Below are 72,089 nucleotides of genomic sequence, written 5' to 3'. Positions count from 1 at the left end.
AATTTTTGATGTCTTTTCATGCTGCAGTCTTTTCAAAGATATTTGATTTTTGTACATCCGGGTTGCAGCGGTAGGTAGCAACTTAGTAAAAGACGATCACGTCCAATGTTAAGAAATATTATAAAAATAAGAAATATAAAAACCCATAACTCCTTAAAAAATAGTCAGATTAAAAAAAACTTTACAATAAAGAACGTTCTAATTAAGAACAACCTCTTGCCTATAATAAATTTTACTGCCCATTACATTATAAGACGATCATTTGAATAACAAACAATTGCATACATTGGAATTAGTTAGCTACTTAATTGTTTGAGGTTCGTCTCTTACCCGGGTTGCAGCGGTAGCTAGCAACCTAGTAAGAGACGATCACCTCCAATGTTAAGAAATATAAAACCCCCCAACTCCTAAAAAAAGAGTCAGATCAAAACAAAAAGTACACCATTAGAACCGCCTTGTCCGAATCCTCTATAAAGGAAACTTACCTCCCTTTGGCTTGAATAACAAAGAAAATATATTGGCTTGAAAATCAAGAAAATTGACTTTTACCACGTTATTCTCCACAAACGGGATATTTTTTTCTTTCCGCTTTTTCTTTCTGCTCAGCTAGCTGGGCACTGGAAAATCATAGAGAGCTGTATAATAGCTCATTTTAAAGGAAATTGCAACATCTAGTCACTTTTGTATTTAAAAATAAAATACTTTTTAAAGTAGAATCAATTTTGTCAAAAAAATTGCATTTTTGATGTATTTTCATACTGCAGTCTTTTCAAAGATATTATAATAAAGATCGAATTCTTCCCTATGCTAACTTGCATACGCAACTTCACTATAGTTAAGATTACAGTATTTATATTTTTACAATAAAAGACGATCACTGAAATAACAAACCATTCCATACATTGGACTTAGTTAGCTACTTGATTGTTTGAGTTTCGTCTCTTACTATTTAAAAGAAGAAAAAGCCGTAAGCTTTTTCCTGTTTGCATTTATCCGGGTTGCAGCGGTAGCTAGCAACCTAGTAAGAGACGATCACGTCCAATGTTAAGAAATATAAAAACCCATAGTTCCTAACAAAGGAGTCAGATCAAAACAAAAAGTACACCATTAGAACCACCTTGTCCGAAACCCCTGTATAAGAAACTTTCTGTCCCTTGGCTTTAACAGCAAGGGAAATATATTGGCTTGAAAATCAAGAAAATTGACTTTAACCACGTTATTCTCCCCAATCCGGGTTGCAGCGGTAGCTAGCAACCTAGTAAGAGACGATCACCTCCAATGTCAAGAAATATAAAACCCCCCAACTCCTAAAAAAAGAGTCAGATCAAAACAAAAAGTACACCATTAGAACCGCCTTGTCCGAATCCTCTATAAAGGAAACTTACCTCCCTTTGGCTTGAATAACAAAGAAAATATATTGGCTTGAAAATCAAGAAAATTGACTTTTACCACGTTATTCTCCACAAACGGGATATTTTTTTCTTTCCGCTTTTTCTTTCTGCTCAGCTAGCTGGGCACTGGAAAATCATAGAGAGCTGTATAATAGCTCATTTTAAAGAAAATTGCAACATCTAGTCACTTTTGTATTTAAAAATAAAATACTTTTTAAAGTAGAATCAATTTTGTCAAAAAAATTGCATTTTTGATGTATTTTCATACTTCAGTCTTTTCAAAGATATTTGAATTTTGAATAAATAAAACAGTCAATTTAATTAACTCTATATTAATAATAGCTACTTGTCTCAATATTAAATTAAAAGACGATCACTGAAAAAAAACAACTCAAGTCCAAAGAAACTGAACACTGTGGTTCATTCATACTATCTTCATTGTTTTAGCTAGAATGTAAATAAACAAGTTTCTTTTTTAAATTTTAAATTGAAAAGATAGTGCTTTTAATTCAACATATTAAAAGTTCTCCCCGACGGGGAATCGAACCCACTTCTCTCAGGTAACAAGTGGGCATACTTACCATTAGGCTATCGAACACTTATAAAATAAAAGTTACATATAAGATTTGATAATAATTTTTTATTCCGGGTTACATAAAGGCTCGATCATCGAATTTTTACATTAAAGAACGAACTTTAGTCCATAGTTTATATTAAGGGACGATCATTAGAAAAGCACACCATTGCATATATTGGACTGAGTTAGTTTTTCAGTTTAGAATCGCTAAAGTTATTATGTAAACTACAAAAATATTTATTATATCTGAGACATAATTTTATATAATAAAGAACGACCTCTTGCCTATACTAAATTATATAGGCCACTTAACTATAGTATAGGTTATTAAATCACTGAAATAACAAAACATTCCATACATTGGACTTAGTTAGCTACTTGATTGTTTGAGTTTCGTCTCTTACTATTTAAAAGAAGAAAAAGCCGTAGGCTTTTTCCTGTTTGTATTTATAGTTAAAAAACGAACTCAAATCCAAAGAAACTGAATCCTGTGGTTCATTCATATTATCTTCATTATTTTAGCTAGAATGTAAATAAACAAGTTTCTTTTTTAAATTTTAAATTGAAAAGATACTGCTTTTAATTCAACATATTAAAAGTTCTCCCTGACGGGGAATCGAAACCAACTTCTCTCAGGTAACAAGTGGGCATGCTTACCATTAGACTATCGAAGACTTATGATATAAAAGTTACATATAAGATATGATAACAATTTTTTAATCCGGGTTTAATATTAATCCAGGTTGCAGCGGTAGCTAGCAACCTAGTAAGAGACGATCACGTCCAAAGTTAATCCGGGTTGCAGCGGTAGCTAGCAACATAGTAAGAGACGATCACGTCCAATGTTAAGAAATATAAAAACCCATAGCTCTTAAAATAGGAGTCAGATCAAAACAAACAGTACACCATTAGAACCGCCTTGTCCGAAACCCCTGTACAGTAAACTTTCTGTTATTTGGCTTGAACAGCAAGGAAAACATATTTTCCGGGTTGCAGCGGTAGCTAGCAACCTAGTAAGAGACGATCACATCCAATGTTAAGAAATATAAAAACCCATAGTTCCTAACAAAGGAGTCATTACTATATAGGAAGCGTCAGAACTGTAAATGTTCACATTCATAATTACATAATGGTTTCAGTCAAGCAAGCTGCACACAAATTGAAAAAATAGTACTACACAAACAACAGAGATAGTATCTTGAAAAGAGAAAAGCAAAGGTATTCAACCGACCAGGCGCATCGAGAAGTAAAAATTGAGAGAGCAAAACAAAGGTATTCAACCGACCAGGCGTATCGAGAAGTAATAATTGAGAGAGCAAAACAAAGGTATTCAACCAATTTACATTAAAAGACGATCACTGAAATAACAAACCATTCCATACATTGGACTTTGTTAGCAACTTGATTGTTTGAGTTTCGTCTCTTACTATTTAAAAGAAGAAAAAGCCGTAGGCTTTTTCCTGTTTGTATTTATAGTTAAAAAACGAACTCAAGTCCAAAGAAACTGAACCCTGTGGTACATTCATTTTATCTTCATTATTTTAGCTAGAATATAAATAAACAAGTTTCTTTTTTAAATTTTAAATTGAAAAGATAGTGCTTTTAATTCAACATATTAAAAGTTCTCCCCGACGGGGAATCGAACCCCTTCTCCCAGGTAACAAGTGAGCATGCTTACCATTAGACTATCAAAGATTTATAAAATTAAAGTTTAATATAAGATATGATAATAATTTTTTAATCCGGGTTTATAATAAAGAGCGAATATATAATAAAGAACGACCTCTTGCCTATACTAAATTTTATACGCCACTTAATTATAGTATAGGTTAGTAATCCGGGTTGCAGCGGTCGCTAGCAATCCGGGTTGCAGCGGTAGCTAGCAACCTAGTAAGAGACGATCACCTCCAATGTTAAGAAATATAAAAACCCGTAGCTCCTAAAAAAAGAGTCAGATCAAAACAAAAAGTACACCATTAGAACCGCCTTGTCCAAATCCTCCATAAAGGAAACTTACCGCCCTTTGGCTTGAATAACAAAGAAAATATATTGGCTTGAAAATCAAGAAAATAGACTTTTACCACGTTATTCTCCCCAAACGGGATATTTTTTTCTTTCTTTTCCACAGATAGCTTGGCACTGGAACATCGTAGAGAGTTGTTCAATGGCTCATTTTAAAGGAAATCTCTAGATCTAGCGCTATGTGTACTTAATTTTTTTTTTAAATTAATTTTTTTTTACGAAAAACTTAATTTTTATATACAATATTAATCAATGACGTCATAGTCTTTGGATGTAGTTAGTACATAAAGTCTGGATCATCGAATTAAATCCGGGTTGCAGCGGTAGCTAGCAACCTAGTAAGAGACGATCACCTCCAATGTCAAGAAATATAAAACCCCCCAACTCCTAAAAAAAGAGTCAGATCAAAACAAAAAGTACACCATTAGAACCGCCTTGTCCGAATCCTCTATAAAGGAAACTTACCTCCCTTTGGCTTGAATAACAAAGAAAATATATTGGCTTGAAAATCAAGAAAATTGACTTTTACCACGTTATTCTCCACAAACGGGATATTTTTTTCTTTCCGCTTTTTCTTTCTGCTCAGCTAGCTGGGCACTGGAAAATCATAGAGAGCTGTATAATAGCTCATTTTAAAGGAAATTGCAACATCTAGTCACTTTTGTATTTAAAAATAAAATACTTTTTAAAGTAGAATCAATTTTGTCAAAAAAATTGCATTTTTGATGTATTTTCATACTGCAGTCTTTTCAAAGATATTATAATAAAGATCGAATTCTTCCCTATGCTAACTTGCATACGCAACTTCACTATAGTTAAGATTACAGTATTTATATTTTTACATTAAAAGACGATCACTGAAATAACAAACCATTCCATACATTGGATTTTAATAAAGAACGACCTCTTGTCTAAACTAAATTTTATACGCCACTTAATTATAGTATAGGTTAGTAATTCCCCAGATAGCTGGCACTGGAACGTCGTAGAGAGTTGTTCAATGGCTCATTTTAAAGAAAATTAACGGGGTTAAAAACCTTTTGTAATTAAAACAAATTATTTTTAAAATAGAATCAGTTTTTTTGCAAAAAATGTATAATAAAGAACGACCTCTTGCCTATACTAAATTTTATAGGCCACTTAACTATAGTATAGGTTAGTAATATAATAAAGAACGACCTTTTGCCCATATTAATATTAAAGTTTTTATATTTAGATATTTCCGGGTTGCAGCGGTAGCTAGCAACCTAGTAAGAGACGATCACGTCCAATGTTAAGAAATATTATAATAAAGAACGACCTCTTGCCTATACTAAATTTTATACGCCACTTAATTATATCCGGGTTGCAGCGGTAGCTAGCAACCTAGTAAGAGACGATCACCTCCAATGTCAAGAAATATAAAACCCCCCAACTCCTAAAAAAAGAGTCAGATCAAAACAAAAAGTACACCATTAGAACCGCCTTGTCCGAATCCTCTATAAAGGAAACTTACCTCCCTTTGGCTTGAATAACAAAGAAAATATATTGGCTTGAAAATCAAGAAAATTGACTTTTACCACGTTATTCTCCACAAACGGGATATTTTTTTCTTTCCGCTTTTTCTTTCTGCTCAGCTAGCTGGGCACTGGAAAATCATAGAGAGCTGTATAATAGCTCATTTTAAAGGAAATTGCAACATCTAGTCACTTTTGTATTTAAAAATAAAATACTTTTTAAAGTAGAATCAATTTTGTCAAAAAAATTGCATTTTTGATGTATTTTCATGCTGCAGTCTTTTCAAAGATATTATAATAAAGATCGAATTCTTCCCTATGCTAACTTGCATACGCAACTTCACTATAGTTAAGATTACAGTATTTATATTTTTATAATAAAGAACGACCACTTGCCTCTACTAAATTTTATAGGCCACTTAACTATAGTGTAGGCTAGTACAGTTATATTTAAGGCCAATATATTAAAATTTTCCATTAAAAGACGACCATTGGAATAAAAACCCATTACATACATTTGATTTAGTTAGCTATTTGATTGCTTAAGGCTAGACTCTTACTATTTCAAAGAAGAAAAAGCCGTAGGCTTTTTCCTGTTTGTAATCAATTAGAAAAATTTATAATAAAGAACAGACTCTAGCCAATAGTAACTTAAATATTTTATATAAAGATTTTTAGTAAAGAATGGCCTCAAGTCCAAAGGAACTGAACCCTGTGGTTCATTCATATAATCTCCATTATTTTAGCTAGGGGGTAACTAAACAAGTTTCTTTTCAAATTTAAAATTTAAAAGACATTGCTTTAAATTCAATAATTTAAAATTATAATAAAGAACAACCTCTTGCCTATACTAAATATTGGATATTACTACATAAAGGATCGACGTGGTTTTACTACTTAAGAACGACAAAGATGTAAATAGTGTCATTCGTCAATTACATAATGGTATGATAAAGAACGACCTCTTGCCTTTACTAAATTCTATACGCCACTTAATTATAGTATAGTCCGGGTTGCAGCGGTAGCTAGCAACCTAGTAAGAGACGACCATGCCCCATAGTAAATACTAAAGTAACCCATAACTCCTGAAAAGAAAGTCAGATCAAAAAAAAGTACACCACTAGAACCACCTTGTCCTAAACATCTATAAAGGAAACTTACCGCCCTTTGGCTTGAATAACAAAGAAAATATATTGGCTTGAAAATCAAGAAAATTGACTTTAACCACGTTATTCTTCACAAACGGGATATTTTTTCCTTCTTCTTCTTCTTCTTCTCTTCCACAGATAGCATGGTACTGAAACATCGTAGAGATTATAATAAAGAACGACCTCTTTCCTATACTAAATTTTATAGGCCACTTAACTAGATTATAAAAAAGATCGAACTCTTCCCTATACTAACTTGCATAGGCAACTTCACTATAGTTAAGATTACACTATTTATATTATACATCATTATAAATGATAAAAGGTTCAAATGTTTGAAGATTATAGAGTTAAAAATTTTCCCACACCGGGAATCGAACGCTGGTCCGGGTTGCAGCGGTAGCTAGCAACCTAGTAAGAGATTACATAAAGGATCCAATGAAGTTCATTATAAATTGGGGCTATCTAAGCTCCATCAGATATCCGGGTTGCAGCGGTAGCTAGCAACCTAGTAAGAGACGATCACGTCCAATGTTAAGAAATGTAAAAACCCATAGTTCCTAAAAAAGGAGTCAGATCAAAACAAAAAGTACACCCTTAGAACCGCCTTGTCCGAAACCCCTTGAAAGGAAACTTACCGCCCTTTAGCTTGAACAGCAAGGGAAATATATTGGCTTGAAAATCAAGAAAATTGACTTTAACCACGTTATTCTCCACAAACAGGATATTTCTTCTTTTCCAGAGATAGCTTTGCACTGGAACATCGTAGAGAGTTGTTCAATGGCTCATTTTCAATCCGGGTTGCAGCAGTAGCTAGCAACCTAGTAAGAGACGATCAAGTCCAATGTTAAGAAACATAAAAACCCATAGTTCCTAAATCCGGGTTGCAGCGGTAGCTAGCAACCTAGTAAGAGACGATCACGTCCAATGTTAAGAAATATAAAAACCCATAGTTCCTAAAACAGGAGTCCGATCAAAACAAAAAGTACACCATTAGAACCGCCTTGTCCGAAACCCCTGTATAGGAAACTTTCTGTCCCTTGCTTGAACAGCAAGGGAAATATATTGGCTTGACAATCAAGAAAATTGACTTTAACCACGTTATTCTCCCCAAACGGGATATTTTTTTCTTTTTTTTTCTTTTTCTTTTCCACAGATAGCTTGGCACTGGAACATCGTAGAGGGTTGTTCAATAGCTCATTTTAAAGGAAATTAATTGTGTTAAAAACCTTTTGTAACTAAAATAAATTATTTCTAAAAGAGAATAAATTTTTCCACCAAAAACTGCATTTTTGATGTCTTTTCACACTGCAGTCTTTCAAACATTACATTATTATAATAAAGAACGACCTCTTTCCTATACTTAATTTTATAGGCCGCTTAACTATAGCATAGGCTAGTACAGTTATTATATTTAAGGCCAATATATTAAAATTTTCCACTAAAAGACGGTCATTGGAATAAAAACCCAATACATACATTTGAATTAGTTTGCTACTTAATTGTTTGAGGTTCGTCTCTTACTATTTCAAAGAAGAAAAAGCCGTAGGCTTTTTCCTGTTTGCTTATAATAAAGAACGACCTCTTGCCTATACTAAATTTTATACGCCACCTAATTATAGTATAGGCTAGTAGTATAATAAAGAACGACCTCTTGCCTATTTTGAATTATATGGGCCACTTAACTATAGTATAGGTTAGTAAATTTACATTAAAAGACAATCACTGAAATAACAAACCATTCCATACATTGGACTTAGTTAGCTACTTGATTGTTTGAGTTTCGTCTCTTACAATTTAAAAGAAGAAAAAGCCGTAGGCTTTTTCCTGTTTGTATTTATAGTTAAAAAACGAACTCAAGTCCAAAGAAACTAAACCCTGTGGTTCATCCATATTATCTTCATTATTATAGCTAGAATGTAAATAAACAAGTTTCTTTTTTAAATTTTAAATTGAAAAGATATAATAAACAACAACCTCTTGCCTATACTAAATTTTATAGTTACATTAAAAGACGATCACTGAAATAACAAACCATTCCATATATTGGACTTAGTTAGCTACTTGATTGTTTGAGTTTCGTCTCTTACTATTTAAAAGAAGAAAAAGCCGTAGGGTTTTTCCTGTTTGTATTTACAGTTAAAAAACGAACTCAAGTCCAAAGAAACTGAACACTGTTTTTCATTCATATTATCTTCATTATTTTAGCAAGAATGTAAATAATTACATAAAGGCTCGATCATCGAATTTAAGCTGAAACTAAGTAAAGGACAATTATGCCTCCATATATTCACAGTGATGTATAAGATTTCCCATTACATCTATAAACTGTTCCACAGTTGCCGGTCCATATCCGGGTTGCAGCGGTAGCTAGCAACCTAGTAAGAGACGATCACGTCCAATGTTAAGAAATATACAAACCCATTGTTCTTATTATAATAAAGAATGGGCTCTAGCCTATACTAACGGAAACGTTTGATATAAATATTAAAATAAAGGTAACTTTCGAAACGAAGAAAAAGCTTTAGGCTTTTTCCTGTTTGTGCTACCAATCCGGGTTGCAGCGGTATCCGGGTTGCAGCGGTAGCTAGCAACCTAGTAAGAGACGATCACGTCCAATGTTAAGAAATATAAAAACCCATAGTTCCTAACAAAGGAGTCAGATCAAAACAAAAAGTACACCATTAGAACCGCCTTGTCCGAAACCCCTGTATAGGAAACTTTCTGTCCCTTGGCTTGAGCAGCAAGGGAAATATATTGGCTTGAAAATCAAGAAAATTGGCTTTAACCACGTTATTCTCCCCAAACGGGATATTTTTTTCTTTTTTTTTTCTTTTACACAGATAGCTTGGCACTGGAACATCGTAGAGGGTTGTTCAATAGCTCATTTTAAAGGAAATTAATTGGGTTAAAAATCTATAGTAACTAAAATAAATTATTTCTAAAAGAGAATAATTTTTTACACCAAAAACTGCATTTTTGATGTCTTTTCACACTGCAGTCTTTCAAACATAATCGTATACCAGTTATTATAATAAAGATCGAACTCTTATACTAACCCCTATACTAACTTGCATACGCAACTTCACTATAGTTAAGATTACAGTATTTATATTATGCATCATTATAAATTATAAAAGGTTCAAATGTTCGAAGATTATAGAGTTAAAAATTTTCCCACCCCGGGAATCGAACCCGAGCCTGTTAAGTGAAAGTTAACTATCCTAGCCACTAGACCATATTGAACCATAAAGAAGTATGATTTAAGAGCCATATGCGTATTATTATTTCACCATACCAATTATAATAAGGCCAAAACAAAATCGTCGACTTGCAACCTTACTTTTGACACATTAGTTAAATCTTCATCAGGCTTAAAAAATGTTTTGCTAGTTTTACATGAAAGAACGAACCTTAGTCCATATCCGGGTTGCAGCGGTAGCTAGCAACCTAGTAAGAGACGATCACCTCCAATGTCAAGAAATATAAATACAATAAAGAACGACACCTTGCCCATGTTAACTAAAATTATAATAAAGAACGAATATTTTACCGATTATCTACTAATAACCATATATGACGTAATAAGTGACATGACGTAATATCTAAAACCTATTGTGTACTAATAACCATATATGACTTAATGAGCGACGTGACGTAAAAATTGAAAAAAACTAATTTTTATTTTATTTTCGTTTTTAGTTCAGAATCGCTAATGTTAAAAACTGCAAAAATATTTATGGTGTCTAAACAATAGTTTTAGTCTTTTAATTTAGACTAGAAAATTACCCGAAAATTTAAAAATTAGTTTAATTTTTTGTTAGGTTCTTGATACTTGATACGTGACATAAACATTCAACTAATGGTTACATAATGGTTTCAATCAAGCAAGCTACACGCAAGTTAAAAAAAACAGTACTACCAAAAAAACAGAGATAGCATCTTGAAAAGAGAAAAGCAAAGGTATTCAACCGACCAGGCGTATCGAGATGCGAAAATTACACTAAAGAACGATCTTTCTCCCATAGTAACTGATGTGTTACATTAAAAGACGATCATTGGATGTTATAGTAAAGAACGAACTCTTGCCCTTAGTTACCTACTATGTCTTGTCAAATTTTACAGTAAAGAACGATCTCTCGCCCATAGTAACTGATATATGGTGGTTCCAGGGGTAGCTGCAATCCGGGTTGCAGCGGTAGCTAGCAACCTATTAAGAGACGATCACGTCTAATGTTAAGAAATATAATTACAATAAGAAACAATTACATACATAAGACTTAGTTAGCTACTTGAATGTTTGATGTTCGTCTCTTACTATTTCAAAGAACAAAAAGCCGTAGGCTTTTTCCTGTTTGTATACATAAGAGATCGATACTGTAAATTGGAATTTTGTAAGTATCGTCGGTATCATGGGTTTTATTGATAGTTTCCGGGTTGCAGCGGTAGCTAGCAACCTAGTAAAAGACGATCACGTCCAATGTTAAGAAATATAAAAACCCCTAACTCCCAAGGAAAGAGTCAGATCAAAACAAAAATTACACCATTAGAACCGCCTTGTCCAAAACCCCTATAAAGGAAACTTATCACTCTTTGGCTTGAATAACAAAGAAAATATATTGGCTTGAAAATCAAGAAAATTGACTTTAACCACGTTATTCTCCACAAACGGGATATTTTTTTCTTTCCGCTTTTTTTTCCTCCTCAACTAGCTGGGCACTGGAAAATTATATATAGCTGTATAATAGCTCATTTTAAAGGAAATTGCAACATCTAGTGCCTTTTGTTATTAAAAATAAAATACTTTTGAAAGTAGAATCAATTTTGTCAAAAAAAATTTATTTTTGATGTATTTTCATACTGCAGTCTTTTCAAAGATATTTGAATTTTGAATCCGGGGTGCAGCGGTAGCTAGCAACCTAGTAAGAGACGATCACGTCCAATGCTAAGAAATATAAAAACCCATAGTTCCTAAAAAAAGGAGTCAGATCAAATTCAAAAGTACACCATTAGAACCACCTTGTCCGAAGCCCCTGTAGAGGAAAACTTCAGTCCCTGGGCTTGAAAAGCACGGGACATATATTAGCTTGAAAATCAAGAAAACTGGCAGCTACTAGAACATTCTGCTAAACAGGATATTTTTTTTTCTTTTTGTCTTTTCCACAGATAGCTTGAAACTGGAACATCGTAGAGAGTTGTTCAATGGCTCATTTTATAGGAAATTAATCGGGTTAAAAATCTATAGTAACTAAAATAAATTATTTCTGAAAGAGAATAAATTGTTCCACCAAAAACTGCATTTTTGATATCTTTTCACACTGCAGTCTTTCAAACATAATCGTATACCAGCGGTAAGATTTGAGCCCACGCCTCCTAAGAGCCTGGTGGCTAACACCAGTGCCTTGGACCACTCGGGCAGGTTGCCTCTCATAAATAATATATATTTGAATCTGGGCTGCAGCAGTAGCTAGCAACCTAGCAAGAGACGATCAGTCCAATGCTAAGAAATATAAAAACCCAAAACTCCTAAAAATAGAGTAAGATCGAAACAAAAGTATATTATTAGAGCTACCTTGTCTGAAACCTTACTAGATAAATAATGAATGTCGTCATAGTTTTATATTAGAGCTATGACGTGAATAGAAAAACATTTTATAGTAAAGAACGATCTCTTGCCTATACTAAATCTCATAGGCCACTTTACCATAGTAAAGGTTATACAGGTTGCAGCGGTAGCTAGTAGCCTAGTAATAGACGATCACGTCCAATGTTAATCCGGGTTGCAGCGGTAGCTAGCAACCTAGTAAGAGACGATCACGTCCAATGTTAAGAAATATAAAAACCCATAGTTACTAACCGAGGAGTCAGATCAAAACAAAAAGTACACCATTAGAACCGCCTTGTCCGAAACCTCCATAAAGGAAACTTACCGCCCTTTGGCTTGAATAACAAAGAAAATATATTGGCTTGAAAATCAAGAAAATTGACTTTTACCACGTTATTCTACACAAACGGGATATTTTTTTCTTTTCGCTTGATTTTCCTCCTCAGCTAGCTGGGCTCTGGAAAATCATAGAGAGCTGTATAATCGCTCATTTTAAAGGAAATTGCAGCATCTAGTGCCTTTTGTAATTAAATATAAAATACTTTTTAAATTAGATTACATAAAGGCTCGATCATCGAATTTAAGCTGAAACTAAGTAAAGGACAATTATGCCTGTAAACTGTTCCACAGTTGCCGGTCCATATCTTCGAAGCTTTTCACTAAACATGCAATGTTTCTTTTGGATATTACTATGAAGTTTTGCGAAAGCATCTCTAGCTGACTTTTCAACAAAATTTATTCTTTCAGAGATAATTTTAATCTTTAATTTTGAATATTTGTCGTAATCCCGGTAAAAAATTCGTAAAATTTTTCTCAATTTAGAAAGATCAGCCTCTGCGTTCTTTGCAGCTTGTGTAAACTGCAAAAATATCCATGGTATCCGAGCAATAGTTCGAATATTTCAATTCAAGCTAGAAAAATACCTTAAAATGTTAAAATTAGTTTTATTTTTGGTTAGGTTCTAACTACCCGATGTGGGATTGACTATGTAGTTTCAGGCCAAAAAATTCTATTTTTTAATATATATTTTATTTTTCAGTTTAGAATCGCTAAAGTTACTATGTAAACTGCAAAAATATTTATGATATCGGAGCAATAATTTTAATCTTTTCATTCAAACTAACAAAATACCTGAAAATTTAAAAATTAGTTTTACTTTTTGTTAGGTTATGGATACTCGATACGAGTCATAAGAATCCGGGTTGCAGCGGTAGCTAGCAACCTAGTAAGAGACGATCACGTCCAATGTTAAGAAATATAAAAACCCATAACTCCTAAAAAAGGAGTCAGATCAAAACAAAAATTACACCATTAGAACCGCCTTATCCGAAACCCCTATAAAGGAAACTTACCGCCCTTTGGCTTGAATAACAAAGAAAATATATTGGCTTGAAAATCAAGAAAATTGACTTAAACCACGTTATTTTCCTCAAACGGGATATTTTTCTTTCTTTTCCACAGATAGCTTGGCACTGGAACATCGTAGAGAGTTGTTCAATGGCTCATTTTAAAGGAAATCTCTAGATCTAGCGCTATTTGTACTTAATTTTTTTTTTAATTAATTTTTTTTACGAAAAACTTAATTTTTTATATACAATATTAAACAATGACGTCATAGTCTTTGGATGTAGTTAGTACATAAAGTCTGGATCATCGAATTAAAGCTGAAACTAAGTAAAGAACAATTATGCCTCCATATATTCACAGTGATCTATAAAATTTCCCATTACATCTATAAACTGTTCCACAGTTGCCGGTTCATACCTTGGAAGCTTTTCACTAAACATGCAACATTTCTTTTGGATATTACTATGAAGTTTTGCGAAAGTTATAATAAAGATCGAACTCTTCCCTATACTAACTTGCATACGCAACTTCACTATAGTTAAGATTACAGTATTTATATTATGCATCATTATAAATTATAAAAGGTTCAAATGTTCGAAGATTATAGAGTTAAAAATTTTCCCACCCCGGGAATCGAACCCGAGCCTGTTAAGTGAAAGTTAACTATCCTAGCCACTAGACCATATTGCACCATGAAGAAGTATGATTTAAGAGCCATATGCGTATTATTATTTCACCATACCAATTATAATAAGGCCAAAACAAAATCGTCGGCTTGCAACCTTACTTTTGACACATTAGTTAAATCTTCATCAGGCTTAAAAAATGTTTTGCTAGTTTTACATGAAAGAACGAACCTTAGTCCATATACAATAAAGAACGACACCTTGCCCATGTTAACTAAAACATAAATAGGGATTATGTAATTTCCAATAGTATCATGGCTGTAGAGATGGCTGAAACCTAGTTACAATAAAAAACGATCATTGGAATAACAAAAATTGAATACCTTTGGAATTAGCTAGCTACTTGATTATTTGAGACTCGTCTCTTACTATTTATCAATTTCTGTTATTCCAATGATCGTTTTTTATTGTAACTAGGTTTCAGCCATCTCTACAGCCATGATACTATTGGAAATTACATAATCCCTATTTATGTTTTAGTTAACATGGGCAAGGTGTCGTTCTTTATTGTAACATCAAAAATACAGTTTTTATTGGAAAAATTTATTCTCTTTTAGAAATAATTTATTTTAGTTACTATAGATTTTTAACCCAATTAATTTCCTTTAAAATGAGCTATTGAACAACCCTCTACGATGTTCCAGTGCCAAGCTATCTCTGGATACAAAAGAAAAAAAAAAGAAAAAAAAAGAAAAAAATATCCCGTTTGGGGAGAATAACGTGGTTAAAGTCAATTTTCTTGATTTTCAAGCCAATATATTTCCCTTGCTGTTCAAGCCAAGGGACAGAAAGTTTCCTAAACAGGTGTTTCGGACAAGGCTGTTCCAATGGAGTACTTTTTGTTTTGGTCTGACTCCTTTTTTAGGAACTATGGGTTTTTATATTTCTTAACATTGGAGGTGATCGTCTCTTACTAGGTTGCTAGCTACCGCTGCAACCCGGAAAAGAAGAAAATGCCGTAGGCTTTTTCCTGTGTGTAATCAGTTTATTATCATAGGCAGCGCGCTAGCACTGCCTGAGTAAAGAACGGTGTGGGCACAATGTGTTTTTTTTCCGGGTTGCAGCGATAGCTAGCAACCTAGTAAGAGACGATCACGTCCAATGTTAAGAAATATAAAAACCCATAGTTCCTAACAAAGGAGTCAGATCAAAACAAAAAGTACACCATTAGAACCGCCTTGTCCGAAACCCCTGTGTAGGAAACTTTCTGTCCCTTGGCTTGAACAGCGAGGGAAATATATTGGCTTGAAAATCAAGAAAATTGACTTTAACCACGTTATTCTCCCCAAACGGGATATTTTTTTCTCTTTTCTTTTTTTTTCTTTTCCACAGATAGCTTGGCACTGGAACATCGTAGAGGGTTGTTCAATAGCTCATTTTAAAGGAAATTAATTGGGTTAAAAATCTATAGTAATTATAATCAAGATCGAACTCTTCCCTATACTAACTTGCATGGGCAACTTCACTATAGTGAAGATTACAGTATTTATATTATACATCATTATAAATTATAAAAGGTTCGAATGTTCGAAGATTATAGTCTGGGTTGCAGCGGTAGCTAGCAACCTAGTAAGAGACGATCACGTCCAATGTTAAGAAATATAGAAACCCATAGCTCCTAAAAAAGGAGTCAGATCAAAACAAAAAGTACATCATTAGAACCGCCTTGTCCGAAACCCCTGTATAGGAAACTTTCTGTCCATTGGCTTCAACAGCAAGGGAAATATATCGGCTTGAAAATCAAGAAAATTGACTTTAACCACGTTATTCTCCCCAAACGGGATATTTTTTTCTCTTTTCTTTTTTTTTGTATCGAGAGATAGCTTGGCACTGGAACATCGTAGAGGGTTGTTTAATAGCTCATTTTAAAGGAAATTAATTGGGTTAAAAACCTTTTGTAACTAAAATAAATTATTTCTAAAAGAGAATAAATTTTTCCACCAAAAACTGCATTTTCGATGTCTTTTCACACTGCAGTCTTTCAAACATAATCGTATACCAGCGGTAAGATTTGAACCCACGCCTCCGAAGAGACTGGTGGCTAACACCAGTGCCTTGGACCACTCGGCCAGGCTGCCTCTCATAAATAAATATATATGTGAATTTGGGTTGCAGCAGTAGCTAGCAACCTATTAAGAGACGATCAGTCCAATGCTAAGAAATAAATAAATATATATATGTGAATTTGGGTTGCAGCAGTAGCTAGCAACCTAGTAAGAGACGATCAGTCCAATGCTAAGAAATATAACAAAACTCCTAAAAATAGAGTCAGATCAAAACAAAAGTACATCATTAGAATTACCTTGTCTGAAACCCTACTAGATAAATAATGAATGTCATCATAGTTTGATATTAGAGCTATGACGTGAATAGAAAAACACGAAATTATATTGTTGTTTCTGAAGACGTCATGAAATAATATCATTGCGCTATGACGTCAATAAAATCATTACGCAGTGACGTCATAATCCGGGTTGCAGCGGTAGCTAGCAACCTAGTAAGAGACGATCACGTCCAATGTTAAGAAATATAAAAACCCATAGCTCCTAAAGCAGGAGTCAGATCAAAACAAAAAGTACACCATTAGAACCACCTTGTCCGAAACCCCTGTATAGGAAACTTTCTGTCCCTTGGCTTGAACAGCAAGGGATATATATTGGCTTGAAAATCGAGAAAATTGACTTTAACCACGTTATTCTCCCCAAACGAGATATTTTTTTCTTTTTTTTTCTTTTTTGTATCCAGAGATAGCTTGGCACTGGAACATCGTAGAGGGTTGTTCAATAGCTCATTTTAAAGGAAATTAATTGGGTTAAAAATCTATAGTAACTAAAATAAATTATTTCTAAAAGAGAATAAATTTTTCCAATAAAAACTGTATTTTTAATGCAGTGACGTCATAATTACTATATAAGAAACGTCAAAACTGTAAATGGTCTCATTCATGAATACATAATTACGTTAAAGAACGAGCTTTAGTCCATAGTAACTGAAGTACTATAAGGAATCATTATATAGAGGATGAATTTTCCTTAATCATCATAATAGAGACCTGTAAAATGGGTCATATACAGTAAAGAACGATCTCTCGCCCATAGTAACTGATATATGGTGGTTCCAGGGGTAGCTGCAAGCTATCCAGATTGCAGCGGTATCAGGGTTGCAGCTGCAGCTATAACCTGGAGTCTCTTTGCTTAAACAACCAAGAAAATATGTTGGCTTGTTATTAAAAAAAATTAAAATAAAGAATGAAACCTAGCCCATGTTAACTTAAATATAAATAGGGATTATTTAATTTCCATCAGAATCATGGCTGTAGAGATGGCTGATACCTAGTCTGGGTTACAGCGGTAGCTAGCAACCTAGTATGTGACGATCACGTCCAATGTTAAGAAATATATTATAATAAAGATCGAACTCTTCCCTATACTAACTTGCATACGCAACCTCACTATAGTTAAGATTACAGTATTTATATTATACATCATTATAAATTATAAAAGGTTCAAATGTTCGAAGATTATAGAGTTAAAAATTTTTTACTATATAAGAAGCGTCAGAACTGTAAATGTTCTCATTCATAATTACATAATGGTTTCAATCAAGCAAGCTGCACGCAAGTTGAAAAAATAGTACTACACAAACAACAGAGATAGTATCTTGAAAAGAAAAAAGCAAAGGTATTCAACCGACCAGGCGTATCGAGAAGTAATAATTGATCCGGGTTGCAGCGGTAGCTAGCAACCTCCGGGTTGCAGCGGTAGATAGCAACCTAGTAAGAGACGATCACGTCCAATGTTAAGAAATATAAAAACCCATAGTTCCTAAAAAGGAGTCAGATCAAAACAAAAAGTACACCATTAGAACCGCCTTGTCCGAAACCCTGTATAGGAAATTTTCTGTCCCTTGGCTTGAACAGCAAGGGAAATATATTGGCTTGAAAATCAAGAAAATTGACTTTAACCACGTTATTCTCCCCAATTATAATAAAGATCGAACTCTTCCCTATACTAACTTGCATAGGCAACCACTATAGTTAAGATTACAGTATTTATATTATGCATCATTATAAATTATAAAAGGTTCAAATGTTCGAAGATTATAGAGTTAAAAATTTTCCCACCCCGGGAATCGAACCCAAGCCTGTTAAGTGAAAGTTAACTATCCTAGCCACTAGACCATATTGAACCATAAAAGTATGATTTAAGAGCCATATGCGTATTATTATTTCACCATACCAATTATAATAAGGCCAAAACAAAATCGTCGACTTGCAACCTTACTTTTGACACATTAGTTAAATCTTCATCAGGCTTAAAAAATGTTTTGCTAGTTTTACATGAAAGAACGAACCTTAGTCCATATCCGGGTTGCAGCGGTAGCTAGCAACCTAGTAAGAGACGATCACGTCCAATGTTAAGAAATATAAAAACCCATAGCTCCTAAAGCAGGAGTCAGATCAAAACAAAAAGTACACCATTAGAACCGCCTTGTCCGAAACCCCTGTATAGGAAACTTTCTGTCCCTTGGCTTGAACAGCAAGTGAAATATATTGGCTTGAAAATCGAGAAAATTGACTTTAACCACGTTATTCTCCCCAAACGAGATATTTTTTTCTTTTTTTTTTTCTTTTTTTTTGCACTTATTTTTTTTTAATTAATTATTTTTTAAGAAAAACTTAATTTTTTATATACAATATTGATCAATGACGTCATAGTCGTTGGATGTAGTTAGTATTACATAAAGGCTCGATCATCGAATTTAAGCTGAAACTAAGTAAAGGACAATTATGCCTCCATATATTCACAGTGATATAATAAAGATCAAACTCTTCCCTATACTAACTTGCATACGCAGCTTCACTATAGTTAAGATTACAGTATTTATATTTTTACATTAAAAGACGATCACTGAAATAACAAACCATTCCATACATTGGACTTAGTTAGCTGCTTGATTGTTTGAGTTTCGTCTCTTACTATTTAAAAGAAGAAAAAGCCGTAGGCTTTTTCCTGTTTGTATTTATAGTTAAAAAACGAACTCAAGTCCAAAGAAACTGAACACTGTGGTTCATTCATATTATTTATAAATACATCATTATAAATTAGAAAAGGTTCAAATGTTCGAAGTTACATACAGGAACGATCATTCTGATGCAGAGATAGCTAACACCTAGCAAAGAACAAACCCCGAGAAGTAGTAATTAAATAGTTACATTAAAAGTCGATAATTGGAATAACAAACCATTGCATACATTGGACTTAGTTTAGCTCCTTGATTGTTTTAGGTTCGTCTCTTACTATTTCAAAGAAGAAAAAGCCTTAGGCTGTTTCCTTTTCGTATTCAGTTAAAGTAAAGAACGATATCTCGCCCATAGTAACTGATATATGGTGGTTCCAGGGGTAGCTGCAATTAAATAAAGTATAATAAAGAACGAACTCTTCCCAATACTAACTGGTAGAGGCAACTTCACTATAGTTAAGAATACAGTATTTATATTACGACAATGCAAAAGGTATGAGAAAAAAGTGCAAAACTCTGTAAACTGCAAAAATATTGAGAATATTTGAGTAATAATTTCACTTTATGAAAAAAAACTATATACATTCCTAAAAATCTTTAAATGAGTCTTATTTTATCTTAATGTTTAAACAACTTGATACAATATTATCATTATTAGATATTCATAATAAGGAACAACCTCTTGCCAATACTAAATTTTATAGGCCACTTAACTATAGTATAGGTTATTAAAGTTTTACAATAAAGAACGACACCTTGCCCATGTTAACTAAAACATAAATAGGGATTATGTAATTTCCAATAGTATCATGGCTGTAGAGATGGCTGAAACCTAGTTACAATAAAAAACGATCATTGGAATAACAAAAATTGCATACCTTTGGAATTAGCTAGCTACTTGATTATTTGAGACTCGTCTCTTACTATTTAAAAGAAGAAAAAGCCGTAGGCTTTTTCCTGTGTGTAATCAGTTTATTATCATAGGCAGCGCGCTAGCACTGCCTGAGTAAAGAACGATGTGGGCACAATGTGTTTTTTTTCCGGGTTGCAGCGATAGCTAGCAACCTAGTAAGAGACGATCACGTCCAATGTTAAGAAATATAAAAACCCATAGTTCCTAACAAAGGAGTCAGATCAAAACAAAATTACAATAAAGAACGAACTCTAACCTATAATACTTACTGAAAGGTATTTATGGGTGTGTGGAGCAGTTATCTGGTTTGCAGCAGTATGTTTGTCAAAATTCAACTCTTGACAACTCTTTTTCTATGTTGTAATTTTGATAAGAAAATAAGAAATATGGAAATGTCAAAAGATTCAACCTCCACCAAATAAGCATTAGGCTGAATGTCAGTGATATCATTTGAAATTTTCTTTAAAAATGTTCTTGCGTAGATTCAATCACGTTTTTTCAATGTTATGAATATGACGTAGCTAAAACGCAATTTTTGCTGTACAGATAGTGTTTCCTCTTAAGTGTAAGAACAAATAAATAGACCAAATTTAAAAGATGCAAAACTATTTACTTTCTCTTTAAATAGTAGCAATTTTGTCTGAAGCCAAAAATCTAGCCGTACAAAAAATTTGAGCCAAGTATGTGAAGTAATTCTAATGTGTCTGGAAAACTTAACTAGCTTGAAGAGTGCTATTTGAAGGTCATAAATGTTTAAGATGAGTGATAGTTACTATAGTGTTAGCGATAACAACCGTCATGGTAAGATGCCGTCAGTGGCAAGCGAGATAGTTTCTGATGACGTTTCATGTTTAAAAAGTTGGGAGAACATGAATTTGAGGGAAAACCTGTTGCGTGGCATTTACAATTATGGCTTTGAATCACCAACGGAGGTTCAACAGAAAGTGATTATGCCGTGCATAGAAGGAAAGGATGTTGTTTTTCAAGCAGAGTCTGGGACTGGAAAAACTGCATCCTACGGGATCGCCACACTTCAAATTGTAGATCCGAGCAGAAAAGCATGTCAAGCCATCATTCTTGCTACAACACATGAACTGGCCCATCAAATTTGTAAAGTTATTACAAGTTTAAGCCAGTATGAGAAAATTGAATGTTGCGAATGTTGTGATATTAAAGAACACTTTCAAAATTTAGGGGTACAAGTTGCTGTTGGAACTCCTGGTCGAATTCTTGCCCTTATTAAGCCTAAAAGGGAGAATCCTTTACGTGAAAGGGAGAGTTACACCCCCTATAGCGATTGTCAAAGGAAGGACGAAAAACCAATTTTGAATACAAAGGATGTAAAGCTTATTGTCATGGACGAAGCTGATGAAATACTTTTAACCAATTTTGCTGACACGGTTCGAGAAATATTTGGGGTCTTGGACGGAAACATTCAAGTAGTACTGTCATCAACAACCATGCCAAAGAAAATGTTTGACATTGCTGATAAGATATTGCGAAAGGGTCTAACAGTTTATATTAAAAAAAGCAACGAGGAGCTGACATTACGGGGGATAGAGCAGTATTATGTTGAAGTTGAACATGAAGAGGAAAAAGTTGATGTTGTCGAAGACTTGTACGATACATTATCCCTTGGTCAGTCTATAATTTTTGTAAATACAAAAGCGAGAGTAATAGATTTAGCTACGCGGCTTCGGGAAGACGGATTTACAGTTTCTAAAATTCATAGTGACCAGTGCCAGGATAAACGAAGAGAAGTCTTGGAAGATTTCCTGTCGGGAAAATCACGAGTGCTGATATCAACTGATATTTTAGGTCGTGGCATTGATATCCAGCAACTAAAGTTTGTCATCAATTACGATTTGCCATTCAACGTAGAGAACTACCTCCATAGGATTGGCCGGATGGGTAGGTTTGGACGCACAGGTATCTCAATCAATTTTGTCACTTCCAGAGACAAAAGACGCATGGAAAGAATTGAAGAGTATTATGCAACTAATATTGAAATCTTGCCTATTTCAGTAGTAAATGAAACTAAGAGAGGAGAGAAACCAAATTCTAAAGAGAAACCTATTTCAGTAACGCGCGAATCATTACTATTTAGTTTTTTTACCCAGTTGACAGCCCTCTGGGCCCTTTGGGATCCATTTAGGTGATAACTTAGCAAAACTATTTGGTAAGGTAGTAGATAGTAGGCTGAAAAGATGTTGTGTTCGGAAGAGGTGCTTAATAAGATTTAAGCAGAATTAAGAGAAGGATTTGGAACTGTACACTTTACGCTTTTTTACTTTACAAATTTTAGTGAATAAATGTAGCTAAAGAATAAAGCTAATTTTAGGGTTATTCTAAATTTGGATTGAATAGAGAATTTGAAGTTTTTTTTTTGTGGAAAATAGTTTGGATTTAGGAGAGAGAAGAAAATATTTTTAAAAAGCTTAGTATCGCGGGCAGCCTTTATTTTGGCCCGATGTGTAAATGTGTGAATGAGTCTCTTGCATTTGTGTCCGAGTGTGATGAGCTGTCTGAGTTACGGGATGAATATCTTGGAACAGTGTTCAGGAGTGAGTAATTGAACGGATGTCTGAGAGCAACGCGTTTGCTACTAAACAACTGTGTAAGTTTCTTCCTAAATGAGTTAAATATAAGGAAGCAATTTTGAGGGGATAGTTTGTTAAGGTTTTCAGGAATTGAATTTTATAGGATAGTACGATATAAGACAAGAGTAAAGCAAAGCTTTCCCTTATCGCTTCAGCTATTTAGTATGTTTACAAATAGTATGGAATAATTCACGGAGGAATAGAGCCCCAAAGTTGACATTGGGTGTGTCAAGGTCATGCATGCTCCTCAGAAGTTACAGAAGCTATTGAATTTATTGCAGGAATTTTTATTACATTACTCTCAAAACATCAAGTGATCTTAATGAAAATCGCACCATCAGATTCAGCATATTAAAGAACCTCACTGAACCTCCTATATATCTAAGACAATTAGAAAAAGAAGATATAAATGACGTTAGATTCATAACAGCACTGAGATGAATCCAAAAACTCTTAATCGACAACAAGGACAAAGTACTACAGTGATTATGACGAGCCTTGTTATTTCCCCGACCTTGCAATCATCTTTTGTGTTACATCACACACACTCAATATCGGAATTACAGTAAGGACCGAAGTCTATCTCATAGTAACTGATGCAACAGGGGAAAGAAAAATAGGTATGTGGTATATATGACGTCATACGAGGTTATATTTGATTTTAAATAAATCCGGGTTGCAGTGGTAGCTAGCAACCTAGTAAGAGATGATCACATCCAAAGTTAAGAAATATAAAAACTCATAGCTCCTAAAAAAGAGTCAGATCAAAACTAAAAGTACACCATTAGAAGCGCCTTGTCTAAAACCCCTATATAGGTCCGGGTTGCAGCGGTAGCTAGCAACCTAGTAAGAGACGATCACGTCCAATGTTAAGAAATAAAAAAAACCATAGCTCCTAAAAAAGCAGTGTGATCAAAACAAAAAGTACACCATTAGAACTGCCTTGTGCGAACCCCTGTATAGGAAACTTTCTGTCATTTGGCTTGAACAGCAAGGGAAATATATTGGCTTGAAAATCAAGAAAATTGACTTTAACCACGTTATTCTCCACAAACGGGATATTTTTTTTCTTTTGTTTCCAGAGATAGCTTGGCACTGGAACATCGTCGAGAGTTGTTCAATAGCTCATTTTAAAGGAAATTTCTAGATCTGGCGCCTTTTGCACTTAACTTTTTTTTTAATTAATTATTTTTTACGAAAAACTTAATTTTTTATATACAATATTGATCAATGTCGTCATAGTCGTTGGATGTAGTTAGTATTAAATAAAGGCTCGATCATCAAATTTAAGCTGAAACTGAGTAAAGGACAATTATGCCTCCATATATTCACAGTGATGTTTAAGATTTCCCATTACATCTGTAAACTGTTCTACAGTTGCCAGTCCATACCTTGGAAGCTTTTCACTAAACATACAACATTTCTTTTTGATATTACTATAAAGTTTTGCGAAAGCATCTCTAGCTGACTTATCAAAAAAATCTATTCTTTCAGAGATAATTTTAATCTTTAATTTTGAATATTTTTCGTAACCCCGGTAAAACATTCGTAAAATTTTTCTCAATTTACAAAGATCATCCTGTGTGTTCTTTGCAGCTTGTGTAAACTGCAAAAATATCCATGGTATCCGAGCAATAGTTCGAATATTTCAATTCAAGCTAGAAAAATACCTTAAAATGTTAAAATTAGTTTTATTTTTGGTTAGGTTCTAACTACCCGATGTGGGATTTACTATGTTGTTTCAGACCAAAAAATTCCATTTTTTAATATATATTTTATTTTTCAGTTTAGAATCGCTAAAGCTATTATGTAAACTGCAAAAATATTTATGATATCTGAGCAATAATTTTAATCTTTTCATTCAAACTAATAACATACCTGAAAATTGAAAAATTAGTTTTACTTTTTGTTAGGTTATGGATACTCGATACGAGTCATAAGAAGTGTTAATTAGATGAAAATATTATTTCTGGTTTTGTAATAAGATGCCTTCTAAGCGAGTTATTATACGTAATTTAAAAAAAACAGTACTATACAAAAACAGAGACAACATCTTGAAAAGAAAAAAGCAAAGGTATTCAACCGACCAGGCGTATCGAGAAGTAATAATTGAGAGAGTAAAACAAAACAGCAAGATGTGTTATCACAATAATGAAGATTATAGACATGCGAAAACTGAGACAGCCAAACAAAAGATCAAGGAGCGTTATCAAAATGATAAACTTTATAGAGAAGCAACAATTGAGCAGGCTTGACAAAAGATCAAGGAGCGTTATCACAATGATCCGGGTTGCAGCGGTAGCTAGCAACCTAGTAAGAGACGATCACGTCCAATGTTAAGAAATATAAAAACCCATAGCTCCTTAAAAAGGAGTCAGATCAAAACAAAAAGTACACCATTAGAACCGCCTTGTCCGAAACCCCTGTATAGGAAACTTTCTGTCATGTGGCTTGAACAGCAAGGGAAATATATTGGCTTGAAAATCAAGAAAAGTGGCAGCTACTACAACATTCTGCCTAAACGGGATATTTTTTTCTTTCTTGTTATCCAGAGATAGCTTTGCACTGGAACATCGTAGAAAGTTGTTCAATGGCTCATTTTAAAGAAAATTAATTGGGTTAAAAACCTTTGTAACTTAATTATTTTAAAACAGGACAAATTTTTCCACTAAAAACTGTATTTTTGATGTCTTTCCATACTGCTGTCTTTTCAAAGACATTTGATTTTTGAAGCAATCAAACAGTTCGTGGTAAGGTTGTATTTTAAACTTTATATTCCATAGATAGCTTAGCACTGGAACATCGTAGAGAGTTGTTCAATGGATCATTTTAAATTATAATAAAGAATGAATATTTTACCAATTATCTACTAATAACCATATATGACGTAATAAGTGACATGACGTAATATCTAAAACCTATTGTGTACTAATAACCATATATGATTTAATGAGCGACGTGACGTAAAAATTGAAAAAATTAATTTTTATTTTATTTTTGTTTTTAGTTCAGAATCGCTAAGGCTTTAAACGGCAAAAATATTTATGGTGTCTGAACAATAGTTTTAATATTTTAATTTAGACTAGAAAAATACCTGAAAATTTAAAAATTAGTTTAATTTTTTGTTAGGTTCTTGATACTTGATACGTGACTTAAAGATTCAACTAATGGTTACATAATGGTTTCAATCAAGCAAGCTACACGCAAGTTAAAAAAATAGTACTACCAAAAAACAGAGATAGTATCTTGAAAAGAAAAAAGCAAAGGTATTCAACAGACCACGCGTATCGAGAAGTAATAATTGATAGTGACAAACAGCGTTATTATAATGATGTAGTTTATAGACATGCGAAAATTGAGACAGCCAAACAAAAGAGCAAGAAACGGTATGATAACGATATAGATTACCGAAACAAACATAAGAAAAAAGTTGCTACTAATATGTTAAATATATAAAGTTGTATATACTAATATATAAAGTTGCTACATAAGAAAATCGTTGAAAATAGTATAGCATTATCCGGGTTGCAGTGGTAGTTTACAGTAAAGAACGATCGCTGATGCATAGTAACTCATATATGGTGGTTCCACGGGTATTATCAGGGTTGCAGCGGTAGCTAGCAACCTAGTAAGAGACGATCACGTCCAATGTTTACATAATGTACATAAAGGATCGATCTAGTTTAATGTATATGTTAGAGTAAAGAGCAAACTCAAGGCCAAAGGAACTCACCACTGTGGTTTATCCATATTAACTTCATTATTTTAGCCAGGAAGTAACTAAAACGGGTTTGTTTTTAAAATTTTAAAGTGTCGATACTATAAATGTGAATTTGACAAGTATCAGCAGTATTATGGTTTTATTGATAGATGAATTACAAAATGAAAAAAATCGACCCTGGCTGGTCTCGAACTATCAATCTTTCGGTTAACGACCGATAGTGCTACCCACTTGCACCACGACGTCATTAATTAAAGTTGTAAAATTAACAATATGATCTGTTTAAATAAAAATAAAACAGGGATAAAACCAAACCTTCAATGGCCAGGAAAAATAAGCAAAATACTTTACTTTGTCTAGAAGCAATTACTTTAGCAATGAAATGTTTCCTTTTTGAAGCAAAAAACATATCTCTTAATTTTCAATACATTAAAAGACGATCATTGGAATAATGTTGTTTCCATGTATTCAAATTGGGATTTAAAAAGGAACGAATACATTTTAAAAAGTAAATTAGAAAAACACTTTGATTTAATACAAGATGTGACTTTAGCCAGTTTGGATATTGAAGTCATTATGATCCGGGTTGCAGCGGTAGCTAGCAACCTAGTAAGAGACGATCACCTCCAATGTCAAGAAATATAAAACCCCCCAACTCCTAAAAAAAGAGTCAGATCAAAACAAAAAGTACACCATTAGAACCGCCTTGTCCGAATCCTCTATAAAGGAAACTTACCTCCCTTTGGCTTGAATAACAAAGAAAATATATTGGCTTGAAAATCAAGAAAATTGACTTTTACCACGTTATTCTCCACAAACGGGATATTTTTTTCTTTCCGCTTTTTCTTTCTGCTCAGCTAGCTGGGCACTGGAAAATCATAGAGAGCTGTATAATAGCTCATTTTAAAGGAAATTGCAACATCTAGTCACTTTTGTATTTAAAAATAAAATACTTTTTAAAGTAGAATCAATTTTGTCAAAAAAATTGCATTTTTGATGTATTTTCATACTGCAGTCTTTTCAAAGATATTTGAATTTTGAAGCAATAAAACAGTCCATGTAATGAACTCTATAGTAATAATAGCTACTTTTCTCAATATTAACCTACACTAATTTAAAAAAAATTTTATTTTTTTTATTAATATATATAATTATTATTTAAACTTCAAATATATTTATGATGACTACTAATTAATATTAATATTTTAATTTAAAAAACAAAAATAATTTAATATTCTAATATTAGTTTTGCTTTTTGTCTACTGGAAGAAATTTTTTTTTCATCTCAGTTAAAATTTATTATTGTATCCTGTAACCCGTAAAGTACATATCTCCATATTATTGTCTCATAATTGCAATTATTTTAGTTTTCAGTCCAGAATCACTAAACTTATTATTTAAACTGCAAAAATATTTATGGTGTCTAACCAATAATACTAATTTTGTAATTCAAACAAGATAAATACCTGAAAATTTTAAAATTAGTTTTGTTTTATGCTAGGTTTTAGATACTCGACACGGGATTTTGTGTGCTTAATAATTTTAAATCTTGAAAAAATATGGTCTCACGCGAGTGGAAAAAAAGAAAGAATAACCAAAAAGAATATCAAAATAGAACAATCCAAATTTCTACTAATAGAAAACTTTACTACACAAAAAATAAAGCTAACATCCTGAAATATAAGAAAAGTTTATTTAAAAGAGATAAAAATGCCACCAAACGCAATAAAGCTCGAGCACGCGTAAGGATTGCTACTAAGATGTCTTGTGATCCAGGATTTAAGAAAATGAAATATGACAGAGCAAAACAGAGGTATCTTACGGATCAGGGGTATCGAGAAGGGAAAATTGAGACAGCGAAACAAAAGAGCAAGGAACGGTATGATAACGATATAGATTACCGAAACAAACATAAGAAAAAAGTTGCTACCAGAATAATGGGTAGATACTGGGGTGACAAAAGCTATAATGAAAAAATTAAATTCTCTGCGAGGTTGTACCGAAGAACGCATAAGGACAAAGGGAAAAATTACATTCAGAAATACAAGAAGATGGCAAAAATGCAGGCTGATCTTTGTAAATTGAGAAACATTTTACGCATGTTTTATCGGGATCACGAAAAGTATTCGAAATTACAGATTAAAATTCTCTTTGAAAGAGCGGATGCTGTTGAAAAGTCGGCTAGAAATGCTTTGGCAAAGCTTCATGGCAATATCCAAAAGAAATGTTGTCAGTTTAACGAAAAGCTTCCAAGGTATGGATTGGCAACTGCGGAACAGTTTATAGATGCAATGGAAAATGTTCGACAACACAGTGAATATACGGAGGCGTACTTCTTAGAAAATTCGTATATTAATTTTGGAAGGAGCAATTGCAGTTTATGTAGCAGCAATAAAAATATATATACAAGCATACCTATCAACAGCGAAGGAAAAGCAATGTTTTTCAATTATGGCGAAAACGAGCCTGTTAGGGTTATTAGTAAATGTGTTTGTAAGACTAATGATTTAGAACAAATTCCTGGAACACCGACTCAAGAAAAAAGCATTTCTAACTGTGTTTTAAACAGTTCGTTTAGTTCTACTGAATATTTGGCAAAAAATTCTCTGTGTAGTAGAACACACTGTCCTGAAAAGTACGAGACAACTATTGAAAAATGCTCTAAAACTAGATCTGACAAGGAAATTATGATGGCTGAAGTCACCTATAACAATCTGAGTAAAAATTCAAAACCAAAAATTGGGCAGCAGGTTACTTGGCAATGTCACCCTGATATCTGCAAGCTCTATCCGACGGATATTGAATTATGTCAAATTCTTTTTGATATCCTTGAAAACAATATAGCATTAAAATTTTCAACTGACAAAGTGGTTAATTTCTACCTTGGCGGCTTGGATTATTGTGAAATCAATTACAGGGACACAAGAAAGCATGGGCATTCGTTATACTGTAGCCCAAATGAGGGATGTCAGAGCTATTTGCGTTCTCTAAGGGCACTAGCTCCACATTTTCCTGTCTTGAACTGTTTCATTAATAGCGTATATAAGGCAGTATCAAAATGTAAGATTATACAACATATTAATCTACTAAAAGTCGAGGGCTCGTACAAGGAACTAAGTCATCACATAGAAGAAGTGTCAAGTAGACTCTGTCGTAATAATAGTCAAGACTTCATTTACGGTGATGGCAATATTAGAGTTTCTGTGGATGAAAATACAATAATAAAATTATTTGGTGAGAGCCTTGATAAGGTAGCTAACATTAGGGATGTATACCCCACAATGCATTGTGACAGTTGTGAGCAGATAAAGACAAAATACCAATTGAAGAGTCTAAGATCCCTTTCAAATAAGAAAGGTTTTGATGTAATGATGGCCATTACAATAAAGAACGAACTCTAGACCATAGTAATTTACAATAAGGAACGAACTGTAACCAATAGTAACTGAAGTATTAAATCAAACAGTTCATGGTCATAATAAAGACCTGAGTAATGACTTATTTTAAAGGAATCCGGGTTGCAGCGGTAGCTAGCAACCTAGTAAGAGACGATCACGTCCAATGTTAAGAAATATAAAAACCCATAGTTCCTAACAAAGGACTCAGATCAAAACAAAAAGTACACTATTAGAACCGCCTTGTCCGAAACCCCTGTATAGAAAACTTTCAGTCCCTTGGCTTGAACAGCAAGGGAAATATATTGGCTTGAAAATCAAAAAAAGTGACAGCTACTACAACATTCTGCCTAAACGGGATATTTTTTCTTTTTTCTTCTTTTTCACAGACAACTTGGCACTGGAACATCGTAGAGGGTTGTTCAATAGCTCATTTTAAAGGAAATTAATTGGGTTAAAAATCTATAGTAACTAAAATAAATTATTTTAAAATAGGATAAATTTTTCCACCAAAAACTGTATTTTTGATGTCTTTTCACACTGCAGTCTTTGAAACATAATCGTATACCAGCGGTAAGATTTGAACCCAAGCCTTGTCTTTTCTGAAACCTTACTAGATAAATAATGAATGTCGTCATAGTTTTATATTAGAGCTATGACGTGTATAGAAAAACACGATATTATGTTGTGGTTTCTGAAGACGTCATGAAATAATATCATTGCGCCATGACGTCATGAAATAAAATCATTACGCCGTGACGTCATAATTACTACTTAAGAACGACAAAGTTGTAAATGGTCTCATTCGTGAATTACATACTGGTTAGATCAAAGCAAGCTGCACGCAAGTTAAAAAAACAGTACTACACAGACAACAGAGATAGTATCTTGAAAAGAGAAAAGCAAAGGTATTCAACCGACCAGGCGTATCGAGATGCGAAAATTGATAGTGACAAACAGCGTTATTATAATGATGTAGTTTATAGACATGCGAAAATTAAGACCGCCAAACAAAAGTTCAAGGAGCGTTATCACAATGATGAAGATTACCGAATCAAATATAAGAAAAAAGAAAAGCAAAGGTATTCAACCGACCAGGTGTATCGAGAAGTAAAATTTGAGACAGCCAAACAAAACATCAAGGAGCGTTACTGGGGTGACAAAAGCTATAATGAAAAAATTAAATTCTCTGCGAGGTTGTACCGAAGAACGCATAAGGACAAAGGGAAAAATTACATTCAGAAATACAAGAAGATGGCAAAAATGCAGGCTGATCTTTGTAAATTGAGAAACATTTTACGCATGTTTTATCGGGATCACGAAAAGTATTCAAAATTACAGATTAAAATTATCTTTGAAAGAGCGGATGCTGTTGAAAAGTCTGCTAGAAATGCTTTGGCAAAGCTTCATAGCAATATCCAAAAGAAATGTTGTCAGTTTAATGAAAAGCTTCCAAGGTATGGATTGTCAACTGCGGAACAGTTTATAGATGCAATGTATAATAAAGATCAAACTCTTCCCTATACTAACTTGCATACGCAACTTCAATATAGTTAAGATTAGAGTATTTATATTTTTACATTAAAAGACGATCACTGAAATAACAAACCATTCCATACATTGGACTTAGTTAGCTACTTGATTGTTTGAGTTTCGTCTCTTACTATTTAAAAGAGGAAAAAGCCCTAGGCTTTTTCCTGTTTTTATTTATAGTTAAAAAACGAACTCAAGTCCAAAGAAACTGAACACTCTGGTTCATTCATATTATCTTCATTATTTTAGCTAGAATGTAAATAAACAAGTTTCTTTTTTAAATTTTAAATTGAAAAGATAGTGCTTTTAATTCAACATATTAAAAGTTCTCCCCGATGGGGAATTGAACCCCGTTCTCCCAGGTAACAAGTGGGCTTACTTACCATTAGACTATCGAAGACTTATCAAATAAAAGTTACATATAAGATATGATAATTTTTTAATATAATAAAGATTGAACTCTTCCCTATACTAACTTGCATAGGCAACTTCACTATAGTTAAGATTACAGTATTTATATTATACATCATTATAAATTATAAAAGGTTCAAATGTTCGAAGATTATAGAGTTAAAAATTTTCCCACACCGGGAATCGAACCCGGGCCTGTTAAGCGAAAGTTAACTATCCTAGCCACTACACCATATGGGACCATAAAGAAGTATGATTTAAGAGCCATAGGCATATTATTATTTCACCATACCAATCATAAAAAGGCCAAAACAAAATCGTCGACTTGCAACCGTACTTTTGACACATTAGTTAAATCTTCATCAGACTTAAATCCGGGTTGCAGCGGTAGCTAGCAACCTAGTAAGAGACGATCACCTCCAATGTTAAGAAATATAAAAACCCATAGTTCCTAAAAAAGGAGTCAGATCAAATTCAAAAGTACACCATTAGAACCGCCTTGTCCGAAACCCCTGTATAGTAAACTTTCTGTCCCTTGGCTTGAACAGCAAGGGAAATATATTGGCTTGAAAATCAAGAAAAATGGCAGCTACTACAACATTCTGCCTAAACGGGATATTTTTTTATTTTTTTTTTTTTGTATCCAGAGATAGCTTGGCACTGGAACATCGTAGAGAGTTGTTCAATGGCTCATTTTAAAGGAAATTAATTGGGTTAAAAATCTATAGTAACTAAAATGAATTATTTCTAAAACAGGATAAAATTTTTCACCAAAAACTGCATTTTTGATGTCTTTTCACACTGCAGTCTTTCAAACATAATCGTATACCAGCGGTAAGATTTGAACCCACGCCTCCGAAGAGATTGGTGGCTAACACCAGTGCCTTGGACCACTCAGCCAGGCTGCCTGTCATAAATAATATCCGGGTTGCAGCGGTAGCTAGCAACCTAGTAAGAGACGATCACGTCCAATGTTAAGAAATATAAAAGCCCATAGTTCCTAACAAAGGAGTCAGATCAAAACAAAAAGTACACCATTAGAACCGCCTTGTCTGAAACCCCTGTATAGGAAACTTAAAGTCCCTTGGCTTGAACAGCAAGGGAAATATATTGTCTTGAAAATCAAGAAAATTGACTTGAACCACGTTATTCTCCACAAACGGGATATTTTTTTCTTTTTTTCTTTTTTTCTTTTTTTGTATCCAGAGATAGCTTGGCACTGGAACATTGTAGAGGGTTGTTCAATAGCTCATTTTAAAGGAAATTAATTGGGTTAAAAATCTATAGTAACTAAAATTAATTATTTCTAAAAGAGAATAAATTTTTCCACCAAAAACTGCATTTTTGATGTCTTTTCACACTGTAGTCTTTCAAACATAATCGTATACCAGCGGTAAGATTTGAACCCACGCCTCCGAAGAGACTGGTGGGTAACACGAGTGCCTTGGACCACTCCAAAAACTGCATTTTGATGTCTTTTCACACTGCAGTCTTTCAAACATAATCGTATACCAGCGGTAAGAATTGAACCCACGCCTCTGAAGAGACTGGTGGCTAACACCAGTGCCTTGGACCACTCGGCCAGGCTGCCTCTCATAAATAAATATATATGTGAATTTGGGTTGCAGCAGTAGCTAGCAACCTAGTAATAGACGATCAGTCCAATGCTAAGAAATATAAAAACCCAAAACTCCTAAAAATAGAGTCAGATCAAAACAAAAGTACATCATTAGAAATACCTTGTCTGAAACCCTACTAGATAAATAATGAACGTCATCATAGTTTTATATTAGAGCTATGACGTGAATAGAGTGACGTCATAATTAGTATATAAGGAAAGTCAAAACTGAAAATTCTCTCATTCTTGATTAGAATAATGGTTAGATCAAAGCAGGCTATACGCAAGTTGAAGAAAGAGTACTACACAAACAACAGAGATAGTAACTTGAAAAGAAAAAAGCAAAGGTATTCAACCGACCAGGTGTATCGAGAAGTAATAATTGAGAGAGCAAAACAAAGGTATTCAACCGACCAGGCGTATCGCGAAGTAATAATTGAGAGAGCAAAAGAAAACAGCAAGATGTGTTATCACAATGATGAAGATTATAGACATGCAAAAATTGAGACAGCCAAACAAAAGATCAAGGAACGGTATGGTAATGATGAACATTACAGAGAAGCAAGAATTGAGCAGGCTAAACAAAAGATCAAGGAGCGTTATCACAATGATAAACTTTATAGAGAAGCAAGAATTGAGCAGGCTAGACAAAAGATCAAGGAGCGTTATCACAATGATAAACTTTATAGAGAAGCAACAATTGAGCAGGCTAGACAAAAGAGCAGGGAACGGTATGATAATGATGAAGATTACCGAAACAAACATAAGAAAAAAGTTGCTACCAGAATAATGGGTAGATACTGGGGTGACAAAAGCTATAATGAAAAAATTAAATTCTCTGCGAGGTTGTACCGAAGAACGCATAAGGACAAAGGGAAAAATTACATTCAGAAATACAAGAAGATGGCAAAAATGCAGGCTGATCTTCGTAAATTGAGAAATATTTTACGCATGTTTTACCAGGATCACGAAAAGTATTCAAAATTACAGATTAAAATTCTCTTTGAAAGAGCGGATGCTGTTGAAAAGTCGGCTAGAAATTCCTTGGCAAAGATTCATAGTAATATCCAAAAGAAATGTTGTCAGTTTAATGAAAAGCTTCCAAGGTATGGATTGGCAACTGCGGAACAGTTTACAGATGCAATGGAAAATGTTCGACAACACAGTGAATATACGGAGGCGTACTTCTTTGAAAATTCGTATATTAATTTTGGAAGGAGCAATTGCAGTTTATGTAGCAGCAATAAAAACATATATACAAGCATACCTATCAACAGCGAAGGAAAAGCAATGTTTTTCAATTATGGCGAAAACAAGCCTGTTAGGGTTATTAGTAAATGTGTTTGTAAGACTAATGATTTAGAACAAATTCCTGGAACACCGACTCAAGAAAAAAGCATTTCTAACTGTGTTTTAAACAGTTCTTTTAGTTCTACTGAATATTTGGCAAAAAATTCTCTGTGTAGTAGAACAAACTGTCCTGAAAAGTACGAGACAACTATTGAAGAATGCTCTGAATCTAGATCTGACAAGGAAATTATGATGGCTGAAGTCACCTATAACAATCTGAGTAAACATTCAAAACCAAAAATTGGGCAGCAGGTTACTTGGCAATGTCACCCTGATATCTGCAAGCTCTATCCGACGGATATTGAATTATGTCAAATTCTTTTTGATATCCTTGAAAATAATATAGCATTAAAATTTTCAACTGACAAAGTGGTTAATTTCTACCTTGGCGGCTTGGATTATTGTGAAATCAATTACAGGGACACAAGAAAGCATGGGCATTCGTTATACTGTAGCCCAAATGAGGGATGTCAGAGCTATTTGCGTTCTCTAAGGGCACTAGCTCCACATTTTCCTGTCTTGAACTGTTTCATTAATAGCGTATATAAGGCAGTATCAAAATGTAAGATTATACAACAGATTAATCTACTAAAAGTCGAGGGCTCGTACAAGGAACTAAGTCATTACATAGAAGAAGTGTCAAGTAGACTCTGTCGTAATAATAGTCAAGACTTCATTTACGGTGATAGCAATATTAGAGTTTCTGTGGATGAAAATACAATAATAAAATTATTTGGTGAGAGCCTTGATAAGGTAGCTAACATTAGGGATGTATACCCCACAATGCATTGTGACAGTTGTGAGCAGATAAAGACAAAATACCAATTGAAGAGTCTAAGATCCCTTTCAAATAAGAAAGGTTTTGATGTAATGATGGCCACGATTTTAGAACACCTACAACAGGACATACCCAAAGATGACAGAGAACAACTAATTCAATGTACAGGTTGGAAAGAGGATGTCATAGATTCATTCTTTGTCTGTGATTACTGTGCTGGGAAAATGTTGAAAAGTCAGGAGAATGTCCGATCAGTATTAAATAACCTTCATATAGACTGTACACCGGAATGTATAAAGTGTTTAAATAATTTTGAAATGGCAATGATTCGATTTGTAATGCCTTGTCTTACGATCGTCAGATTAGGGCAAGTAACTGCATTGAAGAGACCTAGAACAGAACTTGTTGACGCTCTTAAGGGGAGAATAGTATATCTACCTGTTGATGTGCAAGCAAATGCAGATATTCAGCCTGAAAAACTTCTTAACATTGATAGTTTTGTAGTCATTGTCAATGGTCAGCCTACTTACAACAAGAATGTTTGGACTGCACTAATAGATCTGAGAAAAGTCCATGAAGCACTGTTGTGGTTAAGAGAGAACAACAGTCTCTATAAAACAATACATGCATACACCCTAGAATATTTAAAAAAAATACTTGAAGTCCGTCTTGCTGAAAAAGCGGTTGGTGTTGATAATTTACCTGAATATAATAAAGAACGACACCTTGCCCATGTTAACTAAAACATAAATAGGGATTATGTAATTTCCAATAGTATCATGGCTGTAGAGATGGCTGAAACCTAGTTACAATAAAAAACGATCATTGGAATAAAAAAAATTGCATACCTTTGGAATTAGCTAGCTACTTGATTATTTGAGACTCGTCTCTTACTATTTAAATGAAGAAAAAGCCGTAGGCTTTTTCCTGTGTGTAATCAGTTTATTATCATAGGCAGCGCGCTAGCACTGCCTGAGTAAAGAACGATGTGGGCACAATGTGTTTTTTTTCTGGTTGCAGCGATAGCTAGCAACCTAGTAAGAGACGATCACGTCCAATGTTAAGAAATATAAAAACCCATAGTTCCTAACAAAGGAGTCAGATCAAAACAAAAAGTTTACATTAAAGAACGAACTTTAGTCCATAGTAACTGAAGTTATATTAAAAAAAAAGATCATTAGGAGACCATACATAAGGGATCGATACTATAAATTGGAATTTTATAATATAGAACGACCTCTTGCCTATATTAAACTTTAGAGGCCACTTAACTGTAGTATAGGTTAGTAAAATCCGGGTTGCAGCGGTAGTAGTAATAATAGTTACATTAAAGAACGAACTTTAGTCCATAGTCTGGGTTGCAGCGGTAGCTAGCAACCTAGTAAGAGACGATCACGTCCAATGTTAAGAAATATAAAAACCCATAGTTCCTAAAAAAGGAGTCAGATCAAATTCAAAAGTACACCATTAGAACCGCCTTGTCCGAAACCCCTGTATAGTAAACTTTCTGTCCCTTGGCTTGAACAGCAAATGAAATATATTGGCTTGAAAATCAAGAAAAGTGGCAGCTACTACAACATTCTGCCTAAACGGGATATTTTTTTTTTCTTTTTTTTGTATCCAGAGATAGCTTGGCACTGGAACATCGTAGAGAGTTGTTCAATGGCTCATTTTAAAGAAAATTAATTGGGTTAAAAATCTATAGTAACTAAAATAAATTATTGCTAAAAGAGAATAAATTTTTCCACCAAAAACTGCATTTTTGATGTCTTTTCACACTGCAGTGTTTCAAACATAATCGTATACCAGCGGTAAGATTTGAACCCAGGCCTCCGAAGAGACTGGTGGCTAACACCAGTGCCTTGGACCACTCGGCCAAGCTGCCTGTCAGAAATAATATATATGTGAATCTGGGTTGCAGCAGTAGCTAGCAACCTAGCTTACAATAAGGAACGAACTGTAACCCATAGTAACTTAAGTATGAAATCAAACGGTTCGTGGTCATAGTAAAGAGCTGTGTAAATTATATATAATTTACTTTATTAAGTTTCTAAGTTCCTATACTAAGTTTCATAGGCCACTTATCCGGGTTGCAGCGGTAGCTAGCAACCTAGTAAGAGACGATCACGTCCAATGTTAAGAAATATAAAAACGCATAGTTCCTAAAAAAGGAGTCAGATCAAATTCAAAAGTACACCATTAGAACTGCCTTGTCCGAAACCCCTGTATAATAAATCCGGGTTGCAGCGGTAGCTAGCGACCTAGTAAGAGACGATCACGTCCAATGTTAAGAAATATAAAAACCCATAGTTCCTAAAAAAGGAGTCAGCGGTAAAAAATCTATAGTAAAAATCTATAGTAACTAAAATAAATTATTTCTAAAAGAGAATAAATTTTTTCACCAAAACTGCATTTTTGATGTCTTTTCACACTGCAGTCTTTCAAACATAATCGTATACCAGCGGGAAGATTTGAACCCACGCCTCCGAAGAGACTGGTGGCTAACACCAGTGCCTTGGACCACTCGGCCAGGCTGCCTCTCATAATTTGGGTTGCAGCAGTAGCTAGCAACCTAGCAAGAGACGATCAGTCCAATGCTAAGAAATATAAAAACCCAAAACTCCTAAAAATACAGTCAGATCAAAACAAAAGTATATCATTAGAACTACCTTGTCTGAAACCCTACTAGATAAATTAGAGCTATGACGTGAATAGAAATACACGAAATTATATTGTTGTTTCTGAAGACGTCATGAAATAATACCATTGCGCCATGAAGTCATGAAATAAAATCATTACGCCGTGACTTCATAATTACTATATAAGAAGCGTCAGAACTGTAAATGTTCTCATTCATAATTAGATAATGGTTAGATCAAAGCATGCTATACGCAAGTTAAAAAAACACTACTACACAAACAACAGAGATAGTGTCTCAAAAAGAAAAAAGCAAAGGTATTCAACCGACCAGGCGTATCGAGAAGTAATAATTGAGAGAGCAAAACAAAACAGCAAGATGTGTTATCACAATGATGAAGATTATAGACATGCAAAAATTGAGACAGCCAAACAAAAGATCAAGGAACGGTATGGTAATGATGAAGATTACAGAGAAAATATAATAAAGAACGACCTCTTGCCTATACTAAATTTTATACGCCACTTAATTGTAGCGTAGTTTACATTAAAAGACGATCACTGAAATAACAAACCATTCCATACATTGGACTTAGTTAGCTACTTGATTGTTTGAGTTTCGTCTCTTACTATTTAAAAGAAGAAAAAGCCGTAGGCTTTTTCCTGTTTGTATTTATAGTTAAAAAACGAACTCAAGTCCAAAGAAACTGAACACTGTGGTTCATTCATATTATCTTCATTATTTTAGCTAGAATGTAAATAAACAAGTTTCTTTTTTAAATTTTAATTATAATAAAGAACGACCTCTTGCCTATACTAAAATAAAAATCCATTACATACATTTGATTTAGTTAGCTACTTGATTGGTTGTTATTACATTAAGGGACGATCACTGCAATAACAAACCATTGCAGACTTTGGACTTAGTTAGCTACTTGATTGTTTGAGGTTCGTCTCTTACTATTTCAAAGAAGAAAAAGCCGTAGGCTTTTTCCTGTTTGTATCCGGGTTGCAGCGGTAGCGAGCAACCTAGTAAGAGACGATCACGTCCAATGTTAAGAAATATAAAAACCCCTAACTCCTAGAAAAATAGTCAGATCAAAACAAAAAGTACACCATTAGAACCGCCTTGTCCAAAACCCCTATACACGAAACTTACCGCCCTTTGGCTAGAATAACAAAGCAAATATCTTGGATTGAAAATCAAGAAAATTGACTTTAACCACGTTATTCTGCACAAACAGGATATTTTTTCTTTCTTTCTCTTGTTTCCAGAGATAGCTTGGCACTGGAACATCGTAGAGAGTTGTTCAATGGCTCATTTTAAAGGAAATCTCTAGATCTAACGCCTTTTGCACTTCATTTTTTTATTACTTATTTTTCACAAAAACTTAATTTTTTATATACAATATTGATCAATGACGTCATAGTCGTTGGATGTAGTACATGAAGGCTCGATCATCGAATTTAAGCTGAAACTAAGTAAAGGACAATTATGCCTCCATATATTCACAGTGATGTATAAGATTTCCAATTACATCTGTAAACTGTTCCACAGTTGCCGGTTCATACCTTGGAAGCTTTTCACTAAACATGCAACATTTCTTTTGGATATTACTATGAAGTTTTGCGAAAGCATCTCTAGCTGACTTTTCAACAAAATCTATTCTTTCAGAGATAATTTTAATCTTTAATTTTGAATATTTTTCGTAATCCGGGTTGCAGCGGTAGCTAGCAACCTAGTAAGAGACGATCACGTCCAATTTTAAGAAATATAAAAGCCCATAGTTCCTAACAAAGGAGTCAGATCAAAACAGAAAGTACACCATTAGAACCGCCTTGTCCGAAACCCCTGTATAGGAAACTTTCAGTCCCTTGGCTTGAACAGCAAGGGAAATATATTGGCTTGAAAATCAAGAAAAGTGGCAGCTACTACAACATTCTGCCTAAACAGGATATTTTTTTCTTTTTTCTTCTTTTCCACAGATAGCTTGGCACTGGAACATCGTAGAGGGTTGTTCAATAGCTCATTTTAAAGGAAATTAATTGGGTTAAAAATCTATAGTAACTAAAATAAATTATTTTAAAACAGGATAAATTTTTCCACCAAAAACTGCATTTTTGATGTCTTTTCACACTGCAGTCTTTCAAACATAATCCTATACCAGCGGTAAGATTTGAACCCACGCCTTGTCTTGTCTGAAACCTTACTAGATAAATAATGAATGTCGTCATAGTTTTATATTAGAGCTATGACGTGAATAGAAAAACACGATATTATGTTGTGGTTTCTGAAGACGTCATGAAATAATGTCATTGCGCCATGACGTCATGAAATTAAATCATTACGCCGTGATGTCATAATTACTACTTAAGAACGGTAAAGATGTAAATGGTCTCATTCGTGAATTACATAATGGTTAGATCAAAGCAAGCTGCACGCAAGTTAAAAAAACAGTACTGCACAGACAACAGAGATAGTATCTTGAAAAGAGAAAAGCAAAGGTATTCAACCGACCAGGCGTATCGAGATGCGAAAATTGATAGTGACAAACAGTGTTATTATAATGATGTAGATTATAGACATGCGAAAATTGAGACAGCCAAACAAAAGATCAAGGAACGTTATCACAATGATGAAGATTACCGAATCAAATATAAGAAAAAAGAAAAGCAAAGGTATTCAACCGACCAGGTATATCGAGAAGTAAAAATTGAGACAGCCAAACAAAACATCAAGGATCGTTACTGGGGTGACAAAAGCTATAATGAAAAAATTAAATTCTTTGCGAGGTTGTACCGAAGAACGCATAAGGACAAAGGGAAAAATTACATTCAGAAATACAAGAAGATGGCAAAAATGCAGGCTGATCTTTGTAAATTGAGAAACATTTTACGCATGTTTTATCGGGATCACGAAAAGTATTCAAAATTACAGATTAAAATTTTCTTTGAAAGAGCGGATGTTGTTGAAAAGTCGGCTAGAAATGCTTTGGCAAAGCTTCATAGTAATATCCAAAAGAAATGTTTTCAATTTAATGAAAAGCTTCCAAGGTATGGATTGGCAACTGCGGAACAGTTTATAGATGCAATGTATAATAAAGATCAAACTCTTCCCTATACTAACTTGCATACGCAACTTCACTATAGTTAAGATTACAGTATTTATATTTTTACATTAAAAGACGATCACTGAAATAACAAACCATTCCATACATTGGACTTAGTTAGCTACTTGATTGTTTGAGTTTCGTCTCTTACTATTTAACAGAAGAAAAAGCCGTAGGCTTTTTCCTGTTTGTATTTATAGTTAAAAAACGAACTCAAGTCCAAAGAAACTGAACACTCTGGTTCATTCATATTATCTTCATTATTTTAGCTAGAATGTAAATAAACAAGTTTCTTTTTTAAATTTTAAATTGAAAAGATAGTGCTTTTAATTCAACATATTAAAAGTTCTCCTCGACGGGGAATCGAACCCCCTTCTCCCAGGTAACAAGTGGGCATACTTACCATTAGACTATCGAAGACTTATAAAATAAAAGTTACATATAAGATATGATAATTTTTTAATGTAATAAAGATTGAACTCTTCCCTATACTAACTTCTATAGGCAACTTCACTATAGTTAAGATTACAGCATTTATATTATACATCATTATAAATTATAAAAGGTTCAAATGTTCGAAGATTATTATAATAAAGAACGACCTCTTGCCTATACTAAATTATATAGGCCACTTAACTATAGTATTGGTTAGTAAATTTACATTAAAAGACGATCACTGAAATAACAAACCATTCCATACATTGGACTTAGTTAGCTAATTGATTGTTTGAGTTTCGTCTCTTATATAATTAAGATTACAGTATTTATATTTTTACATTAAACGACGATCACTGAAATAACAAACCATTCCATACATTGGACTTAGTTAGCTACTTGATTGTTTGAATTTCGTCTCTTACTATTTAAAAGAAGAAAAAGCCATAGGCTTTTTCCTGTTTGTATTTATAGTTAAAAAACGAACTCAAGTCCAAAGAAACTGAACACTGTGGTTCATTCATATTATCTTCATTATTTTAGCTAGAATGTAAATAAACAAGTTTCTTTTTTAAATTTTAAATTGAAAAGATAGTGCTTTTAATTCAACATTTAAAAGTTCTCCCCGACGGGGAATCGAACCCCCTTCTCCCAGGTAACAAGTGGGCATACTTACCATTAGACTATCGAAGACTTATAAAATAAAAGTTACATATAAGATATGATAATAATTTTTTAATCCGGGTTACATAATTACAATAAAGAATCGGGTTGCAGCGGTAGCTAGCAACCTAGTAAGAGACGATCACGTCCAATGTTAAGAAACATAAAAACCCCTAACTCCTGAGAAAAGAGTCAGATCAAAACAAAAATTACACCATTAGAACCACCTTGTCCAAAACCCCTATTAAGGAAACTTATCACTCTTTGGCTTGATTATAATAAAGAATGACCTCTTACCTATACTAAATTTTATACGACACTTAATTATAGTATAGGTTAGTATTTCAACAGATAGCATGGCACTGGAACATTGTAGAGAGTTGTTCAATGGCTCATTTTGATTACAATAAGTAACGAACTGTAACCCATAGAATAATAAAGAACGAACTCTTGCCTATAGTAACATGTATAGGCAATCCGGGTTGCATTTATAATAAAGAACGAACTCTTCCCTATACTAACTTGCATAGGCAAATTCACTATAGTCCAGGTTGAAGCGGTAGTCTGGGTTACAGCGGTAGCTAACAACCTAGTAAGAGACGATCACGTCCAATGTTAAGAAATATAAAAACCCATAGCTCCTAAAATAGGAGTCAGATCAAAACAGAAAGTATACCATTAGAACCGCCTTGTCAAAAACCCCTGTATAGGAAACTTTCTGTCCCTTGGCTTGAACAGCAAGGGAAATATATTGGCTTGAAAGTCAAGAAAAGTGGCAGCTACTACAACATTCTGCCTAATCGGCATATTTTTTTCTTTTTTTCCTTTTTTTTGTTTTCCACAGATAGCTTGGCACTGGAACATCGTGGAGAGTTGTTCAATGGCTCATTTTAAAGGAAATTAATTGGGTTTACAATAAGGAACGAACTGAACCCATAGTAACTTAAGTATTAAATCAAGCAGTTTGTGGTCATAATAAAGAACTGTGTAATGGCTCATTTTAAAGGAAACTGCTGTATATAGAAACCTGTTGTAATTAACAAAATTAATTATTATTATAAAACAAATTGTTACGATATGGTAAAGAAATAACTCTAGGCGATAGTAACTAATTTAATTTTGAAAAGGAAGAATTACGGCAGAATCCTAAATAGTAGCATAGGTAAGCTGCATTTCATAAGAATAGTCCACCGGGATTTGAACTCGAATCGCAGGATTCAAAGTCTTAAGTGCTAACCACTATAACAAGAAACGTTCATATAAGAAATACATTAAGGAACGAACTGTAACCCATATTACATAAAGGGCCGATATAGTTCATCATAGATGGTGTTTGTCGAAACGTTTTTTTTTATATAATTATCCATTATTGTGTTAAATACAGTAGTGGTTGGAGGGTCTTAACAAAAATTTATTTGTTTTTCCATTAAAGGACGAACTATAGCACATAGTAACTAGAATCTGATTGCGGTGGTAGCTAGCAAACTAGTAAGAGACTATTACGCTCCATAGTAAAAAATGAAATAGTTACATAAAAACACGATCATTGGAATAAAAACCATTGCATACATTGGACTTAGTTAGCTACTTGATTGTTTGAGGTTCATCGCTTACTATTTCAAAGAAGAAAAAGCCGTAGGCCTTTTCCTGTTTGTAGTCAGGTTTACATTCTACGTATTACAGTAAAGAATGATCTTCATCCTATAGTAACTAAAATAAGATTATAAACTCAAACAAGTAACCTCTTTGTTTTGTTATAAAATGCTGGCAGCGGTGGGATTCGAACCCATGCCTCTGAAAATCCGGGTTGCAGCGGTATTACATTAAAAAAGAGTCATTGGATTAACAAACCATTGCATACATTGGACTTAGTTAGCTACTTGATTGTTTGATACATAAGTTACAGTAAGGAACAAACCTCCAGCCCATAGTAACTAAAATAAGATGGTTGCTTTGGTATAAAATATTACCAGCGGTAATATTTGAACCCACGCCTCCAAAGAGACTGGTGACTAACACCAGCACCTTGGACCACTCGACCACGCTGCCTCTCATAAATATGTGAATCTGGGTTGCAGCAGTAGCTTGCAACCTAGTAAGACACAATCACGTTCAATGCTAAGAAATGTAAAAACCCAGAACTCCTAAAAATAGAGTCATATCAAAACAAAAGGACATCATTAAAACCACCTTGTCTGAAACCCTACTAGATAAATAATTAATGTCGTCATAGTTTAAAAAAAACACAACATTATGTTTTTATTTCTGAAGCCGTCATGAAATAGTATCATTACGCCATGACGTCGTGAAATAACATCATTACGCCATGACGTCATGATTACTATATAAAAGGCCACAATAAAACGATGGTTTCATCCAACTAATGGTTACACACTGGTTGGTCAGTCTTTCAACTGTGAGGACGTAAGCTGGATTATACTTTGTATTTAATTGGATTGCACAATTTGCGAAACTGTTGAAAGTAAGAAAATTACAAAATATTACAAATTTTCTGATAACGAAGTACTATAACTTACCGACAGGTCGATCAAATACGGACTATGATCTTTGATTATCATTTAGATTATGGGAAGTAATTTTTTGGGCCCTGTAAAATGGATTTAGTGTATATTTGTCCAGTTTTGAATTTTCCACAGAGACAAATTATTAACAATGAAGATAAGGACGCTGTTGTTAAACTAGCAGCAAAATTTTTGGAAAAGATGCATTTGAAGAGACTGTTGAAATCTGTCGTGATATGTTTAAAGTGGATATTCTTGAGAGGTGCTGAGGTTCACATCCGAGTGCGGCTTTTATGACCGACTTTTACGAATTACTATTGGACCGGATATCGAAAGATGATCCTGTTCCACGATTTGCGATTATGGACACGTCAGATGTTCCGGTTTTTCCAAGCGAACCAAATACTATTGTGGCATCAAGATTAAATGACTGTGTTCGAATGTTAAATTTCCTCGTTGAAAAACAAGAGTCTGTTAACACAGACATTGATGAACAAAACCTTTTGTGGTCGTTTTTTCCTAAGCCAGAGAATGCTACAATACCTGTTATTTTTATTAATCTACCTGCTAGTAGTCGGTCTCCCAGCCCCGCTAAGCAGCGCCAGTTTATTTCAAATTTAGGATGCTTAGACAAAGTCGAAGATTTTGAGCAACGGAGAGATAGGCTACTAGTGTTTATGAAAGATAATGATTCTGCCTCGTCAGTGGTAAGTGCACTACCACCCGGTTCACGCATCAGTGCTAAGGTCGTAAAGAAGGAACATCTAGGAATTATACGTATTGACAAGGGCTTTGATGAATCAACTATTACAGGTCTAGTTAACTCTGTTGTGCAAGCAAAAGCGCTTTGGAGGTAGTTCAGTCGTGTAGTTGTCCTTTAAGTCTCAACTAAATCTTGATATCGCTCTAAAGCATGGCATCAAAATTGATTATATGCTTTTCCGGGTGTCAACTCCCCTGAACCAACCCAAGCAGTGTTATAAATGCCAAGGCTTTGACCATTTTGCTCGTGAATGTATGAACGAACTTAAATGTGGTAAATGTGCCGGGTCCCATGTTAACAGCCGTGATAATGCATGCTCAGCCTCTACTGTGAAATGCACAAATTGTGGTGGAAATCAAAGAAGCAACAGCTTCTCTTGTGCCGAGTTGAAGAGCCTTATGCCTGTCGTTGCTTCGAGCACTCAAGCTTCAGGCTGATACCCCCCCCCACAGGAATGGACCTTTGCACCGAACCTGACAGTGTAAACATGCATTTTCAGAACATAAATGGAGCAAGAGATAAGTTAATAGTTTTAGCCGAATAGTTTAATAGTTTGTTGCGGTTGATCTAGGTCATACCGTATTTCTTGCAGTTTATATGCCTACTAATTACAGAAACGAACAATCTAACGAACGTTTTGCTAAAGCATGTGTAAGTGTCTCAAACATTTCTCATAAAATACGAGCGTCTGGTAAAACTATTTTGCTTTGTGGCGATTTTAACACTGACCTTACTATTCCTAGTTTACCGTGGTCCCAGATCTTATTATCATCACTTCCGAAAGATCTAACTGTGGCAACGAATAGCAGAAATTATACTTATGTTCATAATTTAGTTAGTGTGGCAAATCTCGGTGTGAATACAGGTTATGTTCAGACTTAATAATAATAATTTGAAAAAACGTCTTCTACTGATCTGACCTTTGGTAATTCTTTTCCACAAACTTTTTTTTTGTCAAGCCTGCATATTTCCTTTCTTTCATGAAAGTAGCACTAAAATAATAAATTATGTGTGCTTACCTTTATTGAATTCTTTTGATATGTCTGATTTTTCACCGTATAAAACAACTTGCAAACTTTTTAGGAGTTGAGCTGAGAAACAGAACTAACATTTTGAGGCAAAGTGGGAACAAGAAATCGTTCCTAAAGCGCGATTTCATAAATCTGCATTTGATGGTAAATTCTATTCAATTCTATGTCTGTCATTGGGTGATTGCCACATTAGCCTAAATAAAATACCGATGAGGGTAAAACTTCGTCATCGTGTTTTATTTTTATTTATGATTTTTGCCTAATCACCTTTATAACCCTAAAGTGCGTCGAGAACGAATAAGACATAGACTAGTTATCCCATGTATGTAACTCCACGTCCCTGAAGATAAGCAAACTTTAAAATACTTGCCTAGAAATGGCCTCCGTGATAGAGGGCAAATAGCCTACCAATAAAACTGTGAACTTTATAGTACCTGGGCTGGAAAAGTAAATGGTACACCATTTACTTCATAATGGTACAAAATTATAAGAATAACAATAATTGATTTATGTCCTCTATACATAAATCATGCACACAGAGGAGTATAGGAACTTAATGAAAAGAAAACTGAAAAACACAAAATTATACTTCTGATGAAAAGGACGACAACAAGTCGCTCATAGTACTCAACAGCTCAAGAATATATAATAAATAGATTATGATAGCTCATTAGTGCATACACAGACGATAATACCAACTCCCGCGTAGCTTTAATTGTTGGGCCAAAAGGCAAGCCATGGTAATTAGTAGAATCATTATTAAAGATATTAAGTGATCTCACCCTAATTGAGTGATGCTGGTAATCACTTTTATTGCCTGTCACTAGGAATTCTGTTTTAGTAGGTTCAATCTCTAATCCTATCTCCCGTAGATGTGAATGTAATATGTTAATTACATTCTGTATTGATATTAAACTGTTCGAAAATAACAAAATATCATCAGCATACGCCAAGTGGCTAATGTCGATACCGTCAATCACATATGGGGGTAGGTACCGTGTGGCTGTTCTAATTGCGTTATTAAATATAACGGGGATAAGAACTGACCCTTGTTTTACTCCATTGATATTAAATTGTCCGAAAATAACAAAACATCATCAGCATACGATAAGCGGCTAATGTCGATACCGTCAATCACGTATGGAGGTAGGTACCGTGTGGCTGTTCTAATTGCGTTATTAAATATAAAGGGGATAAGAACTGACCCTTGTTTTATTCCACGACGTAAAGAAATTCGGTCTGTAAGTTGCCCTACCGAAAAAATTCTCACAGAGGAATTACCGTACCAACCCATCAAACACTGACTTATAAATGGGTTCACTCCACTACGCAACAATGATAAAAAAGCGTGGTTATGCAACATACTATCAAACGCTTTTGAAATATCAACTCCGCACACAAATAGTTGTTTTTTAAATTTATGATGGTGCTCCAATATTTCTAGAAATATTGCGTATGCATTTTGAACCCCTACATCACTTCGAAAACCTAACTGATGGTCCCTCAAATCACATTTTGTTGATAAATATAGGAGTAAAATATTTTCAAATAATTTACTAATAACAGAACAAATTGTTATAGGCCTAAACGATGAACAATATGAGATTTAGAGCTTTAGAGCGATATCAAGATTTAATTGAGACTTAAAGGACAACTGCACGACTGAACTATATATGTGAATCTGGGTTGCAGCAGTAGCTAGAAACCTAGTAAGAGACGATCAGTCCAATGCTAAGAAATATAAAAACCCAGAACTCCTAAAAATAGAGTCAGATCTAAACAAAAGTACATCATTAGAACCACCTTGTTTGATACCCTACTAGATCGGCCACAAAAGGTTTTATTCATCCATATCTGTGCTAACAGACGAAAGTTCTATGGTCGAAAATACTATGGACGAAAGTTCGTTCTTTAATATGATCAAGCCAAGGGACAGAAAGTTTCCTATACAGGGGTTTCGGACAAGGCGGTTCTAATGGTGTACTTTTTGTTTTGATCTGACTCCTTTGTTAGGAACTATGGGTTTTTATATTTCTTAACATTGGACGTGATCCTCTCTTACTAGGTTGCTAGCTACCGCTGCAACCCGGATCGATACACCTGGTCGGTTGAATACCTTTGCTATTCTTTTTTCTTATATTTGATTCAGTAATCTTCATCATTGTGCTAACGCTCCTTGATCTTTTGTCTAGCCTGCTCAATTGTTGCTTCTCTGTAATCTTCATCATTATCATACCGTTCCTTGCTCTTTTGTTTGGCTGTCTCAATTTTTGCATGTCTATAAACTACATCATTATAATAACGCAGTTTTTCACTATCAATTATTACTTCTCGATACGCCTGGTCGGTTGAATACCTTTGCTTTCTTCTTTTCAAGATGCTATCTCTGTTTTTTTTGTAGTACTTTTTTTTTAACTTGCGTGTAGATTGCTTTGATCTAACCACTTTGTAATCCTGAATGAGACCATTTACCTTTTTGTCGTTTTTTATACAGTAATTATGACGTCATGACGTAATGATTTTATTTCATGACGTCATGGCTTAATGATATTATTTCATGACGTTTTCAGAAACAACAACATAATGTCGTGTTTTTCTGTTCACTTCATAGATCTAGTATAAAACTATGATGACATTCATTATTTATCTAGTAGGGAATCAGACAAGGTGGTTCTAGCGATGTACTTTTGTTTTTATCTGACTCTATTTTTAGGAGTTCTGGGTTTTTATATTTCTTAGCATTGGACTGATCGTCTCTTACTAGGTTGCTAGCTACTGCTGCAACCTTCACATATATAGTTATGAGAGGCAGCGTGGCCGAGTGGTCCAAGGTGCTGGTGTTAGTCACCAGTCTCTTCGGAGGCGTGGGTTCAAATCTTCCCGCTGGTATACGATTATGATTTGTGTATAAAAATTAAATATCTTTGAAAAGACTGCAGTATGAAAAGACATCAAAAATGGAGTTTTTAATTAAAAAATTTATTCTCTCTTAGAAATAATTTATTTTAGTTACAAAATATTTTTAACCCAATTAATTTCCTTCAAAATGAGCCATTGAACAACTTTCTACAGTGCCAAGGTATCTGTGGAAAGCAAGAAAGAAAAAAGAAAAAAAATCCCAAATAGGAAGAATATTGTAGTAGCTGCCACTTTTCTTTATTTTCAAGCCAATATATTTCCCTTGCTGTTCAAGCCAAGGGACAGAAAGTTTCCTATACAGGGGTTTCGAACAAGGCGGTTCTAATGGTGTACTTTTGTTTTGATCTGACTCCTGTTTTAGGAACTATTCGTTTTTATATTTCTTAACATTGGACGTGATCGTCTCTTACTAGGTTGCTAGCTACCACTGCAACCCAGATAAACACGAACTGTTTGATAATATTTAATTCCATAAGAAAATTATTTATTGTAATGGTTTCACTAGTAAGAAAAAAGAAACTTAAAGAGAAGGAAAGATATGAAAGTCGAGCTAAACAGGTTGCTGGCAAAAAGAATTAGCACTATCAGAAAAACAAGGACGTTCTCAAACTGATTGCCAATAATAGATATGATGAGAAAGCATCAGCTCTAAACAAACGTAGAGTTTCAAAACGATATAAAACTGATCAGGAGTTTCGTCAGAATTGCATCAATTCATCATCAGAACATCCGAAGGACAAATACAGAAATGATGAGGCCTATCGTCTGAATATTATCAAGTCTGCATCAATCCAGAGAAACATTAAATCGAGCTTATTTTAATTATCATATATTTTTTAAAATCAACCCCGGGTGGATTCGAACCACCTATCTTTCGGTTAACAGCCGATTGCGTTTACCAATTACACCCCGAGGACAATTATTAAAAATAATAAATGAAGAATATGATATGTTTCAATGGAAAATAAAGTTTGGAAAAGACCAAAATAAGAAGATCCAAGAAAAAAAAAGAAATCCTTTACTTTGTGCAAAAGCAATTATTCAAGCAAAAGCTATTGGAAAAAGCCTGGGAGTTCTCTTTTTCCGAGTTGTAAATTAAGGAACGAACTTTAGTCGATAGTAACTGAAGTATTATAAGCAATCATTATATACATGATGAATTTTACTTAAGAAACCATCATAGGTATAAATTTCCCATACCGTTAATCGAGGTTTCAAGCTCCTATCTGCAAAAATGTGGAATTTGATATCTTTTGCCAGAAGAAAGATCACGGATGCGTGTTTATTTGTTTTTTTTACCAGGGGTGATTGGATTGACCCAAAGCTCCTAGAATGTCACAAGAGGGCTTATTCGAACGGAATTAAAAGTTCTAGTGTCTTTTTTAATCAAAAACCAAAAAATTAAGTAAATAGAATCACTTGTTACAAAAAACTGCATTCTTGATCTCTTTTCATACTGTAGTCTTTCCAAAGATATTTGATTATTGAAGCAAGTTCGATTTCTAACACTGATTGTCTACTAAGCTTCCAACTTTTGGTTTTCTTGTTTAATTATTAATGGCGTAGCGAGTAAATTGAAGCAAAAGGAAAAACCAAACTAGTTATAAAATTTTCAGTTTGTTTTTCTAGTTTGAATTAAAAAATGGAAATTATTCTTCAGACACCATAAATATTTTTGCATTTTGCAGCTTAATAAAATTATTTTATTTAAAATTTTCAGGAATTATTCTAGTTTGAGTTGACAAACAATTTTTTTTTTCAAGGAATCGAGCAGCTAACTAAGTCCTATAAATGCAATGGTATGTTCTTCGAATGATCGTCTATTAATTAGGTTGCTAGCTACCGCTGCAACCCGGAACTATTAAAAAAATATTTTATCTTTAATTATAGAAGGAACTAGATGTAGCAAGTTACCATTGAGACGAGTCACTCTTACTATACAAACAAACTCGGAACTATTAAAAAAATATTTTATCTTTAATTACAGAAGGAACTAGATTTAGCAAGTTACTATTGAGACGAGACGCTCTTACTATACAATATACAGTTCGTTATCACGAACTCTTTGCTTTGATGTATCTATTGGTATCAAAATTTCCTTCTTTAGAGTTTCGGTTACTACTGAGACAAGTAGCTATTATTACTATATAGTTCATTACCATGAACTGTTTGATTTATTAAAAATTCAAATATCTTTGAAAAGACTGCAGTATGAAAATACATCAAAAATGCAGTTTTTTGACAAAATTGATACTTCTTAAAAAGTATTATATTTTTAATTACAAAAGTGACTAAAACCAACAAAGAGAAAAATCTAAAAAAAAAACAAAAACTAAAACGAGACTCTGGCCAGTGGAGAGAAAAGAAAAGACAAATGCAAGACAACGTGGATATTTTGCCTGTATCCAAACAAGGCGTCTTTAGCACGAAAGAAACACAATAAGAACAGGGTAAAAAAAAAACAAGATAAAACTAAAAACCAATAACACCACCACAAAAAAAAAAAATGTACAATTGGCGCAAACTGATCCACATAGGGAAAAGATGCTATTATAGAGTTACTTCAGTGTGGACACCAGAGTAAGTGAGGAAAAAAAAACTGTAAATTACTTTAATTATTCTGTTGCGAAATAATTCTTTTGTTTGCTATTACTGAAGCAAATCGTTTTGGTCTAGCAGGTAAAATAGTCCCTTGGTGATTATTTAAAATCTTAACTCCCTTATTGACTGTTGATTCACTCTTTAGAAGGTTATCATAAATTGGATCAATATTTAAATTACCTGTGTCCCTATTTATCGAAAGATTAGCAAACATATGTTTTTTAATTTCTATGGCTTCCCTCGCCCATTGAGTGTTACCCTTATCATTTAAAATAGCTAAGGTTTCATCAAATTTTACAAAATGATCTGATTGAAACCAAATATGCTCTGCTAAAGCTGAAACAAAAGTTTCTGGAGGCTTGCTTAATTGTATGGTTTTTTCTATTGAATTCCGGGTTTCAATAAACCTTTCAACATATTGTTGGTGAGTCCTACCAATATAGAACTTCCCACAGGAAAACGGAATTTTATACACCCCACTTACTAAATTTCCCCGGGTTAAATCCTTACCAGAACTAAAGAAACTACCCATTGGCCTCAACAATTGGAAACATGTTTCAATACCAAATTTACTTAAAACCCGTGAAAGTTTCTCACCCAAACCAGGTACATATGGTAATGAAATGAAACTTTTTGATACATGTAAATCTAAAGACTGAGAAACCCCAATAACCTAGTTATCATGTTTAACCCGTCTATTTTCAATTATTTTGTCAATGAACTTAATTGGGTAACTATTCCAAAACAAAATATCCCTCAAGTATAACAATTCCGAATCAAGAAATTCCTGGGAACAAATTCTAAGGGCTCTATCCACTAGTTAAATTACAACCCCCCGTTTCACCGACATAGGGTGGGAAGAATGAAAATTTAAATACCTATCATTGTGCGTTGGTTTTCTGTAAATCGAGAAAACTAAATGGAGATCCCTTTTAATTAATAAAATATCCAGAAAAGGTAACTTATTATTATCTTCAAATTCAACTGTAAATTTAATATTATTATCGAAACTATTTAAATGCTTACAAAATAGGTCTAATAAGCCCAATTCATGTTTCCAAACGCACACCACATTATCCATGATGTGGAGATTCTGACCCCAGAATCTCCAGAGACCCCAAAAGCAAGGGGAGATTCTAAAACTGTGTACAGCGGAGGTTTCAATGGCATCTATGAAAAGATTTGCCAATAAAGGAGAAAGAAAAGCCCCCATAGGTAACCCAAAAATTTTTCTAGAAAACTCTCCTCTAACACCAAAATAAAAATAAAATTCATTTACTAGAATAATTAGTCTCATAATGACTTCAATATCCAAACTGGCTAAAGTCACATCTTGTATTAAATCAAAGTGTTTTTCTAATTTACTTTTTAAAATGTCCTCACACCTTTTTAAATCACAATTTGAATACATGGACACAACATCGAAACTGCAAAGAATTGAACTATCCTCCAACGTGAAATTTCGCAATTTATTAATAAGATCAGTCGAATTTTTTAAATATGATCTTTGTGTTCCCAAAAGTGGAAGCAAAGCTACCGACAACCATTTTCCTAATTTCGAAACAGGTGACGAAAAAGTTGACACAATTGGGCGGAGGGGGGCTCCAGTCTTATAAATCTTAGATAGACCATAGATGTCGGGTGGCGAACAACCCCTAGGATAATATTTGTTATTAAACTGTGGGGTAATGTGAAAATTATTTTTCATTGACTCCAATTCCTCTCTTGTTGATTTAACATATTTATCTCTAGGATCAAAATCTATTTTTTTGTATGTAATAGTGTCAGAAATAATTAATTTCATTTGATTATTATAGTCTTCAGTGTTCATAATTACAATCGTGTTTCCCTTATCGGCTCTGGTGATAGTATGGAATTTATCCTTTTTCATATTTGAAAGTATTTTAATGTCATTTTTTTGGTGAAATGTCTTTACCAATTAAGCTTATATTGAAGGTGTTTAGTTTTCTTACAATCTCGGCTCTGAGTTCTTGAGGAGTATCAACTTTATCTATAGAAGCCATAATTCCTGACTCCACCTTTGAAATTATTTTTGAATAGGAGATTGGTGTTGGGAAACAGAACTTAGAACCCTTCGACAAAACTGCTTTCTGTTGAATATTAAGAGGTTTAGAAGACAAATATTTAATTGATTGACCCAGACAATGACGAGGATAAAAAACATTTGAATCATAGAACCTCACACACAAAACTATTTTAAACTTGTCAACCAAACGAACCTTGGAAAAAGGAAAATCATGGCGAAAAGATCTAATGGCCATTTCCTTAATTCGCATAAAAATGTCAGATGGAAGGTTATTTCTTAAAAGGGTTTCAACAGAATTTAAGTCTGTAGACAGTTGAAAACGTCTCTGTTTTTGTTGATAAATTACGTGATTTAAAGCCATTAGGCTTAATTTGTTTTTTTAATTTTGTTTCATTTTCAGTTCCAAAATGGGTACATATTTTGAAAGATTTCGGAATCACTGATTCCTTCTTGTCATTTTTTAAGAAAATTTGTTTATTTAACAAATTTGCATGTTTTTTAACTAAAGACAAATAATAATTGACAGAAGCGGCTAATTGTTGCCCGTAAAATTGACTAATGAAAGATCTTAAGCCGAACTGGCAAGCCATGACAAAAACCAAAAAATAGAAAAATATAAAAAAACAAAAAAACAAACGAGACTGTGGCCAGTGGAGAAAAAAGAAAACACAAATGCAAAACAACGCGGATATTTCGCCTGTGTCCAAACAAGGTGTCTTCAGCCCGAAAGAAACACAAGAAGAACAGGATAAAAAAAAAGAAGATAAAACTAAAAACCAATAAAACCACCACCAAAGAAAAAAAATTTACAATTGGCGCAAACTGATCCACGTAGGGAAAAGATGGGACATGGGACGTAGGGACAAATACAGAAATGATGAGGCCTATCGCCTGAATATTATCAAGTCTGCATCAATCCAGAGAAACATTGTTTTTTGTTTCGTTTGTTTGTTTTTGTTTTTTTTTAGATTTTTCTCTTTGTTGGTTTTAGTCATTTTTGTAATTAAAAATAAAATACTTTTTAAGAAGTATCAATTTTGTCAAAAAACTGCATTTTTTATGTATTTTCATACTGCAGTGTTTTCAAAGATATTTGAATTTTTAATAAATCAAACAGTTCATGGTAATGAACTATATAGTAATAATAGCTACTTGTCTCAGTAGTAACCGAAACTCTAAAGAAGGAAATTTTGATACCAATAGATACATCAAAGCAAAGAGTTCGTGATAACGAACTGTATGTTGTATAGTAAGAGCGTCTCGTCTCAATAGTAACTTGCTAAATCTAGTTCCTTCTGTAATTAAAGATAAAATATTTTTTTAATAGTTCCGAGTTTGTTTGTATAGTAAGAGTGACTCGTCTCAATGGTAACTTGCTACATCTAGTTCCGTCTGTAATTAAAGATAAAATATTTTTTTAATAGTTCCGGGTTGCAGCGGTAGCTAGCAACCTAATTAAAAGACGATCATTCGAAGAACATACCATTGCATATATTGGACTTAGTTAGCTGCTCGATTCCTTGAAAAAAAATCTTATTTGTCAACTGAAACTAGAATAATTCCTGAAAACTTTAAATAAAATAATTTTATTAAGCTGCAAAAAGCAAAAATATTTATGGTGTCTGAAAAATAATTTCCATTTTTTAATTCAAACCAGAAAAAAACCTGAAAATTTTAAAATTAGTTTGGTTCTTCCTTTTGCTTCAATTTACTCGCTACACCATTAATAATTAAACAAGAAAACCAAAAGTTGGAAGCTTAGTAGACAATCAGTGTTAGAAATCAAACTTGCTTCAATAATCAAATATCTTTGGAAAGACTACAGTATGAAAAGACATCAAGAATGCAGTTTTTTGTAAAAAGTGATTCTATTTACTTGATTTTTGGGTTTTTGATTAAAAAAGGCATTAGAACTTTTAATTCAGTTCGAATGAGCCCTCTTGTGACATTCTAGGAACTCTGGGTCAATCCAATCCCCCCTGGTAAAAAAATAAATAAACACGCATCCGTGATCTTTCTTCTGGCAAAAGATATAAAATTCCATATTTTTGCAGATAGGACCTTGAAACCTTGATTAACGGTATGGGAAATTTATACCTATGATGGTTTCTTAAGTAAAATTCATCATGTTGATAATGATTGCTTATGATACTTCAGTTACTATCGACTAAAGTTCGTTCCTTAATGTACAACACGGAAAAAGAAAAGTCCCAGGCTTTTTCCAATAGCTTTTGCTTGAATAATTGCTTTTGTACAAAGTAAAGGATTTCTTTTTTTTTCTTGGATCTTCTTATTTTGGTCTAGTCCAAACTTTATTTCCCATTGAACATATCATATTCTTCATTTATTATTTTTAATAATTGTCGTAGTGGTGTAATTGGTAAACGCAATCGGCTGTTAACCGAAAGATAGGTGGTTCGAATCCACCCGGGGTTGATTTTAAAAAATATATGATAATTAATGATTAATGATTGCTTATGATACTTCAGTTACTATCGACTAAAGTTCGTTCCTTAATGTACAACTCGGAAAAAAAAGTCCCAAGCTTTTTCCAATAGCTTTTGCTTGAATAATTGCTTTTGCACAAAGTAAAGGATTTCTTTTTTTTCTTGGATCTTCTTATTTTGGTCTAGTCCAAACTTTATTTCCCATTGAACATATCATATTCTTCATTTATTATTTTTAATAATTGTCCTCGTGGCGTAATTGGTAAACACAATCAACCGAAAGATAGGTGGTTCGAATCCATCCGGGGTCGATTTAAAAAAATATATGATAATTAAAATAAGCTCGATTTAATGTTTCTCTGGATTGATGCAGACTTGATAATATTAAGGCGATAGGCCTCATCATTTCTGTATTTGTCGTTCGGATGTTCTGATGATGAATTGATGCAATTCTGAAGAAACTCCTTATCAGTTTTATATCATTTTGAAACTCTACGTTTGTTTAGAGCTGATGCTTTCTCGTCATATCTATTTTTGGCAATCAGTTTGAAAACGTCCTTGTTTTTCTCATAGTGTTAATTCTTTTTTTCCTTTTTTTCATATCTTTCCTTCTCCTTAAGTTTCTTTTTTTCTTTCTTGTGAAACCATTACAATAAATAATTTTCTTATGGAATTAAATATTAACAAACAATTCGTGTTTATCTGGGTTGCAGTGGTAGCTAGCAACCTAGTATGAGACGATCATGTCCAATGTTAAGAAATATACAAACCCATAACTCCTAAAAAAAAGTCACATCAAAACAAAAAGTACACCATTAGAACCGCCTTGTTCGAAACCCCTGGATAGGAAACTTTCTGTCCCTTGGCTTGAACAGCAGGGGAAATATATTGGCTTCAAAATAAAGAAAAGTGGCAGCTACTACATTATTCTTCCTAAACGGGATTTTTTTTCTCTTTTTTCATTCTTGTTTTCCACAGATAGCTTGGCACTTTAGAAAGTTGTTCAATGGCTCATTTTAAAGAAAATTAATTGGGTTAAAAATATTTTGTAACTAAAATAAATTATTTCTAAGAGAGAATAAATTTTTTAATTAAAAACTGCATTTTTGATGTCTTTTCATACTGCAGCCTTTTCAAAGATATTTGATTTTTGTACACAAATCATAATCGTATACCAGCGGTAAGATTTGAACCCACGCCTCCGAAGAGACTGGTGGCTAACACGAGCACCTTGGACCACTCGGCCACGGTGCCTCTCATAAACATATATGTGAATCTGGGTTGCAGCAGTAGCTAGCAACGTTGCAAGATACGATCAGTCCAATGCTAAGAAATATAAAAACCCAGAACTCCTAAAAATAGAGTCAGATCAAAACAAAAGTACATCATTAGAACCACCTTGTCTGAGACCCTACTAGATAAATAATGAATGTCACCATAGTTTTATACTAGAGCTATGACGTGAACAGAAAAACACGACGTTATGTTGTTGTTTCTGAAGAGGTCATGAAATAATATCATTACGCAATGACGTCATGAAATAAAATCATTACGTCATGACGTCATAATTACTGTATAAAAAAGACAAAATGTAAATGGTCTCATTCATGATTAGATAATGGTTAGATCAAAGCAAGCTGCACGCAAGTTAAAAAAACAGTACTACAAAAAAAAACAGATAGCATCTTGAAAAGAAAAAAGCAAAGGTATTCAACCGACCAGGCGTATCGGGAAGTAATAATTGATAGTGACAAACAGCGTTATTATAATGATGTAGTTTATAGACATGCGAAAATTGAGACAGCCAAACAAAAGAGCAAGGAACGGTATGATAATGAGGAAGATTACAGAGAAGCAACAATTGAGCAGGCTAGACAAAAGATCAAGGAGCGTTATCACAATGATGAAGATTACCGAATCAAATATAAGAAAAAATAAAAGCAAAAGTATTCAACCGACCAGGTGTATCGATCAAACAGTTCGTGGTAACGAACTGTAAGTAAGGAGCGACCCGGCTCAATGGTAATCGAAACTCTAAAAAACTAAATTTTGATACCAATAGATACATCAAACGAATCAGATTTTAATTCTGATTTCAAATATATAAGATTAATCAAGTTTAATCTTACCCATCAAAAGTTACGCGCCTGAGAAAATTTGGTGGATTTTCGAGAAAAGGGGGAAAGACCCCCTAAAAGTTATAGAAACTTAATGAAAATCACACCATCATATTCAGTGTATCAGAGAACCCTACTGTAGAGGTTTCAAGCTCCTATCTACAAAAATGTGGAATTTTGCATTTTTTGCCATAAGAAAGATCACGGGTGCGTGTTTATTTTTTTTTTTTTTTTTTTTTTTTTTTCCCCAGTGGTGATTGTATCGACCCAGTGGTCCTAGAATATCGTGGGAGGGCTCATTGGAACGGAAATTAAAAGTTCTAGTGCCCTTTTTAAGTGACCAAAAAAAATGGAGGGCAACTAGGCCCCCTCCCACGCTCATTTTTTTCCCAAAGTCACCCGATCAAAATTTTCAGATAGCCATTTTGTTCAGCATAGTAGAAAATCTAATAAATATGTCTTTTAAGATGACTTAATCCCCCGCAGGTCACAGGGGAAGGGCTGCAAGTTATGAACTTTTCCCATTGCTTACATATTGTATTGGTTATTGGGAAGTATACAGACATTTTCAGGAAGAATTTTTTTCTGGTAGGGGGGGGATGAAAGAGGGGGTTACTCGGGAGAATCTTTCCGTGGAGGATGTTTCTTTGGGGTAAGGGACATTTCTATGAAGGGGGCGCCGGATTTCCAAGCATTATTTAAAATACGATCAGAAATAATATTTAAAAAAAACAAGTTTTTTCAACTGAAAGTAAGAAGCAACATTAGAACTTAAAATGAACAGAAATTATTACGTATATTAGGGGGTTCTCCCCCAAGTCAATACCTCGTTCTTTAAGCCAAAGTTTTTTAGTACTTTCATAAGAGCTATTTATTCTAATTTACGGCCTTTTTGATTAAGCGGTCATTTTTAAAGAATTGGAACAAAATTCGAACTTAAGCTTAAAGAGCAAGGTATTGATTAGGGGGTGAACCCTTAATATACGTATTAAAAATATATGAATATAGAAGTTCGTTACGTAAGTTATTTCGTAAGTTACGTATATTTATCACTAATAAAAACGTTCGTAAATAAAATTAAACAAGTTTCTAGAAAGCCATTTAACCAAATAAAAGTAAATTAGTCTGCAAATTTTGTTTTAATTATTCATGTACGGTGAGCCAAGATCAAAACCTGCATTTATTCAAAAACGTTCAAAAATTAAATAAAAAAAAACAAATTTTTTTAACTGAAAGTAAGGAGCGACATTAAAACTTAAAACGAACACTAGCCTGGGTTGGAAACGTTTGTTGTGAGATTGTCCTACATTTTTTTTTTCGTTTAGGGGGGGGGTCTCATAAAATGGCTTTTTGTTTGGGTCTTTTAATTATTGTTTTGTTTTTTTCCTCTCTTCTTTGTTTTTTTTTTTTTTTTGTGTGTGTGTGTGTGAGTTGAGTCTTTGAAAGATTGAAATTCATTATATTGAAAATACTTTTTTTTTTTGTATTTATGCCATTTCTGTTTTTTCCCTGTTTTTTCCTGGCCATAGAACCTTACGGGGGGTTCTATATTGAAGTGTTTTTGTCGTAAATTTATTGGTTGAATAAATTGATTGATTGATTGATCAGAGGGTAGTCCACGCGGAATAAATTGATTGCTTGGTAGTCCCCTGCTTAGTTTTTGTTTTTTTTTTTCTTCTTTTTTTATGTGGATCATTGTATTTTATGATTTTTTTTTCTTATTTATGTTTTTTTTGTTTATTTTTTCTTTTTTTTTCTCTTGTGTTGAGTCTCTTAAAGGTTTGAATGTATGATGTTGAAAATGTTTTTGTTTTTCAAGTATTTGTTTCATTTTTGTTTCTCCCCCGTTTTTTTCCTGGCCATAGAGCCTTACGGGGGAGTTTATATTGAAGTGTATTTTGTTCAGTTTATTGATGGCAATTATGTAACTTATAAGCATGGCAATTATGTAACTTTCAGTTGTATCATGTTTGTATAGATAGCCGTAATTCCCTATATAAAAGATCGGTATAGTTAACCAAAAATTGGGAATGTGTAATCCGGGTTGCAGCGGTAGCTAGCACCCTAGTAGCAGACGATCACATCCCACACTAAGAAATACAATAACCCATAAATCCTCAAAATAGTGTCAAATCGAAACACAAAGTTCACTACTAGAACCGCCTTGACGAAAGTCCTATTCAGGATACTTACACTCTTGGCTTGAAAAACAAAGAAAATATGTTAGCTTAAAAACAACAAAAGTGGCTTGAACTTAAAGGGCTTATTCCAGATTTGCCTCTCACTCAATCGGACTTTCTGTTTTGGCTTTTCTACACTTAGCCATGTCTTGATACCCGTAACTACTTGATTTTAATTTAAAATCAACGGATTTTGCATTGACGGTATTTTTTTTCGTTTTCTTATATTAAGGAACGAGCTATAGCCTATAGTAATAGGACTAAAAATTACAGCCAACAGGTGCCGTACATAAGGGATCGATACTTTTCATCTTAATACGGACTATGTTAATATGTAAAACTCAGGACTAAAGGTGTTTGGTGACTCAGGTGCTTCTTAATTATTAGTACGAGAGTAAAACTTGGTGGACGCATCCTCTCCCTTTCCTAAAACCACATTGTTCGTATATTAGAATTTAATTTGCTGAAAGACAATTTGAATTGTGGCTAATCTTAATAAAAGTTGTGAATCGAATATAATCTGACAATAATAATTATTTATTTCTAACTTGCTAATGGAACAAAAACCGGGTATAAACTAACGACAGAAAAAAATGCAAACAGAACGACTAAATATCACAATAATAAACCTCATCTATTGAAGGATGGTCAAACGAATGATGATCCGGGATAGCATAACTGTCTATGGGAGTTTTTCAGCAAGCTCAGATAAATTATAGCTCTATCTGGGATCCCAAATCTGTGAGCGTCAACCATCATTACTGGAGTTAAGAAATTGTGTTTTAAACACGGTCAAGATAAGTTGCACGCGGCGGCGACATTTTGCTCTGATGGAGAACTAAAAAACTATTAGAAGCTTAAATCAAAATCATACAAAGCAAACGGAAAAATACCACAGAAAACAATTGAAAGGTTTTTGTATGGCCTAAGGAAGGATATTGGTTCACTTTGTTTGCTATTAGCCATAATTCCGTCTTGGTGCCAGTCGTTTTTCTTCTTGAAGCGGTTGATGACTGTTGAAACGATAGTGTCCACTCTCATCATCAAAATCTTATATCATTTACATATGACAGAGAAAAAAATATAGTTCCTGTTCATTGACTGTCTTCATCTTCGCTTTCAGATTCGTGTTCTTGACCGGGAACTAGATGGGCTACATACAGGTTTTCGGAATTATGAAGCTTCATATGGTTGTCTGTAGGGACGTATTTCCACAAACTGTATCTTTTGTTCTTAGTCACGATTTTATTACATGGACGGCTTCAATGCTTTTTCCTTCAACCTATTATGCTTTTTCGTCTTGACGTTACCCATCCAAGGGAAAATTATTCCTGTTTCTTTGTTTGGTCGTGGTAGGGAGAGTTCTTTCATATTTGTAAAAATACTGTTAATGTCGGTTCCTGGTTTGCGTACTTTTCTCTGCATCAAGTCTGTAGTCATTTTCCTCAAATCTATGGGAGCTTGACCATATGGGAGTCATTATCTGTGGTTTTTGGCATGAGACTTGGATATATGCTCACTACAGCACTTAGTGATGGAATACTGATTGTTTTGGTTTCCAGAGACATCTTGGCATCTCTTGGCATTTATAAATCGAAGGGACTTCACAAAGCATCAGCGTAGGATAATTGCTTCAGTGTTTTTCTTGTTGTGGTAATGCTCAAATCTAGACATCTTTTTCGGAAGGTACTCATGTCCTCAGGGGCTATTTCATCAGTCTTCATTGATGTCAAAAGATATTGCGCACTAAAAAGATGTATCATAATAATCAGAAACCATTCGGATTTGGCGGATTTGTCTGTGTGCAGTCCCCGAAAAATTTTTTTTAGAAGAAGTTGCTATGCGGGTCCCCAGTGACTTTTTCAACCACCCTTAAAACTCCTTTTCATCCATCTTCACAAACTTCTGGGTAGATTATAGGAATACATCTGATAAGCTTTTTCACACAATCCTTGGCAATATTTTTGTGTCTAGATGGTGTCTAGCTATTGACCAATCTTTGAGTAATGTCATATCATCAGCAATGGTTTAAATAATAGGGCTTAAGTGGATAGCAGTGAAATCAATAGGTCTTCTGCAATATGTAGTTTTGTTTGTTTGTTTTTACAACAAGTTATTTTTTTCTAACCATGTATCAAACAACAAGCTGTACGAAACATGCTTCAATCCCACCGCTTTTAAGGCTACAGTGAAAATAGGTTAAGGTGATTAAGAGTGAAGATGTTCAATCCTGCTCATACCTTAAACAGTGCTAATTCATCAGTACGTACCAAAGCCCCTCCCCCTGCCTTATTAACCATCAGAAGTTACGATATTTGCATATAACCATATATTTTCAAAGGACAGATACTATTATAGCACCCACTCGTTGTCCCTGCTCTTTTCTTTTAATGGTCGACAGCATTTTTTTTCTTCTTTTTTAGAAAGATTTGACATTTTATTTTTGCCTCGTATGAAAAGTGTGACCGTTTCATTAATCGAATATTTTTATTTCTCCGACTATTTCATTTTCATAATTTCTATTTACAGAAAAAGCTTATATTAAAGGAATTTTTGGGAGATTGATTTCCAAGTATGAGTAAACTGTATATTTTACCTGGAAGAATCCAATTTTGTTTGTGAAAAAATGTTTTTCGTCTGAGCCTCATTGCCCAAATATAAGTAACTTTAAAGCTAGTTTTGATGTGTGCCTTTTAGTGTCACAACAAAGTTATTCTAAGCACTGAGACACGACCCTAAGCCTCAGTGGTAATTCTTGGTCTTTATTAGGTAGATTCAATTAGAGATGGCGACCTTGGAGGAGTAATAATCTATGACCTAACTAAACTGTGATAACTGTATAATTTATTTGCTGAAATTCTATTTTCTTTCGATAAATGCTATACGGGATGAACTGAATACTTAGAGGAAGAAAGAAGACCAGTTTTATTTTCTGAATGCAACACATATTTTCTTCCAGGTCTCTGGTCAGCTGATTCTTTTTTTTTGTCTTCTTTCTGTGATATTATATACTTGTACTGGAATTCTGATGAAAACATTTATATCAACAGAGAAATTTTCTCTTGAAAGATATTGGAGCTTGTAAACATTTTAAAAAGAAAGATAAACACCACCAGAGTAAAATTCTTCAAGACATTGATTGTAATTATAGAAAGATCTTTTTTGAAGTTCATGGAGCTTTAAGCTTGGAAGCCAATATCGGAAAAACCTTCCATCAGCATCTTCCTATGTACAAGAGGAAGAAGCTATTCTTCTAACAGTGATGAGAAGGATGTCGGCGACGAAGAAGCTGAGATGGAATTACCAGAAAAAGATTTCGCAGCTATTCATATACCCATGAAAGATCATACGAAGAAGCTGGCTAAAAGTCGTAGAGAGCGGTGAAATGCAAAGAAGGCCTGCAGAGCATATCAAAACTAATCAGTTGACAACGTGCATCCGGCTGAGCTGACTTTAGAGCAACTGGAAGAACTGCAGAAGAAGGATCCCACATTTACTTGCGCGTTCAAGAAAATAGGTGATACTCAAACTTACGTTCTGGATCAAGGAATTCTATACTGGAAAACACATTGCCGGATTAAGAACGAGGAAGTCTACCAGCTTGTTTTCACAAGGCAGTGCAGGCCTTTGATACTCAAAATTTCATACGATTCACCGCTCAGCGGTCACACAGGAACCCTTCTTACTGCAAACCGGATCCTTCATCGATTCTTCTGGTCTGGGATACGTCGAGACGTGAGGCAGTATGTGAGAATCTGTAAGCCTTGCCATATCCTCGCTAAAAACAAGGCAAAAGAGAAGGTTCCAATGCTCCGTCTACCGAAGATTGATGAATCGTTTCAGAGGATTGCGATGGACATCGTTGGTTCCTTGATACCTTCCAAGAATGGACATAGTTTTCTGTTAGTCTTTACAGACTACTGGCTATCGTGATGCAATCCCGGTGCGGACAATCAATGCCAAGAAAATCACAGAAGTTCTTGAGCAGTACTTCTGTAGGGTAGGGGTACCGCAAAATATTCTGACGGACCAAGGATCCAATTCTGTGTCAAAGAGCTTAATGGAAGTATACAAGCTGAACGGCATCAAGTCAATCCGGACATCACCATTTCACCCACAGACCGACGGTCTGTGTGAAAACCTTAACGGGACTATAGTCCACATGCTAAAGAAGTCCGTGTCTGAAAACCCGAAAGATTGGGACCGGCATGTCCCATAGGCAATCTTCTCATAAAGAGAGATACCACAGGCTTCAACCAAGTTCAGCTCTTTTGAGCTGCTATATGGACGAAAACCTAGGGGACCCCTCGACATTCTGAAGGAGCAATGGGAAGGACAACACCAGACTTTGGGATCGATTCGGCTCGCCCACGATCTCCTCTCGACAAGAGAAATAATCCGGTCTATACTTACAGAAGCAAGAAAGAATCTCGAAGCTGCGTCCGAAAAAGGGAAGAAATAGTACGACAAGAAGACAAAGCATAGGCAACTTCATATTGGCGACGAAGTCCCAAGAAGACAAAGCATAGGGAACTTCCTATTGGCGACCAAATCCTGGTCTTACTATCAGCCGGTACTCGCAAACTGGAGACTAAGTGGCAAGGCCCGTTTCATGTCCTACGGAAAGTCGGGCGCGTCAACTATGAAATTTCACTACCAGACGCCAGGAAGAAAACCAAGATTATCCACATTAATTTGCTTCGCAAACTCGAAAGACGGTCGACGACCTTTGCTCTGAATGTGTTTGAAGCATGTACCATCCCAGTTCTGGACACTGAAGTTTCTTCTTCACATAGCAAGATAACTTCGTGGTACTAAAGGCTTTGGTCGACCATTTGAGTGAAACAAAGAAGAGAGATCTGTTAAAAGTTCCTGGAGAAATTCTTGAGGCCTTCTCAAAAATACCCGGCCGAACACAGATCGTAAAACATCACATTAATACAGGCTTATCACAACCAATTCACCAGAGACCTTATCGAATCCCTGAGAGCATGAAACAAGCCATCGAGGATGAGGTTCAACGAACGCTTGATCTCGAGATCATCCAACTGTCGACCAGTCCTTGGTGTTCTCCTGTGGCGGTAATAGCAAAACCAGACCAAACCATCCGCTTCTGTTTGGACTTTAGAGCTCTACACCAGAATTCCAAATTTGACTCTTATCCACTTCCGAGGATAGATGAGCTTTTGAAAACTGTGGGAAACAAAAATGTCTTCAGTATTTTCGACCTCAAAAAAGGATACTGGCAGATCGAACTCACTAAAGAAATCATGGAGAAAACAGCTTTTCAAACCGAGTCAGGGCTATAAGAGTTCTACGTTCTCCAATTTTGACTACATGGAGCGCCCGCAACATTCCAGCGTCTGATGGACCGGATACTACGGGAATGTGGTCATTTCGCGAGAGCTTATCTGGACGATATTATCATATTCAGTGAGGATTGGCAGGAACATTTGGTTCATGTACAAGAAGTCGTCAGACGAATCACGGAAGCAGGTCTGAAGATCCACCCAAAGAATTGTAGCTTTGGAGGATCAGAAGCCTAGTATTTGGGACACATTGTTGGTAGTGCCAAGATAACACCCTTCAAGAGCAAGATCGATGCCGTCCAAAAGTAGCCGGTAACCACTTCGGAGAAAGATCTGCGTTACTTTTTAGGCATGGCTGATTACTATCATAGATTCATCTGCGATTTCTCTGGTCTAGCAGCGCCACTCACAGGGATGCTACAGAATCGCTGCCCAAGTTCATTTACTCTGGACAACCGTCAAGAGCAAGCTTTCAAACAGCTGAAAGAAGCAATTGTGAGAGCCCCTGTCTTCCGGGCTGTCGATTTCTACCCGGATTTTGTGCTGCAGAAGGACGCTTCAAATATTGGGATTGAAGCTATTCTGCCCCAGCATGAAGATGATGGACAGCATCCAATAGCTTACAAAAGCAGGAAACTCATCGCAGCAGTGCAAAACTACTCGATAGTGGAGAAAGAGGTGTTGGCGTTGAAATTGGGAATAGAGAACTTTTCCTTTTATCTTCATGGTCGAAAGTCGGAACTGACCATAACCCTTTGAAATGCCTTAACGTTTCCAGGAGTAACAAAGCAGGACTCAACCGTCTCGCTTTAGCACTCCAAGAATTCCAGTTCGACATCCGTAGCCAACCTGGAACCCAGAACATAAATGCTGACACACTCTCCCGTTCAATGTAAATAGTTTGTATATAGTTTGGTTCTTTTTGTTTATTTGGTTTTTCTTTGTTTATATGAACCCCCGAAACTGTCCAGCATGCTTCAGAAGAATTTTGGACGTTTATTGTGTGACTGCCCCATAGCAACTTTCAAGGGAAGGAATGTCACGCCACCCGTGTCCTTTTTGTGTTGTTTATTTGGAGTGAGAAGAGTTATACTTATTTTAGTTGCGGACCGCTCAGTGCCTATTTGTTCCCGCACAGATTAATTCGTATAGCTGGCTGCTGGATGCGAGTGTAATTTATTCATTTTTGAAGGGGTGAATTTAGATGCGAGCCGGCCTTTGTTCAGAGAAGATCCTTTTTTGGTTTGTGTTAATAGATGATTTTCTATTGTGTGTGTTAATAAAATTATATGTCTCAAACCGAAGTGGATATAGGTTGCGACAATATTGTTGAAATAATATTCAAATACTTTCTAGACTGGAAGGCAGCTTAAGACACCATCACGTCTATCGTGCGGGATAAAAACAAACTTAAAATTGCTTTGAGTACTGAAGTCGGTAAAGTTTACTAAAAACTCATCCGTTGTAAAGTTCACTCCGGTTTCACAGAAATAGATGAAAGGCCGTTTGAACTTTCTTGCAAAAAATTAGTTCTTAAGGTAGCTTATAGGGAAGAAATCCCTGTTTCAGAAGTGAAGTAGGGTTACTTGTGGCCCTCTGCAAGAAGAATGATTTCACAACTATTCCATCATGAATAAGAAAGTTTGAAAACTTCTAAGCGTATGAAAAAGACCCTTCTTGGGACTGATGAAGACGAAGAGAATGGTGAATCGTCTGAAGAAGAGCCTATTGATAAGTGATTTAAACTCTGTACCTTTTATACTCGAGTTTAGGTAAAAGCAATATAGTTGAAGGACATTGTTTCCCGAGATATGTGTTTTCCGCTTGATAGTCTGCAATAGGCTATTAAGGATTTCGCTAAGCGGAAATCACGTATCGGCTCTTCCGTTGGAAGAACTTTAGCTGAGTTATTTTTTGTTTTTCCCATGGGATCCACCATAAAATATTGCCTATCTAATCTAAAGGTCTCAAAAGTGTAACTACTAACAGGAAAAAGCAATTATGTTTTTCCCCTCCTCAAAAATTTGAAAAAGGGAGATGCGTTGTTTCCACTTTACAAAGACGATATCTCGTGATATTTCTCCAAATTTCCTGAATCTTTTAAAACATGTTTATTCCCGATAAGACTTTTTGAAAATTTTGACGAGTTTATACTCATCAAAAATTTATACGAATGACTATCAAAGGATTCAAGTCTTTTACAATTTGAGATCAAATCTGATACCATATCATTCAAATTGTATGGCTTGCCCTGGATTAAAATTAGACGCTTTTTCTCGTCAATTTTTACAGGTACATTTTCAATTAGATAAGTCAATAGTCTTTTACTTTACTCACGATACGAATGAGGTATAACGTATACCACACTTGTTAAAACTTTAGATAGATTTTCTTTTTGTTTTGGTGATTTCAAAGTCTCAGAACTTTCAGAAGTTGGAGGTTGATTAGTGACATTGACTTTGAGTGGTCTTTCACGGTAGGGTTTATGCCTATCGACAAGTTGAAGGATATTTTGAAGCGACATTAATTTTTCATCATCGGTAATATTTTCATCATTGATGAATCTATCAAGATTATCTTCAAAGTGCTCTTTTCGTGAAAAAGTGAGTTCAATTGGCCTCAATTTGTAAGGTTTAGCCATTTCTAGAGAATTGTGTTTACAGGTCCTGCGATTATTGGCAGTAACAGTGAAAAGAAGCTACTGCCCGCTTGAACAAGTCTTTTTCTTTAAGTTTTTCCTTTCTTTCTGCAAGCTAGGGCACTTGCAAGTGAACGATGTTGCTGTGTATGTTGCTTAACATTTTCCGACAGTTGAGCATTGCGTTCAGTTAATTTAAACAAAGCTCAGATAGGAGATTAATGAATTCATTGTCAATGCCCTGTTTGAGTATAGCTCTCCAAAGACGTGTTTTCGAATTACCTAGGATAGAAAATGAATGCATGTTTTCATGTAGCTTGTTCAGCGTCGTGAGGCGAATAATGACCTTTTTTACTATTCACGTGTAGATCTACGGTAATTTCATTATCAAAAATATCCTTGACTACACACAAATCAACGGGCGTGTTTTTATTCTATTGGGTGAGATCCAATAGAATGAATGCATAACGTTTATTAGTAGCTTGATTGAATGCCGAGAGTAAAATTTTAGGTTTGCTGGGGTACATTTTCTTGTTTAAAATTATAAGAGAGCTTCAATCGCGTACTACCCTATAGACGATATACTAAATACAATTCAAGCAAACATTCTCATATATTTGCTCTGGTGAAAGAGATTCTGGAGAGCAAAAGTAACGGAAATTTTTCATGATAAGATCGGACCGTTAATAACTGTAACAACTCTTGAGACCGTTCTTCAATACATTGAGCAAAATCATCAATAATCAACCACAAGTTTTAAGCAATAATATTAAACATGTCCAGTCCTCGTATGAATTTCATCTCTGGCGTAACAGTCTTTATTTGCAGCAATAATAGATATCTTACAGATTTTCTAAAAATATTTGTTGCTTGACACATTATTTGAAAAAAAAGTGTTGTTTTACCAGACATTGATGGCCCGCAAAAAAATCATCTGAATTGAGTTTAAATTTATACTTACTCTTCCAATGTCAAAATACAACTAAAGTACCTAACCTCAATATTTTGAATAAGTACTCAAAAAGTTGAATATTTGGTTTCTTTAGTATAAATAAATGCACTATAAAACAAAATAATATATTTACACTTAAAAACACTTGAACATATATTTACACACAATAGGAACTTAGAAATGGGTCCTGCCATGATGGTCAGATGTGACCGGATCTCCCGGGAAAAAGTTTTTGCCAGAATGACAGCTGGAAGACAACACTGCAGTGGTGGCGCGATGATGGTAAAACAATAACATAATATGAAGCACGTTTAAAAACAATTCCTCTTTGGGCAAAAAAAATAAAAAAAAACCTATAAAAATATTCGAAAACCCACAAGAAAACGACTAGAAAAACTTGCTGCTGAGATGGAGACTGAGAAAAGCGGGTCCCTCCTCCCGCACACCATTGAGCTTTTTCCAGGCCTAGACACCCTCTTTAATCTACACATACGTCTCAATCTGAAGTAATATAGTAACCGTATGGTAGTTCCTTCACACCGTCTGCACGTACCTAAACTTATCCGATATGACTGTCATGGCATTTTTCTTTACTCAAACTGTCTAGTTTTTATAATTTAATGATCGAATGGCCATAACCTTCGCTCTTGGAACTAAATTATTCTGTACACATTTCCTATAAAGATTCATATTGAAATTTTACTTTACATAGCGTGTAGGCACCCCTTGCAAACTTGTTTGGTATCCTCATTGTGTGTTTCTATACAATAAATCTTCGGACCTTGAAACATACCTTTTGATAATACGTCGCTCCCCGTCTGGGATTGTAACAATAACAATTGATTTTGGGTATGGCCCTTCACTAGCTCCAGATAAACGGACTCGTCCGAATTGGTATAATCCATTCGAGAGCTAATGTACGTACCATTTTCCAAATCATCCAATAGAATATCTGCATCAACATTTTATAGGAGGGAATCAGAGTCTCTGTAATACATTTGGACTTGCCCTTTCTCCGGCCATTGCAACTTCCACAAATTTTAATAGAATTCCAACACGAGTTTCTTTGATGTTTCCAATTTGGCACTGTTAGCGGCAATGTTTTTATTTAATTTTACGCTTCTTCTTTTCTATGTAGAAGGACCATATTGGAGTCTATGATCGTGAACAATGTAAAATTCGGATCTGCAATAATTTGGGCAACTTTTTTTTGGTTGGTCAAAGGGTCACATAGACCCCTATTGGGCACACACTAGTACATTTTACCAAAGGCATGATTTAAAATGATTTTAAATATCTCTTTTTCGATCTTTGTTTTCGCTTTAGACCTTTTACTGACAAATTTGTCATTAAACGTCTTCTTATAAGGCTTTTGATCGAATTGGACAGCTCCATGAATTTTTGTGATATTGAAACCGTTTGCCAGCATCCACCGCAAAAGAACGTGATGTACAACAATGTTCTGTTTCAGATGAAGGTTGGCAATGAGATTTTTTTTTGAAGGTGTCTAGTGTATACCCCCATCCTCTACCATAGGTCAATTATAGGAACAAAATGAATCCCTTGGCACCAGTCTATTTATGCACAAGAAAACAAAGGCCTTTACCAAGTTAAAAAGTTTCATCGGTATTTCACCATCAATTTTGAAAAACCATCCTTGTGGTCTATTCTACTCAACAGTGTAAATATTGAAGAAAATTGAAGCATAAGGATCGTCCAGCCATTTGTAATTCCCATACAACAAAGAGAAGTGGGATATTGCCGACGGATAAAGAGAGTTCATATCCAAGAAAACTGCATTCGGCTTTTCACCGGTGCTTCGTCCAATCGGATTGGTTTCCATGATACTATTTCCATGCAAAACATACCCTCCCCGCATAGATCTCTCTATAAAGACATGTTGATCTAAGTCGGTAATCAGACTTATTTTTGCATCACTGATTTTAAGAATTAAATCTATCACGACATGAGAAGTTGAAAAATAATCCCCCAAATCTAACCCAAATTCTTCGTAAATTTTATCCTTTTTTCAGACAATATCTAACAACATCAATAAATCACTTTTCAGGTACATTTTAAAATAATCCTCCCCATTTTTACACCCT

The 72,089-nt window shown here is 34.4% G+C and overlaps 1 protein-coding gene across 1 annotated transcript; it reads left to right on the top strand.

Annotated features, from left to right (window-relative positions):
- The first annotated feature begins 20,965 nt into the window (after window positions 1-20,965).
- Window positions 20,966-45,277, top strand: LOC148956543 (uncharacterized). The gene is made up of 2 exons (XM_089091123.1): window positions 20,966-22,118; window positions 45,099-45,277. The coding sequence occupies exons 1-2, from the start codon at window positions 20,966-20,968 to the stop codon at window positions 45,275-45,277; spliced, it is 1,332 nt and encodes a 443-aa protein (XP_088947249.1).
- The last annotated feature ends 26,812 nt before the right edge of the window (window positions 45,278-72,089 follow it).

The sequence above is a fragment of the Artemia sp. Qi Xiang Cuo genome, chromosome 1 (genome assembly GCF_049724085.1).
Source record: "Artemia sp. Qi Xiang Cuo chromosome 1, ASM4972408v1, whole genome shotgun sequence".
Lineage (NCBI taxonomy): Eukaryota > Metazoa > Arthropoda > Branchiopoda > Anostraca > Artemiidae > Artemia > Artemia sp. Qi Xiang Cuo.
Note: the sequence above shows the minus strand (reverse complement) of the source record. Positions and strands in the feature narration are given on the sequence as shown.

Excerpts from the sequence above, each read along its gene's own strand:
- LOC148956543 (XM_089091123.1), top strand. The coding sequence starts at position 20,966 with ATGAGTGATAGTTACTATAGTGTTAGCGATAACAACCGTCATGGTAAG. Across the intron at positions 22,119-45,098 it reads CCATAGGATTGGCCGGATGG|TTTTGAATTTTCCACAGAGA; the intron begins GTAGGTTTGGAC and ends ATATTTGTCCAG.